General features: G+C 43.6%; 1 protein-coding gene across 2 annotated transcripts; it reads right to left on the minus strand.

Moving 5' to 3' along the window:
• Positions 1 to 20,857: 20,857 nt before the first annotated feature.
• Positions 20,858 to 33,974, minus strand: ccdc92 (coiled-coil domain containing 92). Of its 2 annotated transcripts, none has more exons than XM_021605797.2 (4): positions 33,762 to 33,974; positions 28,656 to 28,829; positions 24,619 to 24,660; positions 20,858 to 22,144 (listed from the first exon to the last, which is right to left on the minus strand). In XM_021605797.2, the coding sequence occupies exons 2-4, from the start codon at positions 28,789 to 28,791 to the stop codon at positions 21,354 to 21,356; spliced, it is 969 nt and encodes a 322-aa protein (XP_021461472.1). In that variant the 5' UTR covers positions 28,792 to 28,829; positions 33,762 to 33,974; the 3' UTR covers positions 20,858 to 21,353. The 2 variants fall into 2 exon arrangements, with proteins under 2 accessions (XP_021461472.1, XP_021461473.1); XM_021605798.2 differs by having other exon boundaries at positions 33,750 to 33,950.
• Positions 33,975 to 72,089: the final 38,115 nt, after the last annotated feature.

Here is a 72,089-nt window from a genome sequence, read left to right on the forward strand (position 1 = left end):
ACAAATCAAAAACTGAAAAATTGGGCGTGCAAAATTATTCAGCCCCTTTACTTTCAGTGCAGCAAACTCTCTCCAGAAGTTCAGTGAGGATCTCTGAATGATCCAATGTTGACCTAAATGACTAATGATGATAAATACAATCCACCTGTGTGTAATCAAGTCTCCGTATAAATGCACCTGCACTGTGATAGTCTCAGAGGTCCGTTAAAAGCGCAGAGAGCATCATGAAGAACAAGGAACACACCAGGCAGGTCCGAGATACTGTTGTGAAGAAGTTTAAAGCCGGATTTGGATACAAAAAGATTTCCCAAGCTTTAAACATCCCAAGGAGCACTGTGCAAGCGATAATATTGAAATGGAAGGAGTATCAGACCACTGCAAATCTACCAAGACCTGGCCGTCCCTCTAAACTTTCAGCTCATACAAGGAGTAGACTGATCAGAGATGCAGCCAAGAGGCCCATGATCACTCTGGATGAACTGCAGAGATCTACAGCTGAGGTGGGAGACTCTGTCCATAGGACAACAATCAGTCATATATTGCACAAATCTGGCCTTTATGGAAGAGTGGCAAGAAGAAAGCCATTTCTTAAAGATATCCATAAAAAGTGTTGTTTAAAGTTTGCCACAAGCCACCTGGGAGACACACCAAACATGTGGAAGAAGGTGCTCTGGTCAGATGAAACCAAAATTGAACTTTTTGGCAACAATGCAAAAAGTTGTGTTTAGCGTAAAAGCAACACAGCTGAACACACCATCCCCACTGTCAAACATGGTGGTGGCAGCATCATGGTTTGGGCCTGCTTTTCTTCAGCAGGGACAGGGAAGATGGTTAAAATTGATGGGAAGATGGATGGAGCCAAATACAGGACCATTCTGGAAGAAAACCTGATAGAGTCTGCAAAAGACCTGAGACTGGGACGGAGATTTGTCTTCCAACAAGACAATGATCCAAAACATAAAGCAAAATCTACAATGGAATGGTTCAAAAATAAACATATCCAGGTGTTAGAATGGCCAAGTCAAAGTCCAGACCTGAATCCAATCGAGAATCTGTGGAAAGAACTGAAAACTGCTGTTCACAAATGCTCTCCATCCAACCTCACTGAGCTCGAGCTGTTTTGCAAGGAGGAATAGGAAAAAAATTCAGTCTCTCGATGTGCAAAACTGATAGAGACATACCCCAAGCGACTTACAGCTGTAATCACAGCAAAAGGTGGCGCTACAAAGTATTAACTTAAGGGGGCTGAATAATTTTGCACGCCCAATTTTTCAGTTTTTGATTTGTTAAAAAAGTTTGAAATATCCAATAAATGTCGTTCCACTTCATGATTGTGTCCCACTTGTTGTTGATTCTTCACAAAAAAATACAGTTTTATATCTTTATGTTTGAAGCCTGAAATGTGGCAAAAGGTCGCAAAGTTCAAGGGGGCCGAATACTTTCGCAAGGCACTGTGTGTATATATATATATATATATATTTAGAGATTGTTGTTTACTTATTACATCTCTTGCCACTAGAGGACACTCGTTCTCTGCTTCACACATACACCAGGTTACTTGTGTTTCTGAGAGGAGGACCTCTGCTGGATGTAGAGCAGACTCCTGGAGAGAGGGAATGAGAATGAGAAGTAACTGAGAATGCATGCAGATGTCAAAGGTGGGATCTGAACCCAGGTCCCCCACGTTAGAAACCGTGAGTCTTAACCGTTAGCGCAATAGGAAATTCCCACTGGGTGACACTGATTTTGAAGTTGCAAGCAGGGCTATATCACGAGGTCATGAGCCCGTCTCAACATCTGCTACATTCACCTCCCTTTGACCCGACCTCCACCCCCCAAGAGAACGTTCCACAGTTGGGCGCCATAGTCACGGTCGGGATCTGAATCTAGGTCTCCCATGGGATAAACCAACGTCTTAATGGTTAGCCAATAATCATAACTGAACATTATGAGTTTGTGGAAACTAGTTGTTTTCATGTATACACAGAAAGAAGCTGTCCCACACTTTATTACCAATAAAAGATGCCGTCTTGCCATTTTGCCTTTGACCAAACCTACATGTATTGTAAAATATCTACTTTAAAACATAGTACTTGTGTTGTAACAGTATCATGGCAGTGTGATAGTGTTCGTCTAATTTTACACACCCGGTGTTACAATAGTTGCAAAAACACACTGTGTAATGAATGACCTGTTTCCAGTGGCAACACATCATTCAGAGCCCCACCTGTTTTGAGCCCCACCTGTTTAGCTAAAATAAAAAATATAAAAAAATAAACATTATTATTTTTTCCTGTTTTGCATGTTATTTTGACATTAATATGTGTCACATATCAGTTTGCAAACAATGTAAGAAAAAAAAGTTAATAAAGTCGCATACAAACAAGGTCTCGTTTTTGCTTTCTCGAATAAGGCAACTCCAAAATGCAGGTGTTTCAGCCTAGCTCAGTGCTTTCTGTGGTGGTGTAGCAGTCAGCGGAAAATACTGAGCATAGGGGTTGGTGATGTTCTCTAGTTGCCCCATGTTTGAAAATCGCCATGATCTCTAGTTGCGCAGTGACACTACGTCACGCAAAATCAAAAATGATTTATTTCAGCTTTTATTTCTTTCATCACATTCCCAGTGGGTCAGAAGTTTACAAACACTCAATTCGTATTTGGTAGCATTGCCTTTAAATTTTTACAGTTTGGTCAAACGTTTCGGGTAGCGTTCCACAAGCTTCCCACAATAAGTTGGGTGAATTTTGGCCCATTCCTCCTGACAGAGCTCGTGTAACTGAGTCAGGTTTGTAGGCCTCCTTGCTCGCACACGCTTTTTCAGTTCTGCCCACAACTTTTCTATATGATTGAGGTCAGGGCTTTGTGATGACCACTCCAATACATTGAAGTTGTTGTCCTTAAGACATTTTGCCACAACTTTGGAAGTATGCTTGGGGTCATTGTCCATTTGGAAGACCCATTTGCGACCAAGCTTTAACTTCCTGACTGATGTCGCTTCAATATATCCACATAATTTTCCATCCGCATGATGCCATCTTTTTTGTGCACCAGCCCCTCGTGCAGCAAAGCACCCCCACAACATGATGCCGCCACCCCCGTGCTTCACGGTTGGGATTGTGTTCTTCTGCTTGCAAGCCTCCCCCTCTTTCCTCCAAACATAACGATGGTCATTATGGCCAAACAGTTCTATTTTTGTTTCATCAGACTAGAGGACATTTAGCCATTACCTTGTACGCTAGGAACCTTTGTCCACCTTGGCCATTTAATCTCAATGGATCCACACTCCTTAAATTATTTCGCTGCATCTGAACTGTTACCTGTTGTGCTATTGGATAATCCACCTTCCTATGCTGCTTCCATCCCCCTAGTGACCAACATCAGAATAGTATAATTGCTGTTTCTTTGTCGAACCCTGGTAATGTTCCTTTGCATAAAATCATTCTTTCCAGTTGGTACTGCCTGGGTTCCCCAAGGAAAGGCTTTTGAGGTGGGTTTATGGAAAATCATTACCCGTGTGCCAGATGTGTTCCCCTTTCCCTGTAATCCTACGTATGTCACTGCCTTCACCCATTCATTATTCTCCACATCCCCATCCACAAAGGGAACGAGTAGGATTTGGAGAGCAATAAATCCCCTGCATGTGTGTTTCCATGGTTGCAATTTTCTTGATTACCATAGTGTGTACGTATGATGGTGTCCTCGACATCTGATGACTCTTCAGGTTCTGTGGCAGAACCCTCTGTTAGTTCTTCTGGCCTTTGGTCTCGGCCCTCTGGCTGTGGTCTCCCCCGTTTCTCCTCTGGCCCCTCCTCATCGGTGGATCTCAGCCTCTTTCCTCCTCTGTGTTCTAAAGCAGGATGGTTGCCAACCTGGGAGAAGCCTGGGATGGGAGAGAGGGTGCCATCTGGATCTCTTGGATTGGTTCTGCTGCTTTCCTAGCGTGAGCGTGGAGAAAACTTACAACAGAAGTTAGTTCCTTCATGTACTCAAAATGGTCACACCATGTCTTAGTTATGTCTATCTGTCGGTCAGTCACAGGTCTCACCCCTGGGGTGTTCATTTGTCGTCTTGTTAACATTTCATAAGGTGTACACCGAATACCTTTGTTGAGGCTGCTGCACATTTTCACGAGGACAAGGGGCAAGCATTCCACCCAGCGCATTTTTGTGGAATGGCAGGCTTTTGCCCCCCTTTGATAATTTAATTAGCCCTCTCTGTAATCCCATTACTCCACGGGTGATAGATGGACACAAACTTCTGGTCAACACCCATCATTTTGGACACTTGTGCAACCACATAATTTCCCTAACTAGCCTGAGTATAATTTCCCTAACTAGCCATTTTCCAATTGTTCACTCAACGCAGTTGGTGGTGGAAAATGTTTCCACCCACCTGGTGAACCTGTCCATTATCACCAGGCAGTTTCACTTTCTGTCACGTTCTGACCTTTATTTCCTTTGTTTTGTCTTTGTTTAGTATGTTCAGGGCGTGAGTTGGGGTGGGCAGTCTGTTTGTTTTTCTATGTTGGTTTTTGTGTTCGGCCTAGTATGGTTCTCAATCAGAGGCAGGTGTCGTTAGTTGTCTCTGATTGAGAATCATACTTAGGTAGCCTGGGTTTCACTTTTGAGTTGTGGGTGTTTGTTTCCGTGTGAGTGTTTGTTGCCACACGGTACTGTTTTGGTTTTCGTTGATGCACGTTATTTTGTTCTAGTGTTCTGTTGTTTTTCGTATTAAACATAATGGACACTTACCACGCTGCACATTGGTCCTCCGATCCTTCTCGCTACTCCTCCTCAAAAGAGGAGGAGGAATGCCGTTACACTTTCTTTCTTTTTGCTCTACTATTTTGGAGTGGGGAACTTCCCTGGTTGCAGTGGAGTTCCCTTGTCTATTTTATATAACAAACATGTCGTGCAACGATAAATTAATAGTTTTTTAAAATGTAAAATTTATATTTTTAACGTGCTTCAAATTTTGTCAAAACCATTGGGCCGAAATATTCTCCTCCTAATATCCCCCCTTTGATGAATGGCTCAATCCATGAGCCAATCTGCAAATATTAAAGATCATGGTTGAGCCAGACCTAGGACAGAGAGCACACCCTCTCTCCCTCCACACTTGGTGATTGAGAATATCAGCCTGCTGCTGTTTCTCAAGATGCTGCGGGGCGGCAGGGTAGCCTAGTGGTTAGAGTGTTGGACTAGTAACCGGAAGGTTGCGAGTTCAAACCCCCGAGCTGACAAGGTACAAATCTGTCGTTCTGCCCCTGAACAGGCAGTTAACCCACTGTTCCCAGGCCGTCATTGAAAATAAGAATTTGTTCTTAACTGACTTGCCTGGTTAAATAAAGGTTAAAAAAAAAAAAATAGTTTCAGTTGACACAAACAACAAAAAATAAAATGCATGGAAACAGCCATCTTGGCCACCGCTATGCTGTTATCAATTCTAGCACCATTTTTATTTTATTTAACTAGGCAAGTCAGTTAAGAACAAATTCTTATTTTCAATGACGGCCTAGGAACAGTGGGTTAACTGCCTGTTCAGGGGCAGAACGACAGATTTGTATCTTGTCAGCTCAGGGATTTGAACTTGCAACCTTTCGGCTGCTAGCCCAACACTCTAACCACTAGTCTACCCTGCAACCTGTGTGTGCCTCAACCTTAACAATAGCCAATGTTTTAGGTTTTCACATAGCTTCAATCAACTGTTCAGCATAAGGCGTGCCTGTGGAATTAGTAAACCCTTTTGCTCTCTAAACCCCACTAGCAAGTAAGGGCCTTCCCTTCCCCAATTCACAAGATGTTGTCAGAGCTAATAAATATGCCTGTTGCGTGGATAAATGGTCTGGTAGGGGCCGTATAATATCACCTTCCACATCTACTACAGCTAATCCTACATGTTTCTTCCCTGTGCTTTGATCTATATAAGCAGAGCCATCAACAAACAGCACCATGTCAAGCAGAGGTTCATCAAACAATTATTTGTCCAGTACACATTCCTAGGCTGTCCCGATGTCCCTGTTATTATTACTGATGATTTGCTCAGAGAAGCCCAAACAACTTGTCCAGGTTTGTCTTAACAGGAACAGTGAACTCTAGTGTCTAATTAGAAATGGTAGGTCATGTCCTTAACATTAAGAGTAACCATTGGCTCTTCTCTTCCATCATTGAATTCATACTGAAGCAGGGGAGTCGGGTGCCTTCATTGTTGATTCTGAGGGAAATAATAACTGTTGGTGTTATGATTTCCCGTTGGCCGTGGCTGTCCTCTGTCATGAACTTGTCCTCCTTGTCCATAGGGCATATGTGGCCCCGGGGAGCATTTCCAGCTCTGGGAGAGTGTTACTGTGGCTGAGTTTCCTCTTCCTCTACCAGACCCAAAGTTTCCTCTGGCCCTGTTGTAACCTCTTTCATTTTCCCCACTGCGAACTCACATGCCCCAACTGCCCACAGGTTCAGCATTGAGGGTTGTTCCATTCACGAAGGGCTCTGGCGGGCCTACCTCCTCTTCCAGTCCATGTTTATGGGTCACCATAATGTTGAGTGGTGAAAAGCACATACCCTGCAGGCACCAGGTTCACAGGTGTGACTGATGTGAATGTGGGGGAGCTGCAGGCTGTGGTTATGGTGAGCCTGTAGAAACAACTTGAGCAGATGTCTAGGGTCTTCCAGTCTGTCCCTTTTTGTGGAGTGAGTTGAGGTGGCAACTCCCTCCAGGAACTGTGCTTCTTTTTTCTTCCAGCACCATCATTCCCATCACCGTTTCTGATACAAGGGCACTTCTCTTCATCCCCTTCTCCTTGTCTGAAATACCTCCTGGACTAAATCCAACCTAGTCTTGTTGAATGAACCAGCCATTGGATATCTATGTTCTCATACCATCTCTGTCCAAACATGCCATTTCTTAAAAGGAAATGTAAATTCCACAACAGGAAACTTATTTTGCATATATTCAACAGGCGTAACAGGCTTCATTGCTCCTATCTCCTCATTCTGGTTTGACTGTGCCATGGTGCTCCGGCATTTTATTTAGATAGTCTGCGTGTAATGTGTTTTCCCATTTCATTAGGGTTATTCTAACGTAAATATGTAGGAATATGCCTATATCAATTCTTCTCTATCTCCTTTCAGTGTGTGTTAAACAACAGTGGGTGATAATTAATTCTACTCTCACTTACTCCAGGCTATGGTAAATAGTAAATGGTTCTACTAAACTTAAATATATTTCACACACAGGCCTCACATAGACAACCACATGCTAGACTTCAATTCCTAAGGGTAGAGTATCAGTAATATTTCATTCACCAGTTCCCCCTGGTGATACCGGCACAAAGAAATTTGCTATGAAAATCTCTACTACCACTTCCTTGTAATAATTTGACTGGTATATTAGGGGTTGTAGGGTTGTACCTCTCCTATACTATCCTATGGTAGGAAAGTGTCACTAACAAATATGTTCAACCTGTTATTCAAATAACTTCAGTCCTACTCCTAACTTTTTATTCCACCATTGGCCATTACCTAATAAAAAACCCTTTACAGGCCTTTGCAGACATGGTGAGCATCTGTTTGGTTTTATTTGACAGTCAGCCGTGTAATGATAATGATGTAGGTGCCCTATGTTAGCCTTTCCTACCTATTATCTAACTTGAAATAATATCAATAGTATTGTATCAGTTTGAACTCTATTTCATCCACTCTTCTCACATGCCCATAAAACACAACCTCCTCTCTCCACCAATGCCACTTAAAAGGCTCCTTATCTCTCCTCCTACAAGTAATTATAGGTTGTATGTCAACTAATACAAAATGTGTTGAGGGTATTACTAGTTCCTTGGGGTGTAGGGTAACACACGTCCTATAGGTATTATCTTTATCAAACCTGCCTTTTCTTATACAATGACAGAACTCCTTCCTGCTGTCTTCACTTCCAAAAATCCCTTTCTTATACTATTCCAATGTAATGCCTTTATCTATACACTGTTCCTCATCCTCCTCCTTATCAAAAATAACCAATTCTCGATTCGTTCATCTCCTCACCCACTGCACATTTCACTCACACCAAACACATCAGGACAGACAACATAGTATTCCTATCTTCAATTACCACACATTCATTGACTTATACATGCACATTTTAGGTTGCTTTGTTTTTAAAATTACAAGAGGCGCTTTTACATACCAGCAAAACACTAAACACCCACATCTTATGAATTACAGATTTCGATATAACAGGTGTCTGCTTACCTTACAATTTGGTGATCAGAGAAGAGGGTTCAGGTTCCGTCTAGTAGCGTTGCACTCACTCCCTCCTGGCAAGCTCGCCAAATGTCGGTTCCGTTTTCCTGTGCTCCCTTTTTGTTTTACTTAACAAATAAGGAACACTCAAAATGTGCACTTATAAATCATGACAATTTTAATCAAAATACATGTACAGCTGTAGACAGAAGTCAAAGATCAAACATCACATATACAACTGATGTCTCTCATGAGTTCTGCCCCATAGGAAAAGTCCCAAGTTATTTTATTAAGCCCGAAGTCCAGCCCTATAGTGATGTCACTGCAAACGTCATTACTCTTTCGCCATCTGGCTTGGATTCTCAGTCGACACGGCCCCCCGCCGCACCACCACGACTGGTCTGCCGACGAATACTCCATCCGCTGTGCCTTCAACCGGCCTCCGTCTGAGTAGACCCCTACCTACCACCCCCGGGCTACTAACTTTAAACGCTGTGTCACCCGCGTGCTAGCGTAGTGGCGGCTTCCCTGTTCCATCTACTGCTGCCCTCTGGACACTATGATCACTTGGCTACATAGCTGTTGCCTGCTGGACTGTCCATTAATCATGGTACTCCATTCTGTTTATTTATTTTTTATCTGTCGGCCCCAGCCGCGAACTCAGGCTCTGTATGTAGTTAATCCGACCCTCTCTGCCTAGTCATCACCATTTTACCTGCTGTTGTTGTGTTAGCTGATTAGCTGTTGTTGTCTCACCTGTTGTTTTAGCAAGCTCTCCCAATCAAGAACTGCGATTACTTTATGCCTTGCTGTATGTCTTTCTCAAATATCAATATGCCTTGTATACTGTTGTTCAGGTTAGTTATCATTGTTTTAGTTTACAATGGAGCCCCTAGTTCCACTCCTCACACCTCTGATACCTCCTTTATCCCACCTCCCACACATGCAGTGACCTCACCCATTATAACCAGCATGTCCAGAGATACAACCTCTCTTATCATCACCCAGTGCCTGGGCTTACCTCCGCTGTACCCGCACTCTACCATACCCCTGTATGCACATTATGCCCTGAATATATTCTACCATGCCCATAAATCTTTTATTCCTTGTCCCCAACGCTCTAGGCGACCAGTTTAGCCTTAGCCACACCCTCATCCTACTCCTCCTCTGTTCCTCGGGTGATGTGGAGGTAAACCCAGGCCCTGCATGTCCCCAGGCACCCTCATTTGTTGACTTCTGTGATCGAAAAAGCCTTGGTTTCATGCATGTCAACATCAGAAGCCTCCTCCCTAAGTTTGTTTTACTCACTGCTTTAGCACACTCTGCCAACCCTGATGTCCTTGCCGTGTCTGAATCCTGGCTTAGGAAGGCCACCAACAATTCTGAGATTTCCATACCCATCTATAACACTTTCCGTCAAGATAGAACTGCCAAAGGGGGAGGAGTTGCAATCTACTGCAGAGATAGCCTGCAGAGTTCTGTCATACTTTCCAGGTCTATGCCCAAACAGTTCAAACTTCTAATTTTACAAATTAATCTCTCCAGAAATAAGTCTCTCACTGTTGCCGCCTGCTACCGACCCCCCTCAGCTCCCAGCTGTGCCCTGGACACCATCTTTGAATTGATCGCCCCCCATCTAGCTTCAGAGTTTGTTCGGTTAGGTGACCTAAACTGGGATATGCTTAACACCCCGGCAGTCCTACAATCTAAGCTAGATGCCCTCAATCTCACACAAATCATCAAGGAACCCACCAGGTACAACCCTAAATCCGTAAACATGGGCAGCCTAATTGACATTATCCTGACCAACTTGCCCTCCAAATACACCTCTGCTGTCTTCAATCAGGATCTCAGTGATCACTGCCTCATTGCCTGTATCCGCTACGGGTCCGCGGTCAAATGACCACCCCTCATCACTGTCAAACGCTCCCTAAAACACTTCTGCGAGCAGGCCTTTCTAATCGACCTGGCCTGGGTATCCTGGAAGGATATTGACCTCATCCCGTCAGTTGAGGATGCCTGGTCATTCTTTAAAGTAATTTCCTCACCATCTTAGACAAGCATGCTCCGTTCAAAAAATGCAGAACTAAGAACAGATATAGCCCTTGGGTCACTCCAGACCTGACTGCCCTCGACCAGCACAAAAACATCCTGTGGCGGACTGCAATAGCATCGAATAGTCCCCGCGATATGCAACTGTTCAGGGAAGTCAAGAACCACTACACGCAGTCAATCAGGAAAGCAAAGGCCAGCTTTTTCAAGCAGAAATTTGCATCCTGTAGCTCTAACTCCAAAAAGTTATGGGACATTGTAAAGTCCATGGAGAACAAGAGCACCTCCTCCCAGCTGCCCACTGCACTGAGGCTAGGTAACACGGTCACCACCGATAAATCCGTGATAATCGAAAACTTCAACAAGCATTTCTCAACGGCTGGCCATGCCTTCCTCCTGGCTACTCCAACCTCGGCCAACAGTCCCCCCCCCCCCCCCCCCGCAGCTACTCGCCCACGCCTCTCCAGCTTCTCCTTTACCCAAATCCAGATAGCAGATGTTCTGAAAGAGCTGCAAAACCTGGACCCATACAAATCAGCTGGGCTTGACAATCTGGACCCTCTATCTCTGAAACTGTCCGCCGCCATTGTCGCAACCCCTATTACCAGCCTGTTCAACCTCTCCTTCGTATCATCTGAGATCCCCAATGATTGGAAAGCTGCTGCTGTCATCCCCATCTTCAAAGGGGGAGACACCCTGGACCCAAACTGTTACAGACCTATATCCATCCTGCCCTGCCTATCTAAGGTCTTCGAAAGCCAAGTCAACAAACAGATCACTGACCATCTCGAATCCCACCGTACCTTCTCCGCTGTGCAATCCGGTTTCCGAGCCGGTCACGGGTGCACCTCAGCCACGCTCAAGGTAATAAACGATATCATAACCGCCATCGATAAAAGACAGTACTGTGCAGCCGTCTTCATCGACCTGGCCAAGGCTTTCGACTCAGTCAATCACCATATTCTTATCGGCAGACTCAGTAGCCCCGGTTTTTCTAATGACTGCCTTGCCTGGTTCACCAACTACTTCTCTGATAGAGTTCAGTGTGTCAAATCGGAGGGCATGTTGTCCGGTCCTCTGGCAGTCTCTATGGGTGTACCACATGGTTCAATTCTCTGGCCGACTCTTTTCTCTGTATATATCAATGATGTTGCTCTTGCTGCGGGCGATTCCCTGATCCACCTCTACGCAGACGACACCATTCTGTATACTTCTGGCCCTTCCTTGGACACTGTGCTATCTAACCTCCAAACGAGCTTCAATGCCATACAACGCTCCTTCCGTGGCCTCCAACTGCTCTTAAACGCTAGTAAAACCAAATGCATGCTTTTCAACCGTTCGCTACCTGCACGCCCGACTAGCATCACCACCCTGGATGGTTCCGACCTAGAATATGTGGACATCTATAAGTACCTAGGTGTCTGGCTAGACTGTAAACTCTCCTTCCAGACTCATATCAAACATCTCCAATCCAAAATCAAATCTAGAGTCGGCTTTCTATTTCGCAACAAAGCCTCCTTCACTCACGCCGCAAAACTTACCCTAGTAAAACTGACTATCCTACCGATCCTCGACTTCGGCGATGTCATCTACAAAATAGCTTCCAATACTCTACTCAGCAAACTGGATGCAGTTTATCACAGTGCCTCCGTTTTGTTACTAAAGCACCTTATACCACCCACCACTGCGACCTGTATGCTCTAGTCGGCTGACCCTCGCTACATGTTCGTCGCCAGGCCCACTGGCTCCATGTCATCTACAAGTCTATGCTAGGTAAAGCTCCGCCTTATCTCAGTTCACTGGTCACGATGGCAACACCCACCCGTAGCACGCGCTCCAGCAGGTGTATCTCACTGATCATCCCTAAAGCCAAAACCTCATTTGGCCGCATTTCCTTCCAATTCTCTGCTGCCTGCGACTGGAACGAATTGCAAAAATCTCTGAAGTTGGAGACTTTTATCTCCCTCACCAACTTTAAACATCTGCTATCTGAGCAGCTAACTGATCGCTGCAGCTGTATATAGTCCATCGGAATATAGCCCACCCAATTTACCTACCTCATCCCCATACTGTTTTTATTTTATTTACTTTTCTGCTCTTTTGCACACCAGTATCTCTACCTGCACGTGTTCATCTGATCATTTAGCACTCCAGTGTTAATCTGCTAAATTGTAATTATTCACTCCTATGGCCTATTTATTGCCTACCTCCTCATGCCTTTTGCACACAATGTATATAGATTCTTTTTTTTCTACAATGTTATTGACTTGTTTATTGTGTTTTGTTTACTCCATGTGTAACTCTGTGTTGTTGTCTGTTCACACTGCTATGCTTTATCTTGGCCAGGTCGCAGTTGCAAATGAACCTTTACCTGGTTAAATAAAGGTGAAATAAATAAAAAATATATTTAAAAAATTGCCCATGCACAGCTATACAAACTTGCAAGAGAGATACAATAGTTCCAGTGATTTCTAAGGCCTCAGCAGTAAATGTCCACTCCCCCAAGTTGATTTATGTACAGATGAACGTGGTACCGTCAGGCGTTTGGAAATTGCTCCCAAGGATGAACTAGACTTGTGAAAGTCTACAATTTTTTTTCTGAGATCTTGGCTGATTTCTTTTGTAGAGCTCGAAAATTCAAGCCCCTTGGCAATCGCATTATATCTACCATAGCTTTGATTGGACGGATCATGTCAACATCATACTTTCTAAATCTTAACTAGCAAGCTAGACAAGGAGTCATCATCATACATTAAGTCAGCAATCTACTGGCAAATCCTTTTCAATCCTGGTCATAAAACGTATCATTACACAACAAGTGGGAAATTGCATATTCAACAATGAGTACTAATGCGCCACTGCAGCCCCGAGTTCAATCTCAGGCTGTGTCACAGGTGACTATGCCCGAGTCCGTATGGGAGTTGCAGCGATGAGACAAGATCGTAACTACCAATTGGATATTACGAAAAAGGGAGTAACGCCATGGGCCAGAAAAGTTTTAATATATTGGCCATGCTGTCAATCCAGCATGACTTCTGCAGCGTTCAAAACAACTGGAAACTCTGAACTGGGAAATCTCGTACTTTTATGAGTTCAAGACAACTGGGAACTTGGATAAAACTAACTCCAACTGGGAAAATATGGAAAAAATGTTGAACGGTCACCCAACTCAGAATTCCAAGTCGAGATGTTGGCCTCTTTCTAGAGCCCACAAGAAGGATCGCCGTGCCACCTTCCTGTTCAAGTGAGCACAGCACAACAAGGTGAGTCCAAAAATGTATTGTATGCTGCTGCATAAATGATTAAATATGCCAGGGAGATAGTATTACTTTCTTAGCTATAGTATACATAAGTGTATGTAGTAAGCTGTTAGTAGCCCATGTGCCTCACCCTAATAATTTGGCCCATTTCCCCCTCATAATTTAGCCTACTCTTCTGACGTGGTGGTGCACATGTAGCCTATAGCCTGTTGTACAGAAATATAATCATTTGAATATTTTAAGAGCTTTCACTGTCTGCTTATATGCCCCCTTTATTTATCCTAGTTCTGACTTGGTGTACAGGGAGAATACTGTAAGAATGGCCCATGTTCTGAATTCTATCGCTGTACATTTCAAAAGTGCTGAACAAATATTTATATTGACTACGTCCGTCCTAGCTCGTTCATTGTCTTAATCGAAACTACGGATTGCCTCTTATCCGCTCTTCTACCCCTTATGCCATAGTTTTCACATCTCAATTGTCAGTAGAAACAACATTTGTTTAAGCAAGTCAGCCATATCAGCTATACAGTACAAAAGTTTGGGGTCACTTAGAAATGTCCTTGTTTTTGAAAGAAAAGCACATTTTGTCCATTAAAAAACCTCAAATTGATCAGAAATACAGTGTAGACATTGTTAATGTTGTAAATGACTATTGTAGCTGGAAATGGCAGATTTTAAATGGAATCTCTACATAGGCTTACAGAGGCCTATTATCAGCAACCTTCACTCTTGTGTTTGAATGGCATGTTGTGTTAGCTAATCCAAGTTTACCATTTTAAAAGGCTAATTGATAATTAGAAAACCCTTTTGCAACTATGTTAGCACAGCTGAAAACTGTTGTTCTGATTAAAGAAGCAATAACACTGGCCTTCTTGAGACTAGTTGAGTATCTGGAGCATCAGCATTTGTGGGTTCGATTACAGGCTCAAAATGGCCAGAAACAAAGATCTTTCTTCTGAAACTCATGACTATTGTTACGGATAGAGGTAACCTGTGTGTGTATCCTGTGTGTGTATTTATTTTCTCTCCCTCTCCCCTCACAGGTGGCATTCATCATTCCCCAATCAGTCATCAATCAGTCGCTAATCAGAAGACACACCTCCTCCTGTTTCCATTACCCAATCACATCCCCTTTCCCTTGGTTTAAAAACCCATTCAGTTGTTTCCTCTAGAGTGCAATCTCTCTGCCAATGCCAGCTGTCTGTAGAGCTCTTGTTTGGTTTTTGCAACTACATGTCACTTTGTCCCCACCTGTGAGTATTGGTTTTGTTATGGTGTTTGTTTGATGGTGGGAAAAGGGGGTACCAGGATAAGTCGCCCATGGGCATACATTACCTGTCGGAATACTTTGTATAAAAACACTAGTTAGAACTGGGCGGACCACCCACTGTATTTTTGGTTGGTTAGTTAGTTAGCTGTTGGTGAAGTAGGCTAGTCTAGCTTAGGGGTGTTTTTGGATACTTATTATTTATTTCCTTGGGTCCAGCTCAGCCCCTTTTCCTGCTCCCCGCATTACCGTGTGTTTTCAAATAAACCATGAATGTTTGACGGTAATTTAGTTGTCTGGTTATTTCGTTCTCACTGTCGGACCAAAAGGGATTCGTAACCTCAATTCTTGTTCTGAGAAATTAAGGTTATTCCATGTGAAAAATGGCCAAAAAGTTGAAGATCTGGTACAATGCTGTGTACTACTCCCTTCACAGAACAGTGCAAACGGGCTCTAACCAGAATAGAAAGAGGAGTGGGAGGCCCCGGTGCACAACTGAACAAGTACATTACAATGTCTAGTTTGAGAAACAGACGCCTCACAAGTCCTCAACTGGCAGCTTTATTAAATAATACCCGCAAAACACCAGTCTCAACGTCAACAGTGAAGAGGCGACTCTGGGATATTGGCCTTCTAGGCAGAGTTGCAAAGAAAGTCATATCTCAGACTGGCCAATAAAGATAAAATATTAAGATGGGCAAAATAAGACACTGGACAGAGGAAGATTGGAAAAAAGTGTTATGGACAGACGACTCTAAGTTTGAGATGTTTGGATCAGAAAGAAGAACATTCATGAGATGCAGAAAAGATTCTAGAGGAGTACTTGACGCCATCTGCCAAGCATGGTGGAGGCAATGTGATGGTCTGGGGGTGGTAAAGTGGGAGATTTGTAAAGGGTAAAAGGGATCTTGAAGGAAGGCCATCAATCCATTTTGCAACGCCATGCCATACCCTGTGGACAGCGCTTAATTGGAGCCAATTTCCTCCTACAACAGGACAATGACCCAAAGCACAGCTCCACACTTTGCAATAACTATTTAGGGAAGAAGCAGTCAGCTGGTATTCTGTCTATAATGGAGTGGCCAGCACAGTCACCGGATCTCAACCCTATTGAGCTGTCGTGGGAGCAGCTTGACCGTATGGTAGGTAAGAAGTGTCCATCAAGCCAATCCAACTTTGGGAGGTGCTTCAGGAAGCATTGGGTGAAATCTCTTCAGATTACCTCTACAAATTGATAACTAGAATGCCAAAGGTCTATAAGGCTGTAATTGATGCAAATGGAGGATTATTTGATGAAAGCAAAGTTTGAAGGACACAATTATTATTTCAATTAAAAATCATAACCTTGTCAACATCTTGACTAAATATCCTATTCATTTTGCAACTCATTTTATGTGTGTTTTCATGGAAAACAAGGACATTTCTAAGTGACCCCAAACGTTTGAACGGTAGTATGTGTTTTTAAAAGGCAATTAATGAGGCTGAATTAAATGTTTCGCTTCCAGACAAGGCTCTGCTGATAGCCAGGTGTAGCAGGGGTAAGGAGTAATTCACTCCATGGTGCTGAAAAGAAAGCTCTGCTGTTGGGACTGCTTTATGTAGGCCCTAACTGTTTGTGGGCACTGTTTGTCACCATTATAGTGCAATTAATGTATTGTTTAGTGTTGTGTAGTGGCTTTGCTGGCATGCATCTAAAAATATTAAGTTTGCCCCACCAAGATGTACATGCTTAAATTGCCACTGCACGTTTCTCATCCTACTGTATGTCCACTGGATGCCTGAAACTTCAAGAAGTTTCTGCTTCAGATTCTTCCTAGGCTTGGCTCCCATGTTTGGCTGACGTGGTGAAAGCTTTTGACAGAGGTTAGATTCTTTCCAACACACCACATTAGTAAGAAAAAGGACCACTTTATTATATTGTCATATACATAGTTTTCAAGGACAAGTGTGATGTGAGAAGAATGACAATAAGTGATTATATAATGCCATTATTTTGATGCATTTTTCTATATTAAAAGTAAAACAACCAACCAATAAATAAATCCATGACATATTTACAGATATCAGAAAGTTGCGTGTCTACAATGTCTTAGTGAAAGCTATGACATTGCCATTTGTGTCACATACATGACACATACACACCTCACTCTTGCTTACACATACTGTACACCGCCCGATTTGACCCAATTCTTAAACCGCATAAAGAACTTTCCAATTACCAATTCATTTGTGTGATTCTTTCCTGTTTGTCCATATATTGACATGACTTCACAATAAGATGAAAAACATTCAGGGAGTATTAGTTAACTTCTAAAGCATGTACTTTTATATAGAGTAGCTTGTTGACATGACTGGACAATATTGCTGACCAGATGAAGTATGGATGGATAACTTAATTAACTGTAGTAGTAACCAGGGGTGAAAGTAAGGGGGTATCTGTCCCATACAGCGTCCTGGCTAAATTGCGTTGTGGTTTGAGGAGAACACTTACATTTTGTCAAGGCGGGGAGCTGAGTGGCAGAAACGCTCGTGGACAAGGCGGAGTTGAGTGACCGAAACCCAAGGCTCGCAGTTGATTAATCAATTCATTTCACAAATCTAGGCCTAATGACAATCGTAGAATGTTATTACAATACACGTAGGGGGTTTGTAACAGATGTCTCTTTCCATTCATCAAATTGTGGGTGCACAGTGCACTGTTGGGGTTTGGATGTTGAAATTATTTTGTGAGTGGACGAATGTCCGCGAGTAGCCTACAGGAGCGCCTTTGTTGAGTGACTGATTGACAATCAGATGAAAACATAATGACTGGTGTTTATTCAACATGAAAAACATAAGGGGAAGCTTTCCCTAAAGTACATTGAATTGCCAAAATGATATCCTAATTAGCTTACTCCTGTCTATACTTAAATCATTCAAAACAGTCTACTACAACAAAAAGCATGACTTGGCGATAGAGGATCATTCGCTTCTTTAAAAAAAAAAGTTTTTAAATCGCCTAGGCTACAGTCGGAAGTGCCCGCAATTTGGGCAGTGCACGCAGCAAATATCAAATACACAACATATGTGGACACTTACATATCAAACATCTCATTCCAAAATCATTGGCATTATTTGGAGTTGGTCCCCCCTTTGCTGCTATAACAGCCTCCACTCTTCTGGGAAAGCTTTCCACTTGATGTTGGAACATTCACCCACAAGAGCATTGGTGAGGTCGGGCACTGATGTTGGGCTTCATCCCAAAGGTGTTCGATGGGGATGAGGTCAGGGCTTTATACAGGCCAGTTAAGTTCTGCCACACCAATCTCAACAAACCCTTTCTGTATGGATCTCGCTTAGTGCACGGGGGCATTGTCATGCTGAAACTGGAAATGGCCTTCCCCAACATGTAGCTACAAAGTTGGAAGCACAGAATCGTCTACAATGTCATTGTATGCTGTAGTGTTAATGTTCCCCTTCACAAGAACTGAGGGGCCTAGCCCGAACCATGAAAAACAGCCCCAGACCATTATTCCTCCTCCACCAAACTTTACAGTTGGCACTATGCATTGGGACAGGTAGCATTCTCCTGGCATCCGCCAAAACCAGATTAGTCTTCTCGGACATGCCAGATGGTGAAGCGTGATTCATCCCTCCAGAGAATGCGTTTCCACTGCTCCAGAGTCTAATGGCGGCGAGCTTTACACCACTCCAGCCAATGCTTGGTATTGCGCATGGTGATCTTAGGCTCGTGTGTGGCTGCTTGGCCATGGAAACACATTTCAAGGAAGCTCCCGACGAACAGTTCTAACGTTGCTTCCAGAGGCAGTTTGGAACTCTGTAGTGAGTGTTGCAACCGAGGGAAGACCATTTTTATGCGCTGCAGCACTCCTCAGTACAGTTCTGTGAGCTTGTGTGGCTGAGCGAGCTGTTGTTGCTCCTAGATGTTTCCACTTCACAATAACAGCACTTACAGTTGACCAGGGCAGCTCTAGAAATTTGACAAACTGACTTGTTGGAAAGGTGGCATCCTATGACGGTGCCACATTGAAAGTCACTGAGCTCTTCAGTAAGGCCATTCGACTGCCAATGTTTCTCTATGGAGATCCTTTGGCTTTGTGCTCGATTTTATACACCTGTCAGCAACGGGTGTGGCTGAAATAGCAGAATCCACTAATTTGAAGCAGTGTCCACATACTTGTGTGTGTGTGTGTGTGTGTATATTATGTATATTATATATATATATATATATATATATATATATCAGTTGAAGTCAGAAGTTTACATACACTTAGGTTGGAGTCATTAAAACTTGTCTTTCAACCACTCCACAAATTTCTTGTTAACAAACTATAGTTTTGGCAAGTCGGTTAGGACACTTTGTGCATGACAAGTAATTTTTTAGAAAAAATTGTTTACAGACAGATTATTTCACTGTATCACAATTCCAGTGGGTCAGAAGTTTACATACACAAAGTTGACTGTGCCTTTAAACAGCTTGGAAAATTCCAGAAAACAATGTCATGGCTTTAGAAGCTTCTGATAGGCTAATTGACATCATTTGAGTCAATTGGAGGTGTACCTGTGGATGTATTTCAAGGCCTACCTTCAAACTCAATCAGCCAAGACCTCAGAAAAGGCTGGTTCATCCTTGGGAGCAATTTCCAAATGCCTGAAGGTGCCACGTTCATTTGTACAAACAATAGTACGCAAGTATAAACACCATGGAACCACACAGCCGTCATACCGCTCAAGAAGGACACATGTTCTGTCTCCTAGAGATGAACATACTTTGGGGCGAAAAGTGCAAATCAATCCCAGAACAACAGCAAAGGATCTTGTGAAGATGCTGGAGGAAACAGGTACAAAAGTATATATCCACAGCAAAACGAGTCCTATATAGACATCTGAAAGGACGCTCAGCAGGGAAAAAGCCACCGCTCCAAAACCACTAAAAAAAGCAAGACTACGGTTTGCAACTGCACATGGGGACAAAGATCGTACTTTTTGGAGAAATGTCCTCTGGTCTGATGAAACAAAAATAGAACTGTTTGGCCATAATGACCATCGTTATGTTTTCTTGCAAGCCGAAGAACAACATCCCAACTGCGAAGCACGGGGGTGGCAGCATCATGTTGTGTTGGTACTTTGCTGCAGGAGGGACTGGTGCACTTCGCAAAATAGATGGCATCATGAGGATGGAAAATTATGTGGATATATTGAAGCAACATCTCAAGACATCAGTCAGGAAGTTAAATTGGTCTTCCAAATGGACAATGACCCCAAGCATACTTCCAAAGTTGTGGCGTAAGGATAACAATGTCAAGGTATTGGAGTGGCCATCACAAAGCCCTGAACTTAATCCTATAGACAATTTGTGGGCAGAACTGAAAAAGTGTGTGAGAGCAAGGAGGCTTACAAACCTGACTCAGTTACACCAGCTCTGTCAGGAGGAATGGGCCAACTTATTGTGCAAAGCTTGTGGAAGGCTACCCGGAACATTTGATCCAAGTTAAACAATTTAAAGGCAATGCTACCAAATACAAATTGAGTGTATGTAAACTTCTGACCCACTGGGAATGTGATGAAAGAAATAAAAGCTTAAATAAATAATCTATTATTCTGACATTTCACATTCTTAAAATAAAGTGGTCATCCTAACTGACCGAAGACAGGGATTTTTTTTTTACTAGGACTAAATGTAAGGAATTGTGAAAAACGGCGTTTAATGTATTTGGCAAAAGTGTATGTAAACGTTAGACTTCAACTGTGTATATATAATGTTGATGATTGTTGCGTTGTGACTGTCATTGAAAAGGACAGACCCAGCCAGGCATATCACAAAATGTAAAAGTACAATCGCGGAAAAACTGTTGGCTATTACTTTAAAGAGATGACAATGAAAATATTGTCAATCTGTCTTTTAGTTATCAATATTCTTAAACGAATTGTGAGAACAGTAGCATATCATATTGGCAGTAGCGGAGAACATCGGCCATATCCCTGGAGTGTGCATATTCACTGTCTTTGTCATTGGGTCAGTGCGCATATTCAGTGTCTGTCATTGGGTCAGTGCCACTTTTGTTTGTTTTTTGGACAATAACTTCCTCCTCTAGGTTAGATGGTCGTCATATTGTATTTGTGTCTCCCCTTTTCGTAGACCAATTATATGGATCAGACAACATTGTTTTTATTGATCCGTTTGTCCGTGTCAGCAAAGTAGACTGTAATTTCTGTAGTCCCGCACTGGTAAGAAATAAACTATACTTTCACCCCTGGTAGTTAACGATGATAATATGTGTATGGATTCACCAGGTAAGCAGGCAATAATGCAGATGTTTGGCGGATAAGTTTATGTGCACAATGTATGACAGAGTGAGATGAGACAAAGCAAAAAAAGGACAGGATGTGTAAGTCACATGTGTTTCAAAACATTTGGCATGGTGGTATTTTTGTCTGTTTTCCATTTTACTTTCTTTGCTCATTGCAGTGTTGCATAAAAAGCAGGTGATTTATACAGTAGGTGATGCTCCTTCTTGCTTGTGTGAGAATGTGTTAAACTGTTCTGTCTGCCCCAGAGCGCTTCCTCACCACCTTGCCCCCATTGACCTGGTCCACAGCCAGGATCTCCAGCTCTGGCTGAGGAGACACCACGGGAGGGGTGCAATGGTGGGTGCGGTGTGCAACGCCCACGTGTGCATGATGCTGGCGGTCCCGTGCCGGGCTGTGGCGGGGGCTGGACGAGCGATCACAGGCGATGGGGGGGATGACGGCAGGCCGGTCTCGTACCATCTGCAGATCAGGGGTGTCTCGAGATGCCTGCAGGAAGGGGGTGGGGTCAGGCATGGCATCCACCGCCTCCCGTAGGACCATCCTCCTCCCATCAGAACCCAGCCGGTATACCTCGGTTAACTCAGAGTGCAGCGGCTGAGACAGGCTCTTCTTCATGCGGCGGCGAGGGGTCTCAGGGCCAGGCTGCCGGTCTTTAGCTGGGGGAGGGGTGGGCTTGTAGGAGCTCACAGGGCTGACGTTAGGACTGGCCTCGGAGGAACTACCTGCCAGGAGCTTTTTCTTGGTGGTGTGGAGCTGAGAGGTGAGGTAGGCGATGGTGCTGGCTCTCTGCTCTAGCTCCCCAGACAGGACAGCCAGCTTGTGGCTCTTCATCTTCAGCTCCTCCAGGTACTTCTTCTCCCTCTCCTTGATGGTGTTCTCCAGGACAGAGATCATGGCGTTCTTCTGCTCCAGGTCTCTCAGCAGCTCCGTGTTCTCCTCCTCCTTCACCTTTAGCTGAGCCTCCAGCTCCTCGCACTTACTGTGCAGTTCCCTGCAGCGTGCCTCACTGCTGTCTGCACAAACACAAACAAATCACACGGTTAGACCTGTATTTGAAGACAAAACAAACACAACCATCAGAAACCCAGTATTCACTGTCACCAATACAGTAGCCTGCTTCATTTGGATCCACAATAAAACATGGTCCATTCCCCTGAAAATATTCCATAAGGAATACACACAAGGCTGTTTTCCTTTTGGGTCTGGTAGGGCTACCATCTGCAGTCAACATACCGTAGGCATGTGTACATGTCAGATACTACAAATTAAATACAAAACGCTGTCACTTAAATCCTAATAATGCTTAACACACACTGTAATTTTATATAAAATATAGGCTACACAAACTGTACATCCAACCTTCCACACACACACTAATTGCCCATAGGCACTTTAAGTGTACCCACTGGCCACGGATTGAGTCTATCAGCCGATGTGAGTGGGCGAGAGGGATGTCTACAGAGACTCATCAGCAGTGGGCAGAGCGAGAGGCAAGAGCTCCTGTCTCATAATACAGCTCTGGTCCATAGCAAGGGCACAGCTCTCCTCTGACCTTCATTATTGCCCTTCCTCCTCCCTCGCCAGCTCAACACTGCCCACACATCGCCTCTCCCAACCCAAGGATCAAACACACATTCACAATCAGCTACGGTACAGATATAGCCTAGCTATTAGCTCTCTGTATCAGATAGATAGGCCTAAATCATACCGTAGATCCTAGATAATGATATCTACCCAACACAACCATCTACATCTAATACTAGAGTATATGTCGATTTTCTACTGGGCTGTCTGGTATATTTCCTATCTGCTTAATTGGGGGGGGGGGGTTGTTCTCTTTGTTTTGGACCCAAGCTAGAGCCGCTGAGTCCTGCCTGCTGCACTAAGTAAGTTGCAGACTGTGCATTAGTGCTGTGGCACATCTAATTTCCTGCACCGCAATCTGCAAGATGTCCCACACTAACCTGCTACGGTCTCTGACAGTCCCCACAGTACCACACTGTCTGCACTGCAAATAGCCAGGGAGAAAACCTCCCCATTACAGGATTCACAAGGTATCATTGAGACATGTTACCTGTCATACAACCTGAACCTACTCTTATTCTGTAACAGTGAACTGACTGATTTCCCATTCAATAATTCAGTAGCACAAAATACATCAAATATCAAGCCAATGTAGCCCAAAGATCAAGCCTGATTAAAACAGTTCAGATTTCAGCAAAAGGATGTTTTTACTTTCCTATCATTATTTTTTGCTTGGGTCCATGGCTAGAGATGCTACAGAGTGTGTATCAGCCCATTGTTCTCTGGCTAATATATAGCTATTTCAGCGGCTTAATCAGGACTGTAATGATGTCCTGAAAGGTCAGCATGAGGGTAGGAGGGCTTCGTTACAACTGTTCACTGACATGTTTACTGGCAGAGCTAACCTCTTCCCATTGATAACACTGTTTCTATATTACTGACTGAATATCTAACAACAACCACTGACTGCTATATTGTTTCCCCATTGCATAGATGTCCTGTAATTATTGATCAATTCTTTGAGTCTGTCTACTAGCCTACAGGTCAGATTCCAAGGTTAGACCTCCATGTGGTTCTAATGCATGCCCATGGGCAGTTCTCCTGTGTATATAATTCAGACTGTTTGACTCTGTTCCATGTCCATGGTAATATGGGGGATGGGAGGGGACTGTGCTGTGAGCTAGGCAATGAGCTGACTGTGAAAAGAGGACAGTGCCCTGAACAGCAGGCGGTTCTGGCTGCAGCACACTGTTTCCTGGGTGGGAAAGTGTTACCAGGATACAGCCCTAGCCTTCTGCTTTCTCCCATTCCCAGGGCAAAGAAATACAGAGGCCTCTGTTCTGTTCTGCTGCAGAAAGTCTTATTTAATAGCGTTGCAGGTTTTAGGGCCTGGGCTGTTCACTGCCACTGTTGAACAGCCAGGGTGAAGGTAAGCAGAGCCTGAAGCAGAGCCTATATCTATATATATATAGTGAGTGATTCTTAGTTCACATAGGCTACATAACATCATTAACAATACAACTGCCAGTACGATAGTTTGCAGAAAATGTATACATTTAATTTGAAAGCACATAATTCTAAAGTGTTCCAATCAAATTGAAATCAGTGTCAAAGTAATTGCGATTGGTAAAACATTATCAGCGACATTCCATGTCTCTATCCAACAATGCACTGCTAGGGCCTATTTACTTACACAATGACAGCAGAGTCAAGTCAAAACACAGAGAGAAACGATTCCCACAGAATTAAATCTACAGAAAAATCATGTGAAAATTAACTGACCCTGCCTGCCAATCCCAGTAAAGATCCATAGTATTCTCTCAATAACTATGCTATTAGTTATTGAGCGAGAAAGTCAAGTCAATTGCTCTAGCAATGGAATGTGAAGTGTGAAACAGATACCTGTGTGGATGTGTGTGTACTTGGGGTCACGTAATAGAGGAAGGCCTGGGAAACATCTTACCTGTTGGATCTGAACTTCTCACTGTCAGCTCATAGGTCAAGTCTGTGAAAAGAGAAGAGGATCAGGCCGGGAAGTGAAAGCTTCAGCTCTGACAGGAAAGGTGCAGTGGCATCAAGGAGCATGCTATTCAGAGAGCCTATGCAGAAGCAGGTATCTAGTGGAGAGAGGTGAGATGGCAGGCCTCTACAGATGGGTCAGGATTAGTGAGAGTCACAGGCCAGCTTAGCAGTAGATTGTCCAAGGAGATTTGACAAATCGGCCAAAGCACAGAGCGATGGAATTAATGGACCTGGCCCTGGCTAGCCACTCTGTTGTGGTGTGCTCTGGTTTGTGGCCCAGGGTGTCATGCTTTACTTATGGTGTAGTCCAGGGGTCATCAACTAGGTTCAGCAGCAGGCCGATTTATTTTTTTAATTTTTTTTTTCATTTTCTTGAGCGGATGGTCAGGGGGCCGGAACATAATTATAAATAATTTGTACACTGCAAATTGACACGAAGCCCAAAACAGACAAAAACAATCATTTCAAACCTTGATTAAATTGGTACATAACCACATACCCCAAACTCTTGAAAGGTAGTTTAACTTAGGAATGTACTTGCTACTCTGCCTGCTACTCTGTCCCAGATTCTAATATATGCATATTATTAGTAGTATTGGATAGAAAACACTGAAGTTTCTAAAACTGTTTGAATGATGTCTGAGTATAACAGAACTCATATGGCAGGCGAAAACCTGAGACAAATCCAACCCGGAAGTGGGAAATCTGAGGTTTGTAGTTTCATTCAAGTGATTGCCTATCCAATATACTGTGTCTATGGGGCCAGATTGCACTTCCCAAGGCTTCCAGCAGATGTCAACAGTCTTTGGAAAGTTGTTTGAGGCTTCTATTGTGGAAGGGTGTCGAATAAGAGCTGTTTCAATAAGTGGACAATGCTGAGGCCAATCAGTTGTTTACTGCGAGGTCACGCGGGCGCGCCGTTCCTTATTTTTCCTCTGTAATGAATACGCTATTGTCCGGTTGGAATATTATTGTAGATTTATTATAAAAAGACCCTAAGGATTGATTGTAAACATCGTTTGACATGTTCCTACAAACTGTAATGGAACTCTTGACTTTGTCTGGATTTTGCGCTCACGCATTGTGCCTTTGGAATAGTGAACTAAATGCACGAACAAAACGGAGGTATTTGGACATTTATGGACGTAATCGAACAAAACAAAAATTTGTGGGAGTCCTGGGAGTGCATTCCGACGAAGATCAGCAAAGGTAAGTGAAGATTTACAATGATATTTATGACTTTTATTGACTCCATAATTTGGCGGGTAACTGTATGGCCTGCTTTTGTGGCATTAAGAACAAGTTTATCTTTAATTCTATGTAAAACATGTATCTTTCAAAGTTTATGATGAGTATTTATGCTATTTGATGTGGCTCTCTGCAATTTCTCTGGATGTTTTGGAGGCATTTCTGAACATGGCGCCAATGTAAACTGAGGTTTTTGGATATAAATAGGAACTTGTTCAAACAAAACATACAGTGCCTTGCGAAAGTATTCGGCCCCCTTGAACTTTGCGATCTTTTGCCACATTTCAGGCTTCAAACATAAAGATATAAAACTGTATTTTTTTGTGAAGAATCAACAACAAGTGGGACACAATCATGAAGTGGAACGACATTTATTGGATATTTGAAACTTTTTTAACAAATCAAAAACTGAAAAATTGGGCGTGCAAAATTATTCAGCCCCCTTAAGTTAATACTTTGTAGCGCCACCTTTGGCTGTGATTACAGCTGTAAGTCGCTTGGGGTATGTCTCTATCAGTTTTGCACATCGAGAGACTGACATTTTTTCCCATTCCTCCTTGCAAAACAGCTCGAGCTCAGTGAGGTTGGATGGAGAGCATTTGTGAACAGCAGTTTTCAGTTCTTTCCACAGATTCTCGATTGGATTCAGGTCTGGACTTTGACTTGGCCATTCTAACACCTGGATATGTTTATTTTTGAACCATTCCATTGTACATTTTGCTTTATGTTTTGGATCATTGTCTTGTTGGAAGACAAATCTCCGTCCCAGTCTCAGGTCTTTTGCAGACTCCATCAGGTTTTCTTGCAGAATGGTCCTGTATTTGGCTCCATCCATCTTCCCATCAATTTTAACCATCTTCCCTGTCCCTGCTGAAGAAAAGCAGGCCCAAACCGTGATGCTGCCACCACCATGTTTGACAGTGGGGATGGTGTGTTCAGCTGTGTTGCTTTTACGCCAAACATAACGTTTTGCATTGTTGCCAAAAAGTTCAATTTTGGTTTCATCTTCCACATGTTTGGTGTGTCTCCCAGGTGGCTTGTGGCAAACTTTAAACAACACTTTTTATGGATATCTTTAAGAAATGGCTTTCTTCTTGCCACTCTTCCATAAAGGCCAGATTTGTGCAATATACGACTGATTGTTGTCCTATGGAGAGAGTCTCCCACCTCAGCTGTAGATCTCTGCAGTTCATCCAGAGTGATCATGGGCCTCTTGGCTGCATCTCTGATCAGTCTTCTCCTTGTATGAGCTGAAAGTTTAGAGGGACGGCCAGGTCTTGGTAGATTTGCAGTGGTCTGATACTCCTTCCATTTCAATATTATCGCTTGCACAGTGCTCCTTGGGATGTTTAAAGCTTGGGAAATATTTTTGTATCCAAATCCGGCTTTAAACTTCTTCACAACAGTATCTCGGACCTGCCTGGTGTGTTCCTTGTTCTTCATGATGCTCTCTGCGCTTTTAACGGACCTCAGACTATCACAGTGCAGGTGCATTTATACGGAGACTTGATTACACACAGGTGGATTGTATTTATCATCTTAGTCATTTAGGTCAACATTGGATCATTCAGAGATCCTCACTGAACTTCTGGAGAGAGTTTGCTGCACTGAAAGTAAAAGGGGCTGAATAATTTTGCACGCCCAATTTTTCAGTTTTTGATTTGTTAAAAAAGTTTGAAATATCCAATAAATGTCATTCCACTTCATGATTGTGTCCCACTTGTTGTTGATTCTTCACAAAAAAATACAGTTTTATATCTTTATGTTTGAAGCCTGAAATGTGGCAAAAGGTCGCAAAGTTCAAGGGGTCGAATACTTTCGCAAGGCACTGTACATGTATTGTGTAACATTGAGTCCTGGGAGTGTCATCTGATGAAGATCGTCAAAGGTTAGTGATTCATTTGATCTATATTTCTGCTTTTTGTGACACCTCTCTTTGGTTGGAAAATGGCTGAATGCTTTCTGTGACGACTAGTTCCTGACCTAACATAATGATATGTTCGGCTTTCGCCGAAAAGCATTTTTTGAAATCGGACACTGTGGTTGGATTAACGAGAACTTTATCTTTAAAATGGTGTAAGATAATTGTATGGTTGAGAAATTTTAATTATGAGATTTGTCGTTTTGAATTTGGCGCCCTGCAATTTCACTGGCTGTTGGTGAAGTGGGACGCTTCGGTTAAAATAACATCAAATTGATTAGAAATACAGTGTAGACAGTGTTAATGTTGTAAATGACTATTGTAGTTGGAAACGGCAGAGTGGGAGGCCCCGGTGCACAACTAAGCAAGAGGACAAGTACATTAGAGTGTCTAGTTTGAGAAACAGACGCTCACAAGTCCTCAACTGGCAGCTTCCTTAAATAGTTCCCGCAAAACACCCGTCTCAACGTCAACAGTGAAGAGGCGTTTGTCACCATCTAGGCAGAGTTGCAAATAAAAAGCCATATCTCAGACTGGCAAATAAAAATGTAATATTAAGATGGGAGAACAGACACTGGACAGAGGAACTCTGCCTAGAAGGCCAGCATCCCGGAGTCGCCTCTTCACTGTTGACGTTGAGACGGGTGTTTTGCAGGTACTATTTAATGAAGCTGCCAGTTGAGGACTTGTGAGGCATCTGTTTCTCAAACTAGACACTCTAATGTACTATATTCTGTAGCAGTATGAAGTGTATGCATTTAGGTATAGTGGCTACAGTTCATGTTCAATTTGAGGTTCAGCATGTTCACCTGTGCAGTGCTGTTGTAGTCTGCGGATCTCTGCATGTAGACCTTTCAGTGTTTTGGCATGGTCCTGCTGGAGGAAGAGCAGGTTCTTCTGGGCGCTGTGCAGCTGATTCTCCAGGGTACCATTGTGGGATGCCATGGCAGACAATGCAGCAGACACACACCAGTCCTAGAGACCTGCAAACACAGGCGACAAACAGACAACATCAAAACAAGAGTCGTACTATCTGGGGTTCAGTGCTGAACCTAAATGCTCACCCTTTCACCCATAGACTTCTGGGATAATCCTCTTTGGACGATACACTGAACAGTCACTACGACTACAAGACAATTCCATCAAATCCATCCAAACTCCTGGCCACTTGCTTGGGATAGATAAAGTAGTCATTGACTAGCCTAATGCCCAAACATGATAACACACTGGATATTTTATTTATTTATAAATAGCACACTATCGATCTCGAGATTGTCTTTGGAATGCTACTCGGTCAATACCGTTATAATGCTTTTTGCCAGGAGAGAGGGTGCACATAGGCTCATACCTTTGTTGCTTACTCTAATTGGCTTACAAACGCTGATGTCGAGCTATTGATTTTATCATCAGTGGGCAGTCTACGTCTAAAGAAGACAAACCTCAGGGGGAAACAATTCATCAGTGTAGCCGTTGGTTGGCCAAAAGGCCTACTTTAACACAGTAAAAAAATCCAGTATATAATAGGCCGAATAGGTCATTATCAACAGGTCATCCAAAAAACGAGGCTACAAAAGGACAAACAAACTCTAGGTGGAACCTCAGGCTACTCCTCCACTTCAGTACACAAAGCACATGAGGCTGCTGAGGGTAAATACAGAATGCTTTCAGAGATCTTGAGAACATTAGCAAACATCAGTGACAGAGGGTGCGGCATGATGCAGCCAGTCTCCAGCAGCAGGCTGGGCCTGCTTCCCTCCCTTACTCCCTCCTTGGACGTCCTTGCATCCAGTACTCAGCCAGAGACGGCGCCCAGGGGTGAGGTAAGAGACCATCAGTCAGTCAGAACATCGCAGCAGCCCCATTGTCTCCAATCTCTCCCAGACAACACCACTGAGTCGAGAGTAGACAGCACATTGATTTTCCCCTCTGAGTGCAGAGAGCATTCCCCCCCGAATACATTAGCAAGCTACAATAAAACATCTCATAGCTTCTCCCCATTGCATCATCATCTTACTAACATGAATAATAAATTGTGTGTCACCTCTTAAAACATGCTCATCAGTGATAGCAATGCCATATCAAATTCTCTCACCGTGTGTACAGAAGCAAAGGGCACCAGTTGACCTCCCAACACAGCAGAGTAATCACAGAAAGAGAGAGGGACTGATGTGTCATAAAGAGTGCACTAAGACAGATCATTTATAATAGATGAGTAATCCTGAGTCCTTCCTGTAAACCCTGGATGGCAGACACTCACACCACACCCCTACCAAGCATCAGGCTTGATGCTTGATAGGTTCCCATTGATCATGTCAGTAAGCCTGGTTACTTCCCAGAATCCTTTCCCATCACTACGGATAATGCGATAGCACAGTGACATTACAGGGCAAAATGTAATTAACATTATCTAATGACATCACATTGTAATTACATCAACATAGAACCCTCCACCCTCTTTCTACCTTTGTAGTGATTTGGTATACTCAGTTATCCAAAATGTATGTTGCTTTTGAAGATAAAATGGAATATCTGTGATAAGTGATAACTCCCCTTTCCTCTCTCCATTCTCCTCTCTCCCTTCCCCTTACACACCAACAAGCATTTCCTCTCTCCCTTCCCCTTACACACCAACAAGCATTTCCTCTCTCCCATCCCCTTACACACCAACAAGCATTTCCTCTCTCCCTTCCCCTTACACACCAACAAGCATTTCCTCTCTCCATTCTCCTCTCCCTTCCCCTTACACACCAACAAGCATTTCCTCTCTCCATTCTCCTCTCTCCCTTACACACCAACAAGCATTTCCTCTCTCCATTCTCCTCTCCCTTCCCCTTACACACCAACAAGCATTTCCTCTCTCCATTCTCCTCTCTCCCTTACACACCAACAAGCATTTCCTCTCTCCATTCTCCTCTCCCTTCCCCTTACACACCAACAAGCATTTCCTCTCTCCCTTCCCCTTACACACCAACAAGCATTTCCTCTCTCCATTCTCCTCTCCCTTCCCCTTACACACCAACAAGCATTTCCTCTCTCCATTCTCCTCTCTCCCTTACACACCAACAAGCATTTCCTCTCTCCATTCTCCTCTCTCCCTTACACACCAACAAGCATTTCCTCTCTCCATTCTCCTCTCTCCCTTACACACCAACAAGCATTTCCTCTCTCCATTCTCCTCTCTCCCTTACACACCAACAAGCATTTCCTCTCTCCATTCTCCTCTCTCCCTTACACACCAACAAGCATTTCCTCTCTCCATTCTCCTCTCTCCCTTACACACCAACAAGCATTTCCTCTCTCCATTCTCCTCTCTCCCTTACACACCAACAAGCATTTCCTCTCTCCATTCTCCTCTCTCCCTTACACACCAACAAGCATTTCCTCTCTCCATTCTCCTCTCTCCCTTACACACCAACAAGCATTTCCTCTCTCCATTCTCCTCTCTCCCTTACACACCAACAAGCATTTCCTCTCTCCATTCTCCTCTCTCCCTTACACACCAACAAGCATTTCCTCTCTCCTCTCTCCCATCCCCTTACACACCAACAAGCATTTCCTCTCACAGAAGACATAAATAATCAATGAACTGCAGCAGCAAGACACACTAGCTACCATCCTTCGCTAAAACAGATTAATGCTCCAGACACACCCACTGTGATAAAACGCGGGGAGAAGTCTCACACACTTACTGTAAGACTTAGAAAATCACTTACGAATCACCTAGCCAGGTGCTGCCTCAAGAGTATTCTGGAGCTATCATGAACTCACAGCTTTCTTATGGACCATGATGGGTGGGTTTGGAGCAAATGCCTTTGTTGAATGGCTACTTTGTTCCAGTTGACAGAATTAACTTTCCATGTGCTTTTGGAGAATCAATTAAGACATTTAGCCTATATTTATTTATCCACTAGAAAATGTGCCAAATTAAATCTATACAGTTCCACTTTTCACCAGAACAACCAGGTAGCCAGTTGGGTTTGCAGCAATAAGACAATGTGTCCTTGTAGGATTCATTAGTCATTCAAATGGAAAAGCAAGTCAGACATACCTTATGCTAGTGGGCAATTCCACGATAACAGAATGAGGCTGAGAATCATATATTTTACTTAAATGTTATGCTACACAAAAACCAACGCTTGCAAAGTTAAACAAACTATACAACTATAAGCACAAGGCCTACTTGTAACTATTTCCACTGAAAATTTTACAAAAAGACATTACCTTGAAAAACAGTGCAGATGCTAAGTTTGATAACAGAATGATAGTTTGTGCTGTTTGTGCAGTCCTTCTTTTATCAAACTTTGCATCTGCACTGTTCTTCAAATAAATGTGTTTTTGTAAAACTTTGTGGAAATTGTTAAAAGTAGGCCTTGTGCATATTACACTTCTAAAGCACTTTTCATAGAATCTCAAATCAAACAAGCAATATATAATGACAGGTCAACCAATAGAGGACAAGTCTTTGATAGCTTCATCCTCCAAAGATGGAGAGGGTCAGCTCATGACTTGAGTGAAGGGTGCTATACAGAGAATGGTAGATGATGGTGATGGAGTCTGCTGATGATCTTATAGAGGGGAAGTCTGGGAACCAACCGGAGTCGGAGACTTCTCCTCTTCCACTCTGTGCAGCATCTACTTGGGTGATGCCTCAGCAACTCTGAGTTCCAGAAAGCTCACAGCACAAAGTTCAGAATAGTAGCCAGTCGTCCTCTCTACAAGCCTTCTGCTGTATTCCTCCATCTCCCATTCCTCTCATGCTTCACGCAACTCCTCAAATTATGTTCTCAAAAGATCAGGAATTGGCAGCCAGGTAGAACAATATGTCCAGATGCGTCTTTCAAACAAAGGCTAGCCAAAAAGTTTGACCTTTCAGTCAATCTGCAGACACATGAAATGTTATCAAAAACGAATTTGTTTTAAAAAACAACAATTAAAAACACAAAAATAACAATATGTACGAATTAACAGGCACTCTGTGCTTAGGATGCTAATAGCGTGCCATGGCAACTATAGAATTGTTCTGTTCTACAAGTAAATCGTTTTTTGTAAAATTTTCAGTGGAAATTGTGAGAAGTCGTGCATAGAGTTGCATGGTTTGTTTAACTTTGCAATCGTTAGTTTTTGTTTGGCATACATTTTAAAGTGAACATAGTCCCAGCATCATCCTGCTACCGTGGAATTGCCCTACGACAAAATTATGGTAGAGCGTTTAAGGTTTCAGCACCTGCATTGCGGACAGCACCCGATCCGACTATCACACGCGCTTCTGACAACCAACCAGCACTTTCCAATCCAAAATCGATTTGACAGCAAAGCTAGTTAGCTAATGTTAGCCATATACCGTAGTTAACTAATTGTTTAATTTAATGTTCACTGTAATTGAGACGAACGTTGAACGGTCCATAACAATTGGTTAAGGCCACTCAACATGTTTGTAAACAACATCGTATTATTGCATTCCAAATCTAAATAGCTAGCTAGCTAAACGTGTCATAGATAGCTAGCAACGTTAAATACGTTAGGCATTGTGTAGCCAACCAACCAGCAAGTCAGCTAGTATTACTTATTGGTAGCTATCCAGTCACACATGGCTAGGTAGCTATCCAACCAAGAAAATCGTCGTAAGCTAAAGTTATTGGAAGCTAGCTCTAGTTATGCTGCATGAAAATGTGATTTTGAAGATCGTGTTATGTTCACCATGGCCCCATTGCATTTTACCATTCCAAAACAATGCATGACAAAAAAAATGAACCATTGCAAATAGATAGATAGCTATGCTAATTTAGCTAACTAGATAGACATATAACGTTAACCAGAGGCAGGTTCAATCGAGGAGGGGTCCTGCTGCTGTGTTACCACTGACCAAACAGAGAGGAAAAGGGTTTATACATTTAACAACCTACCGTGATACCTACTCTAAAGAAATATGATAATATCGTCGAATATTCTCTAATATATAAATTCTTGTCGTAATTGCTACAGTGGCTAAATCCGTTCTGCCATGTTAGGCATTGTTATCGTTGATGACGCCAAACGCTCCTCTTCTGTCGGCAGAAACAGGATGGATGGGCTGTGTCAGTCTTCTTATCACCCTCAGCTACAACAAAATAAGGCGATGCATCATGGGATACTACTGAAAGGAGTTCAAGAATGAATGAATGTTCAAGAACATTTCGTTTGTTTTATGACTTATGATTTGACACTTTGAAATAGATGGGAATATATGTATGAAAATGTATAAATGTGTCAAAGAAAATGTGATTTTAGTCTAAAATGTAATTGATAAACCTGGCGACGCATGTCATCGAGCTGTATCTGGGGCGTAAGTGTCATTGCCATAGAAACAGAACACCGCTGGCTCATTCGCTGGGCGCGTTCAGCAGGACACAACGTTTTGGAACGTTCAGAAATAAATGTTATGTAGAACAAGCATGGCATTTCTATCTGCAACGTTCGACAACGTTTGGCAACCGAACGTGGCACTGTTCACACAAAAATGATTAATTTGAGCCATCTAGCGACGAAGAGAGGAGGTAAGTTATGCATACAAAACTGGTGAGTGCTCACTTCTGTGTAAATAGGAAATGAACCAAAAAACGTTATTAATTTACACTATATGAATATTTAAATATTAATTAAAGATAAAATATCTCGACAACAATAATAGATCCAAATTGTTCATTATAACATACAGCAGGCTGTATCACATCCGGACCTGATTTCGGAGTCCCGTAGGGCGGCTCACAATTGGCCAAGCGTCGTCCAGGTTTGACCGTCATTGTAAATAAGAATTTGTTCTTAAACTGGCTTGCCTAGTTAAATAAAGTTTACCATTAAAAAAATAAATTAAAAAAAGACTACACCAGACAGCAGAGGGAGCAGTGCTTCAAGAATGGGCCTTTGACGTGCAGTAAGAAACGTGGCGTTTGGCCGCAGCGAAGTGGATGTGTAGCCAGGTAAGTAGTGCAAAGCAGCAGCCCAGCCAGGCGCATAACTTGGGGGGGGACAAGGGGGTCATGATGACCATGATGAATTTGAAGGCTTAGAAATTATTTTCCCACCGCAGCTACTGGCTTTCTGTGGCTTTACACTACACAATTCCTAATTGTATGATTAGATTCCCCCCGCCGCCAATTATGCTTTTGGTTTGGCCCGGTCCTCAGAGGCGGTGGTTTGTTAAGAGGGGAAAAAATGCGCAAGACTTGTAAGGAGAACAGAGCATTAGTTTCTGTCTTTCTCTCCTTAACAAACCCTTAATCCTGTGAACTAACTTGTGACAAATAAAGCACAGTCACAGTTAGCATGGTACATTCATAAGAACGAGTAAGAATTCTATAGAACATTATATTTTTCCAATGGAGAAAGTTTCTATTGCCAATTGACACCTGCGCATCTCGTGTGTGAGCGGAATTTCTCAAAAGGAGTGATACTTGGTAACTGTTATGGCATATTGAACTCAATTTTGTGTGTTCAAAGACAACTTTGGTAGTATTATAAACTTTAAAACAACTAGTTTCAAGTAGGGTACAGAATTCGAGAAAGACTATTTGTACCTCAGGCAGTAGGCTCAAGCAGTGGCAACCCGTTATTCAGGGCAGGGGGGCTTGCCTGTTTTGCATGTTATTTTGGCATTAATAGGTGTCACATCAGTTTGAAAACAATGTAAGAAAGAATATATATATCATTGAGTTAGTAAAGACGTATAGAAAGAAGCATGGTCTCTTTTTTTTGTTTTCTTGAGTAAGGCAGGTCCAAAATGCAGATGTTTCAGCTTAACTCAGTGCTTTCTGTGGTGGTGGGGCAAGCCAGCAGAAAATACAGAGCGCTGCACCGTGATTGGCTCAGTGTTCTGTCACTCATGGAGACTTTACCTCACTACCAAGTGTAAGAGCAGACCTTGAAAATTCTATCCCTTCAGCTGCTGCCATAGAAGTGCCCATCCAAGAAGGTTCAAGGTCATTGCCCACAGATAAAATGACGTCAAATCACGTTATATGTACAGTAGCTTTGATTGGACTGATCATGTCAACATCATACTTTCACAATCTTAGCTAGTCATCATCATGAATCAAGTCGACAATCTACTGGTAAATCCTTTTTAATCCTTGTCATTTGAAGAGAAATATTGAAGAGGAATTATAGATACAACGTACCAGTAATCTTCGACCATTGGACATAAACATTATACAACAAGTTGGAAATCGCAAATTCAACAAGTGGTTTGGAAGGAATCAGTGGCTGTGTGGTCCCAAATCTGGGATTAAAATGATAAACATTCAACATTGGTCATGCTGTCAATGAGGCATGATTTGTGCTGTGTTCAAAACGACTGTTAACTTGGAGGACCGCCGCACCACCTACCTGTTCAAGTGAGCCAAGCACAACAATGTGAGTCCCAAAATGTATTGTATACTGCTTCATAAATGGTATAATATGCCAGGGAGATATATATACTATAGCTAAGAAAGTAACACTAAGTGTATGTTGTGTAGTAAGATGTTAGTAGCCCTTGTGCCTCACCCTAATAATTTGGTCTATTTACTCCTCTTAATTTTGCCTACTGTCCTGACTGTTCTACTGTAGCCTATAACCTGTTTTAGAGAAATGTATTGTTTAGTGTTGTGTAGTGGCTTTGCAAGCAAGCCTGTTTCTCTCCCAAGTCAGAGGCAGCATGCTTAGAAAACAAACTTGTTTAGAAAACAAATTTGACTGCCAAAATTGTGGAGAGCAAGCACTCATGATGTTTATGCAACCTAAAAATCACCATAAGAATACTTCCAGAACCATCTTTATATTTTATATCAATTGAGAACATCTACAAAAGAAATTTGCCCATCCCAGTCTTCATTAATAGGGATGTATGTGACATTGCACAGCAGTAAACTGGTTTATTTCATTTTCATCATTTCTTTTGTTCTTGATTTCAATATGGAAGGATAACCAGGTACTGGTGTTTGTATGTACTAGTTCCTGGTGAGTGAAATGTATTCACTCTTAAAAAGGAAAGGTTCCTGGAGGATCCTTTAGGGGTTCTTTAATACATTTAAACTGGTGGAACCCCTATAAGTTATTTAAATAACCCTTTGGGTATTATTCATAATAATAATCAGCATAACAATAACAACAATAACACTATCGTTTAGTTGTCAGTGTTTGTTATGATTTTTGTGGCAAAACAGAATTGAAAAATCTAAATATGAGGTAAACTCCCAGCAGAGCCCCAAGTCCAATGGATACAGTATATCCTCTGGTGTGTTGATGTCCTCTGTAGGATATCTATAGCCATAAGGATTCTGTAGGAAGGGTGAAGTCTGTATACAATAAATAATAATTATACAGATGGTTAACAAAATGTGCACACAACAGTATTCATACCTTGGGTTTTGTGGTAACCGTCAATGAAAAAACTGTTCACTTTTGACAACAGTTTTCATACACATACCTTGTCCATAATGTAGAGGCCTATCAGATCTTCATTGAAGAGGTCGAAGGCTGCTGTGACTGTGTCCTATAAGGTTGTAGAGGAACCATTAATTACAACTAACTGTAGATGATACATGTAATCTGCATAACATTATGAGGCAAACCAATGCCAATTCTAGGCTACATACCTTTGTGTAACTCCTCGTCAGTATACCTGCAGACACCTATGAAAGTGAGCTATAGCCTTTAACATATTCTTAACTATTCTTACCTCTTTGTTGATTGATATACATTAAATTGTGTCCATTTCCTGTTTTAGAAATAACTTTTAAAAGAAAAAACATGTCAAACAACACAACCATTTGCACAAATATGAAAAGATAGACGGTATCATCATAAAACAATATCAATTTAGATCATAAGATCACCTTATCTTAAATTGAGGAGATCTTTACATTTTTCAGTTAAGTGCATGTACATGTTGTCATCTCAAATTCAAATCAAAACTTTTCAGTTAGGCAGTTAGGTTCCTGCAAGAACCCAGAAGAACTAAAGAAGTTCCTCAATTAACCCCATCTCCTATGGAGTTCTTGGAAGAACCTTATGGGGGCATTTTTCAGAGGCAAGAGTTGTAAGGTTCTTCAAGGAACTTTGAGGATATTAGAAGAATCCTTGTTGAACCCCACATTTTGTGAGTGTTGTTATACTGTATTTTTGTGGGGAGGTTAGGGGGCATATGATGTTCCCCCATGATGAAAGGGGTTCATGACAGAACAAGTTTGGGAAGCACTGATCTAGCTAATGATTACCATAAAAACAGATGGGCAACCCCATGCTTCAACCTATTTATTTATAGACAATATGTTGCATCAGTTGGGCTATATGTGATCATGCTTATTGCTTAATAACACACCAGCCTGATAATATGGACCAATATGTTTTTAGGCTCCTTTTTGGAGGGGAAAATTATATTTTCATACATTTTGGAGTAGAAAAGTAACCAGAGCTGCGTTCAGTACAAAAAAAAATGTAATTCAACGTTCAATTAAACAGAAACAGTGCTGTTCTGAACGACCAGTTGAAAAACGGGGAGGGGTTGGGTTGTGGGTTCAAAATGCACCGCTGCCATTCAAATATGTCATTCATTGCTTCAAGTCACACCCGCCACACCCACCAAAGTCTGTTCAAGAACATTGAAGAATGTTTTTGGAGAATCATGTCGTTCACTACAACCCGTTTTGCAACGTAGCAAACGTTCAATCGAACTGAACGCACCCCAGAACTGACTTTCTCAATTTGCCAAGCGTGGTTACTTCCTGAACTGACCAACAGTTTTAAAGTAATACAGAAATGATTGGTATTCCCGTTGTGGTTGGGATATATTGACTAAATTATCAGGAAATTTTGGAAAAATGTTCCCTTCCAAATTCACCAGAAACAACCATTTCACAGCTGGACTGGACCCACCTAGAAGGCTGTTGCTAACACTTCAGCCCACCTAAACCTTTTCAAATCAAATGTTATTCCTCACATGCTTCGTAAACAACAGGTGTAGACTAACAGTGAAATGGTTACTTACGGGCCCTTCCCAACAATGCAGAGGGAAAGAAAATAGAGAAATAATAGAAAAGTACAATTTAAAAATACAAGTGATGATGAAGACACAATGAGCAACAATAACGATTTGTGGGCCTACAGTCATCATGGGAAGACTGACATAATGCAGATTGATTTTAATTTCAGCTAAAATTGGAATACCACTTTTTTGGGCCAATATCTGCAACTGAACATAACTTCTCTATTACTTTCAAAAGTTGTCATTTGTTGTCATTGTTCTAAATTAGTATCCAAACAGGAAAGCTCATTTATCAAACATTTACATAGGTTAAATCTTTATAGACCATTGACAGTAAAATAATAAGGTATCAACATCAAAACACTTATTTCACCTTCCCAGCTAAATGTGGACTGCTGACCAATAATGAGCAGAGCTAAAGAGATGAGGAATTTAAGGGAAAAATGTACTATTTTCCTAAAACAGTTTTACCTAATCAGACAACTAATTGATCATTTATTTTATTTAGAAGTAGGCCTATTCTTATAGATAGGGCTACTACTATTCTACTGTAAGAAGAGTAGGCGAGCTGGTGCAGCCTATGTGTTACCAGTATGCTTCTGCCTGCTTTGTCAAGCACTAAGTGACGGGAGGGGTTAACAAAGCTTTACACTCGAAAACAGCTCTGCTCAGGTCCTCAGATTATTTGACTTTTGTACATAAACAGTGAGAACAGTGGACTTTTTATCTACACCCACCATTTTCCCACCTCACATTCAGACAAAGCTACCTTATTATCTCTGGCAAGAGGAATTCCACAGTGGCAAAGCTACCATGTAAAACGATAGGAACCAAAAACAAGAAATCAATTTTCATAACCAACCTAAGAAAGTGTCTCAAATGAATGGGGAAAATGTTTCATGGAATAAATGTAATTATTGTCTCCCTCCTGAAATGTTATTTTTGGGAAGCAGCCTTAATCGCTCCCTGGCTTTGGCATGTTTGTGACGGGGATTAAATTATTTTCTTCTTTATTTTTAGTGTTTCTGGCGTACGTCCTAGATCCTTCTATCAAGAGGAGAGACCAACCAGTTGGGGTGAGGGTTAGATATTCTTCCTCCAGCATATTTCTTTACCCTTCTGAGGTGAAAAAGAATTCCTCAGCCTCATACCTTCCTCATGATTTGTTTTACTTAAAGGCTGTTAGAGTTATTTATATATCATAACAAGTATTAAAATAGCTCAGTGAGGGGTGAGAGACTCACCAAGTAAAACAAGGAGCTTAGCCATCATAAACTCCCATCTAGAAGCAGTCTGCAATCCTGTGTCTCAACCTGGTCTCAGAGCATTCCATATTATTCTGTACGTAAATCTGAGACACTCCATTTAGTATGATATCTTATGTTTCGTATGATATGTATTACTTTGTGGCTGTACATCACAGTATGATATGTTACGAATTACGATTTGTATTATATGTTACGAATTTGCTAAATATACAGTGGCAAGAAAAAGTATGTGAACCCTTTGGAAATACCTGGATTTCTGCATAAATTGGTCATAACATTTTATCTGATCTTTATCTAAGTCACAACAATAGACAAACACAGTCTGCTTGTAACGGCGTGTAGATTGCGTGTAGATTGCGATCCATGTTTATTAAACTGAAGAAACACGAATCTAAATACAAACACTACAAAACAATAAACGTAACGAAAACCGAAACACACCGACCCACGAAACACTCAAAGAATATGGCTGCCTAAATATGGTTCCCAATCAGAGACAACGATAAACACCTGCCTCTGATTGAGAACCACTTCAGACAGCCATAGACTTAACAAGAACACCCCACTAAGCTACAATCCCAACACACCACATACAAAAACCCATGCCACATCCTGGCCTGACCAAATAAATGAAGATAAACACAAAATACTTCGACCAGGGCGTGACAGAACCCCCCCCCCCCCAAGGTGCGGACTCCCGGACGCACACCAAAAACCATAGGGGAGGGTCCGGGTGGGCGTCCGTCCATGGTGGCGGCTCCGGCGCGGAACATGGACCCCACTCTATCAAAGTCTCAGTCCCTCCTCCTCGCGTCCTTGGATAGTCCACCCTCGCCGCCGACCATGGCCTAGTAGTCCTCACCCAGAACCCCACTGGACTGAGGGGCAGCTCGGGACTGAGGGGCAGCTCGGGACTGAGGGGCAGCTCGGGACTGAGGGGTAGCTCGGGACTGAGGGGAAGCTAGGGACTGAGGGGAAGCTCGGGACTGAGAGGAAGCTCGGGACTGAGAGGAAGCTCAGCACTGAGAGGAAGCTCAGCACTGAGAGGAAGCTCAGCACTGAGAGGAAGCTCAGGCAGGTAGTTGGATCTGGCAGATCCTGGCTGGCTGACGGTTCTGGCAGATCCTGGCTAACTGGCGGATCTGGAAGAGTCTGGCTGACTGGCAGATCTGGAAGAGTCTGGCTGACTGGCAGTTCTGGCTGCTCCATGCTGACTGGCTGATCTGGCTGCTCCATGCTGACTGGCTGCTCCATGCTGACTGGCAGCTCTGGCCGCTCCATGTTGACTGGCTGCTCTGGCTGCTCCATGCTGACTGGCTGCTCCATGCTGACTGGCGGCTCTGGCTGCTCCATGCTGACTGGCGGCTCTGGCTGCTTCATGCTGACTGGCGGCCCTGGCTGCGCCATGCTGACTGGCGGCTCTGGCTGCTCCATGCTGACTGGCGGCTCTGGCTGCTCCATGCTGACTGGCGGCCCTGGCTGCTCCATGCTGACTGGCGGCCCTGGCTGCTCCATGCTGACTAGCGGCTCTGGCTGCTCCATGCTGACTGGCGGCTCTGGCTGCTCCATGCTGACTGGCGGCCCTGGCTGCTCCATGCTGACTGGCGGCCCTGGCTGCTCCATGCTGACTGGCGGCCCTGGCTGCTCCATGCTGACTGGCGGCCCTGGCTGCTCCATGCTGACTGGCGGCCCTGGCTGCTCCATGCTGACTGGCAGCTCTGGCGGCTCCTTGTAGACTGGCAGCTTTGGCGGCTCCTTGCAGACTGGCAGCTCTGGCGGCTCCTTGTAGACTGGCAGCTTTGGCGGCATCCTGCAGACTGGCAGCTCTGGCGGCTCCTTGTAGACTGGCAGCTTTGGCGGCATCCTGCAGACTGGCAGCTCTGGCGGCTCCTTGCAGACTGGCAGCTCCTTGCAGACTGGCAGCTCCTTGCAGACTGGCAGCTCCTTGCAGACTGGAGACTCCGGCAGCGCTGTAGAGACGGAAGGCTCTGGCAGCGCTAAACAGGCGGGAGACTCCGGCAGCGCTGTAGAGGAAGGCTCTGACAGCGCTAGATAGGCAGGAGACTCCGGCATCGATGGAGAGGAGGAAGGCTCTGGCAGCGCTGAACAGGCGAGAGGCGCACTGTAGGCCTGATGCGTGGTGCTGGCACTGGTGGTACTGGGCCGAGAACACGCACAGGAAGCCTGGTGCGGGGAGCTGCCACCGGAGGGCTGGTGCGTGGAGGTGGTACTGGGTAGACCGGACCGTGCAGGCGCACTGGAGCTCTTGAGCACCGAGCCTGCCCAACCTTACCTGGTTGAATGCTCCCGGTCGCCCTGCCAGTGCGGCGAGGTGGAATAGCCCACACTGGGCTATAAATGAAGATAAACACAAAATACTTCGACCAGGGCGTGACACTGCTTAAACTAATAAAACACAAACAATTACACATTTTCATGTCTTTATTGAACACACCGTGTAAACATTCACAGTGTAGGTTGGAAAAAGTATGTGAACCCTTGCATTTAATAACTGGTTAACCCTCCTTTGGCAGCAATAAACTCAAGCAAATGTTTTCTGTAGTTGCGGATCAGACCTGCACAAGGTCAGGAGGAATTTTGGACCATTCATCTTTACAAAACTGTTTCAGTTCTCAAGGGAATGCCATAGCATTTTAAATCGGGTTGAGGTCCAGACTGACTGGGCCATTCCAGAAAACGTATTTTCTTCTGTTGAAGCCATTCTGTTGTTGATTTAATTTTGGGATGTTGTCCTGTTGCATCACCCAACTTCTGTTGAGCTTCAATAGGCGGACAGATAGCCTTACATACTCCTGCAAAATGTCTTGATAAACTTGGGAATTCATTTAGCAGCATTTAGCAGCTGGATAGCAAGCTGTCCAGGCCCCGAGGTAGCTGACGTGCAGCAATGTTTTTTTGGGACAGCAGTGGCTTCTTCCATTGTGTCCTCCCATGAACACCATTCTTGTTTAGTGTTTTACGTATCGTAGACTGGTCAACATAGATGTTAGCATGTTCCAGAGAGTTCTGTAAGTCTTTAGATGACACTCTAGGATTCTCCTTAACCTCATTGAGCATTCTGCACTGTGCTTTTGCAGTCATATTTGCAGGACGGCCACTCCTAGGGAGAGTAGCAACAGTGCTGAACTTTCTCCATTTATAGACACTGTATTACTGTGGACTATGAACATCAAGGCTTTTAGAGATACTTTTGTAACCCTTTCCAGCTTTATGCAAGTCAACAATTATTTTCTTATGTCTTCTGAGATCTCTTTTGTTTGAGGCATGTTTCACATCAGGCAATGCTTCTTGTGAATAACAAACTCACATTTTGTGAGTTTTTTTATAGGGCAGGGCAGCTCTAACCAACATCTCCAATCTTGTCTCATTGATTGGACTCCAGGTTAGCTGACTCCTGACTCCAATTAGCTTTTGGAAAAGTAATTAGCCTAGGGATTCACATACTTTTTCCAGCCTACACTGTGAATGTTTAAATTATGTATTCAATATATACAAGAAAAATACAATAATTTGTGTGTTATTAGTTTAAGCACACTGTGTTTGTCTATTGTTGTGACTAAGATGAAGATCAGATCAAATTGTATGACTAATTTATGCAGAAGTCCAGGTAATTCCTGTACAGTATGTTACGAATTAAGGTTAGGTGAAGGGTTAGATAACATGCTAAGCAGTTGCAAAGTAGCTAAACAAGTAGTAAGTAGTTGAAAATTAGCTAATTAGTTCAAATGATAAAGTTGTCTATAATGAGATTTGAACTCCCAACCTTTGGGTTGCTAGACATTCGCGTTATATGCCCACCCATCCAGCCCAACCAACCAACCAACCAGCCTACTTTCATTTTTGCCTTAAGTAACCGTCTGTCTTATGTAACCATATCAAAAGGAACATATCATACAAATTTCAGTTTGCCAGATTTACATTTACTATGTTACGTCTAATCTATGAGACCAGGCTGTGTCTAAAGCACTGAATCATGACTGGGAGTGAGTGTGTCACTGTGTGTGCCACTCAGACACCTGTTCACAGAAAAGCAGGACACCAGGTTCCAGGAGAGGCTGTTGATAATCATCTGTCATTTTCATTCCATTCTAGGAAAAGGAAAACCATTTTTTCATAAATATATTGTTTGGAGCTGTAGCCTATACCAGTTCCCTTTTTTATTTGCTGCAAGAATTAGTGATGATGCTCCGGACCAGAAATGTTGTGTGTTTGTGTTGTCCTTATATTGACGTAGATTCCTTCTCCCAAATAAAAGATTAGCCAAAGATAATGTTTGAGTAATACATTAATTTATTAAAACACATTCCAATATATTTAGCTGTAGTGCCTTCCAAGACTGCCTTGATTTAATGTATCAGCTGTTTAAACATACCATGAATACGCTACATTATTTTGCACAAGAAAATAAAATGCCAAATGGGTTGTAATCCAGTTTCAACATGTTATATGTCAAGTTTATTATGGAGCAATGATTGAGTGTATGGCCATGGACATTGATCAATGTGGAGAGCTCCTTCCCTGACATTGGCTTTTATTTTGCGAAAGTCCTCAGTGCCCTTTACACTGCTGTGTTTTGTTTATGCTTGCATTGTCAACCTTTTGGGCAAAAAGTGCATTCGGAAAGTACATTACAGCCTTATTCTAAAATTGATTAAATATTTTTTTCCCTTCATCAGTCTACACACAATACCCCATAATGACAAAGCAAAAACAGGTTTTTAGAAATGTTTGCAAATGTAAAAAAAAAAAACTGAAATATCACATTTACATAAGTAATCAGACCCTTTACTCAGTACTTTGTTGAAGCACCTTTGGCAGCGATTACAGCCTCAATTCTTCTTGGGTATGACGCTACATGCTTGGCAGACCTGCATTTGGGGAGTTTCTTCCATTCCTCTCTGAAGATCCTCTCAAACTCGATCAGGTTGGATGGGGAGCGTTGCTGCACAGCTATTTTCAGGTCTCTCCAGAGTTATTCGATCAGGTTCAAGTCTGGGCTTTGGCTGGGCCACTCAAGGACATTCAGAGACTTGTCCCAAAGCCAGTCTTGCGTTGTCTTGGCTGTGTGCTTAAGGTCATTGTCCTGTTGGAAGGTGAACCTTCGCCTAAGTCTGAAATCCTGAGCGCTCTGGAGCAAGTTTTTATCAAGGATCTCTCTCTACTTTGCTCCGTTCATCTTTGTCTCGGTCCTGACTCCTCTCCCAGTCCCTGCTACTGAAAAACATCCCCACAGCATGATGCTGCCACGACCATGCTTCATCATAGGCATGGTGCCAGATTTTATCCAGATGTGACGCTTGGAATTCATGCCAAAGAGTTCAATCTTGGTTTCATCAGACCAGAGAATCTTGTTTCTCATGGTCTGAGAGTCCTTTAGATGCCTTTTGTCAAACTCCAAGCGGACTGTCATGTGCCTTTTATTGAGGAGTGGCTGCCGTCTGGCCACACTATCATAAAGACCTGATTGGTGGTGTGCTGCAAAGATGGTTGTCTTTCTGGAAGGTTCTCCCATCTCCACAGAGGAACTCTGGAGCTCTGTCAGAGTGACCATCAGGTTCTCGGTCACCTCCCTGACCAAGGCCCTTCTCCCCCGATTGCACAGTTTGGTCGGGTTGCCAGCTCTAAGAGGAGTCTTGGTGGTTCCAAACTTCTTCTGTTTAAGAATTATGGAGGCCACTGTGTTCTTCGGGACCTTAAATGCTGTAGACATTTTTTGGTACCCTTTCCCAGATCTGTGCCTTGACAAAATCCTGTCTCTGAGCGCTATGGACAATTCCTGGCTTGGGTTTTGCTCTGACATGCACTGTCAACTGTGGGACCTTTTATAGACAGGTGTGTGCCTTTCCAAATCATGTCCAATCAATTGAATTTACCACAGGTGGACTCCTATCAAGTTGTAGAAATATCTCAAGGATGATCAATGGAAGCATTTCGCTACACTCAAAATAACATCTGCTAACCATGTGTATGTGACCAATAAAATGTCACTTTATTTGGAAACAGGATGCACCTAAGCTCAATTTTTGAATCTCATAGCAAAGGGTCTGAATACTTATGTAAATAAGGTATTTCTGTTTTAATTATACATTTGCAAAAAAAAATCTAAACCTGTTTTCACATTGTCGTTATGAGGTCTAGTGTGTGGATTGCTGACTTTAAAAAAAATCAATTTTAGAACAAGGCTGTAACATAACAAAATGTGGAAAAAGTCAAGGGGTCTGAATACTTTCCGAAGGCACTGTAGGTCAAGAATTAGACTTTTTGTGTTCCAAAGTTTCATAAAGGAACTAGATTGTCCAGAAAAAAAAGCAGGTCCACACATCTCACTTAGGAGAATCAGTGTACAGTATCTGTAACAGTGATGGGGTGCTGAATAAGTCCAGCTGAAAAATGTCCTTCCCCACACTTCCCAAGCACTCCCCCATGCCAGAGCCGTCCATTGTCTGATTTCCTTTAACAAGCTGGCAGGCCCCATAAACGTGCCAGTGATTTACTGCCCACTAGGACTGCAGATTGAGATTTTTATTTTATTACGAAGGCAAGGAAATACATTCTTTAAAACAACACTAAATTTAGCTGTGTCTTCAGACATGTTCAGAGTGATGCCTTACAGACGGGTGTTGGAAAAGAGCCCAAAACTGTCATAGGGAGGCACAGCTAGAGCACACTGGCGGGAAAGTAATTTGACTGAACTATTAAGCTTTTGTTACATCAGCAGGCAGTCGGTCAAGGACAGAGAGAGGAAGATAAAAAATAAAAACATATGACATAGTTAAACTGGAGAATGAAGAATGTGGAGGATGATAGGCTCTTAGTTGGCACATCAGAGTTAATAGAGACACTCAGACCTGCTGTGTCCGATGCCCTGAAATACCATTGAAATCCAATCACATTATGGATGTGGCAGTACAGCATCTAATAAGGCTGGGTTTTACTGCCTCCGCTCTGACCAGCTGCCAATACCAACACTTTTCAGGTTGTAATAGTTTTACAGTTATTATATTGAGGTTGGCAAGGCTAAATGCCCTAAAACTCTGAAAAACTAATTACATTTGCCAAGTTTCTATTTTTTTGTGGAAAAATAGTTGTAATCACTCCAATATTGAAATCAATGTGTCATTTCTTTGATCACTTCAAAGCCAGCAAGTCTACCAGTCCATTTAAAGTAACTGAATTATTATTATTTTTTTAATTACTTCAAGTTCATAATGGTGCATTTCACCCTAAATATGTTAGATGTATACCGCTTTTTGACTGGTTCTCAACTAGTAGAGTACTATTTAACATGTGCCATCAACTCTAAACTACTTTCAATACACCCAGAACACACACAAAAAATTACTTTGGTCTCTCTTGCTACATTTGCTATACGCCTGCTGTAACCCCTATACCCTAAAAAGACACCAGTTCTGGTAAGGCATCTCATCATGTTTGAACCAGATGTTGAGGCTATTCCCACTTTCTCTTAAATGTTAAATGGGACCTCCCAGAGGCTTTAGTCTTAGCCTTTGTTCACTGCTTTAAAAGGTATGGAAGTATTTGTCTATGTCCTTTTAGAGAATATATGTAGTAGCAGCTGGAACACACAAAGACATACTGTAAGACTGGAGGGGGGGACAGTTACTGTAAGATGAGTGGGGGGGGGGGGGGGGGGGGCAGTTACTGTTCAGCAGTGGTATTCAGCTGTGTTATAACTTTTTGGTGACCCCATTTTTTTACGCAATAATTTATGGTGACCCCACCACCGCCCAAATCTAATGTCACTACCAAAGTTCCCTGTCATTTTTTTTCGGCACAGAGCAAATTTCAGGTCTGCTGAGCATAAACTCGAATGTTGTGAAAATGTTGTGCAACTTCCAGTGCGCGTTTACTGTGAACACTGAAGCTGTACCTGCTTTAAGTTACCGTTTTAACAGTGGCCAAGTAGGCTATTGTGGCTATTTGATCATAACGTAGGCCTACCATCAAAAACAATGGAGAAAATGCATCCCATAACATTTTAATTAGCTGTTCCATCATTCAGCCTACAGTGGCAGCCAATGTGTGGTGTTCAATGTAGGTCAATTTTTTTTAAACAAAACATGCAGGGCCTGACATGAACCTGTTTATCCACTTGTCCTTCAGACAAGGAAGCTACTGAAAATGTTGTTGTGTTGTTTAATGCAAGAAACCACTTTACAAAATAAAATGCATCATTATTCCCATAACATTATTACAGAGAATCAGACAGATGTTGCTACCCTCAACCTATTGGCTACTTAGGCTTGAATAAGCTGTCTCAAAATACAACACTGTTTAAGACAAAAAAAAAGCTCTTCACCTGACTCGCTTTTCAAAGATGTCAAGATGGCTCTTGTTGGAAGCAATCACACACTTATCGCTGAATACAAACGATCAATAATTGGGATAATAACTCACTAACTGGCAAAGGATATGAACAACATGTGCACATGCAGCTCTCGCGTTGATCTCAAAACAAGTGCATCTACTCATGACCGCTCATGCTGTAAACACAGTTCAGTTCAAAGTAAATGGCACAGATCCATATAAACTCAGCATAAAAAGAAATGTCAATTTTTCAGGACCCTGTTTTTCAAAGATAATTCATAAAAATCCAAATATCTTCACAGATCTTCATTGTAAAGGGTTTAAACACTGTTTCCCATGCTTGTTTAATGAACCATACACAATTAATGAACATGCACATGTGGAACTGTCGTTAAGACACTAACAGCTTACGGACGGCAGGCCTAAGGCCTTATGCCTAAGGTCACAGTAAACAAAAACGTAGGACACTAAAGAGGCTGTTCTACTGACTCTGAAAGGGTCCCAGCTCATCTGCGTGAACGTGCCTTAGGCATACTGCAAGGAGGCATGAGGATTGTACATGTGGCCAGAGCTTTGCTTGAATTGCCCTGCCAATGCATTGTTGTGTAGGCTCTGTAATCACACCGGTAATAGAGCCGTTGTTGTATTACTTGGGAAGCACAACTGAGTGAGCATATATTTAAATAATTAGCTTTTTATTTTACTGGGCTGATGGAGCCTGCACCTGATGGCCAGTCTAGGCGGAGGGAGAGATCAGCAGACTAAGGGTCTGCCTCTCAACAAAAAGGGACAGACGTTCCAGCTGATGGCGAAACTCCAGTCGCACTGCATTATTTCAGCATCATGCACAAATTCAGGTTGTTACTCCTGTGAACAGAGAAAGTGAAATATTCCTTGATATTTAAAAAGACCCAAGCCACTAATAAAACAATGCAAGCCTATAGATACACTTTCCTACTCATTCATAACTGCTGCAGTGCTTGTTGTTGGTTGCCTCGCTTCGCGTTCCTAGGAAACTATGCAGTATTTATTTTTTCTTAGGTTTTATTACATACAGTCAGTGGGAACTATTGGATATAAGAGCAACGTCAACTCACCAACATTATGACCAGGAATACCACTTTCCCAAAGCGGATCCTCTGTTTTGCCCACCACCCAGGACAACGGACCGTATCCCAGCTGCCGACCCAAAACAACTACACTGTAGAAGGGGCAGACAGAGCGGTCTTCTGGTCAGGCTCCGTAGACGGGCACATCGTGCACCGCTCCCGAGCATACTACTCGCCAATGTCCAGTCTCTTGACAACAAGGTAGACGAAATCCGAGCCAGGGTAGCATTCCAGAGAGACATCAGAGACTGTAACGTTCTTTGTTTCACGAAAACATGGCTCACTCAAAACACGCTATCAGAGTCGATACAGCCAGCTGGTTTCTTCACGCATCGCACCGACAGAAATAAACACCTTTCTGGTAAGAAGAAGGGCGGGGGTGTATGCCTTATGATTAACGAGACATGGTGTGATCATAACAACATACAGGAACTCAAGTATTTCTGTTCACCTGACTTAGAATTCCTCACAATCAAATGCCCGACTGCATTATCTACCTAGTGAATTCTCTTTGATCAATATCACAGTCGTGTATATTCCCCTCCCTAAGCAGACACATCGACAGCCCTGAAATAACTTAATTTGACTCTATGTAAACTGGAAACCACATATCCTGAGGGTGCATTTATTGTAACTGGGGATTTTAACAAGGCTAATATGAAAACAAGGCTCCCTAAATTCTATCAGCATATCGATTGCGCAAGCAACTTCCGCGACGCATATAAGGCCCTCCCCCGCCCTCCTTTCGGAAAAGCTGACCACGACTCCATTTTGTTGCTCCCAGCCTATAGACAGAAAGTTAAACAGGAAGCTCCCGCGCTCAGGTCTGTCCAACGCTGGTCCGACCAATCGGATTCCACGCTTCCAGATTGTTTCGATCACGTGGACTGGGATATGTTCCGCACTGCATCGAACAACAACATTGATGAATACGCTGATTCGGTGAGCGGGTTTATTAGCAAGTGCATCGGTGATGTCGTGCCCACAGTGTCTATTAAAACATTCCCAAACCAGAAACCGTGGATTGATGGCAGCATTCACGCAAAACTGAAAGAGCGAACCACTGCTTTTAATCAGGGCAAGGTGACCGGTAACATGACCGAATACAGACAGTGTAGCTATTCCCTCCGCAAGGCAATCAAACAAGCTAAGCGTCAGTACAGAGACAAAGTAGAGTCACAATTCAAGGGCTCAGACACGAGAGGTATGTGGCAGGGTCTACAGTCAATCACGGACTACAAAAGGAAAACCAGCCCCGTCGCAGACCACGATGTCTTGCTCCCAGACAGACTAAACAACTTCTTTGCTCACTTTGAGGACAATACAGTGCCACTGACACGACCCGCTACCAAAACCAGCAGGCTCTCCTTCACTGCAGCCGATGTAAAACATTTAAATGTGTTAACCTCCTCAGAGCCTTCGCAGACCAGCTGGCTGGTGTGTTACGGACACATTCAATCAATTCTGATCCCAATCTGCTGTTCTCTGGAAAGCGAACATAACCACAGTGGGAGGAGAGAGAGCAGAGATTTAGTCAACAAGTTACATACTGTATAGGTCTACATGGAAAGGTTTACTAGGACTGCTTGCTTCACCTTTCCCAAACCACTTTCCTTATATTCTGGTAATGAGGGTGGACTATGAGAGAAATGCGTGCTTTCAGGCAGACTCATTTTTACAGTCCAGGGAGAATAATGGTGCTAATACTATTCACAGCCACACTTTAATTACCAGCGCTTATTGCCACCAACACCATCCTCAGAAGTGGTTGTAATGCTGTGCCCACACAACATGCTTTATCGGGGAAATTTTACTGCAAAATTACTGTATAATTAAGCTTTTAACATACATTAGAAGAGACATTGTGATAACACTCCTTCAAATTAGTGGATTTGGCTATTTGGCTAGTTAAGCCTCACCCGTTGCTGACCGGTGTATAAAATCGAGCACACAGCCATGCAATCAACATAGACAAACATTGGCAGTAGAATGACCTGTACTGAAGAGCTTAGTGACTTTTAACGCGGCATTGTCATAGGATGCCACCTTTCCAACAAGTCAGTTTGTTAAATTTCTGCCCTGCCAGAGCTGCCCCGGTCAACTGTAAGTGCTGTTATTGTGAAGTGGAAATGTCTAAGAGCAACAACGGCTCAGCCACAATGTGGTAGGCCACACAAGCTCACAGAACAGAACAGGACCCCCGAGTGCTGAAGCGCGTAGCACATACAAATCGTCTGTCCTCGGTTGCAACACTCACTACTGAGTTTCAAACTGCCTCTGGAAACAACGTCACTACAATAACTATTGGTTGGAAGCTTCATGAAATGGGTTTCCATGGCCGAGCAGCCGGCTGGAGTTGTGTAAAGTCTGCTGCCATTGGACTCTGGAGCAGCGAAACACGTTCTCTGGAGTGATCAATCCCGCTTCACCATCTGGCAGTCCGATGGACTAATGTGGGTTTGGCGGATGCCAGGCGGATGCCAGGAGATGCTACTTGTCCCAATGCATAGTGCCAACTGTAACGTTTGGTGGAGGAGGAGTAGTGGTCTGGGGCTGTTTTTCATGGTTCGGACTAAGCCCCTTATTTCCAGTGAAAAGAAATCTTTAAAGCTACAGAATACAATGACATTGTAGACCATTCTGTGCTTCCAACTTTGTGGTAACAGTTTGGGAAGGCCCTTTCCTGTTTCCGCATTACAATTCCCCCGTGCACAAAGAGAGGTCCATACAGAAATGGTTTGTCGAGATTGGTGTGGAAGAACTTGACTGGCTTGCATAGAGCCCTGACATCAAACTCAGTGAACACCTTTAGGATGAATTGTACCGCTGACTGAGAGCCAGGCCTAATCACCCAACTTCAGTGCCCGACCTCACTAATGATCTTGTGGCTGAATGCAAACAAGTTCCCGCAGCAATGCCTTCCCAGAAGAGTGGAGGCTGTTTATAGCAGCAAAGGGAAGACCAACTCCATATTAATGCCCATGATTTTGGAATGAGATTTTTGACAAGCATGTGTCCACATACTTTTGGCCATGTCGTGTACATGCATTGAGTAGAGTCTGGATAAGCTACTTTCCATATTTTTCTCTGGACACTCAAATCTGCACAAAACCTTACCTTGGGCCATCTTTGAATGGTAAAGTACTGTATATACAGTCTTATTTGTGATGGACACAATTCCACACAGATCAAAAGCTGGAATGATACCAGCAGAAAAGCAAAGCAGACCTGCCTTTCCTGGACTCAGAGCAGACTGAAAATCCTCCAGGCTCCTATTTCAACCACCTCAACACTCACTACTTTACCACCATAATCACTGCTCACAGATAGAGCTCACATAATTTTTGTTTTTCCACAGAAATTGAATACTTTTTACACTGTTTTCAATAGAGGGTTTATTTTCCAGTGTTTAGTCATAATAAAGAGGATTCTGCTGACTTACACATTTCGCTTCCTTGTTTTTATCCATCATAAGCATCAGAAGATCAGGTCAGGAGTCAGGAGTGAATCAGACTCATAATTCATAACATTCGTATGTCTGTATTGTGGACCGGGGAACCATATTGGCTCAGCATGGCTCTTCTTACCATGAACGCTAAGTACAGGGTCCCCAAAAAGTGAGAGGATGATTCAGACTCAGGCTCACATGATGAGAGCTGTTTTCTTACTGATCGAACTGAGGCAATCCTCTGTGAGACGTGGCTATTGCAGGTTTGGTAGGAAACCACTTCGGGCCTACAGGCTCGTTCACTACATAGCAGGAGGACCCCATGCTGTGAGTAATGTCTTTAGAAATATACTGAGTACAGTAATCTGACATTTCTGCAGCCGATCCTACAGTAGCAGGCACAATTTTTGATCCTGCAAGTGATGGAAGCCCTTACAAACACACATGAACACATCAAACACAACATTAAACCTTTTTCAGAACTGGACAGGTGACCGGTAGATAATGTGTGGACCTGGGGACCGTATTGGCTCAGCATGGCTCTTCTTATCATGAATGCTGAGTACAGGGTCCCCAAATGGTGAGACACCTCTTGGTGTGACAGACTTCAACAAATTATCTCATATAGTACACTTTTAGAAAAAATGGTTCCAAAAGGGTTCTTTGGCTGACCAATAGGAGAACCCTGTTTGATTCTAGCTTGATTCAACCATACATACATTTTTATTCAAAAGGTTATTCTATGGGGACAGCCGAAGAACCCTTTGAGGTTTTCTTTTTTTTCTAATAGTGTACTCCTATACCCGACGCAGGAATGTTCGACTCCTCTCCTCTCTCTTTCCGGTGTGGAGCTAGCAAGCATGCGGTACATGCTGAGTGATCATATGCCGTAAATAAACACTGGATGCCGTTTATACATCTCACATATGGATTTTAGTGCCTGTGTGATCTCCAAATGCCTTGGGCCTGCTCCAGACGAGCAGGACTACTCATCCTTTAGCACAGGCCTCCAAATAAAACAGACCTACCTCGCCAAGCAAAACGGGCTTCAGAGCTGTTTTCCACCGTCTGCGTGGCCAGGCAAAATATAAGGAAACCATTTCAACCCTGAAACCTTCACCAATTGAGAAACTGTAGATCAGCGAGATTGATGAAAAGGCCCAATCAACGCACTGTCAAGGCTTTTCCTAAAGTTGTCCCCTTACTCTGCAGGGAAAGTGAATGGAGTCAGTCAACTAGCCCGGTACCTGTCTCCTAGAATTAAAGTCAAGCTCCACACACTCCATGCCCTATCTCTGTGAAACATTACCTTCCTTGGACTATTCTACTAGCTACCCCTCTATGCCATTCCAATATACCTCTTCTCGAGCCTGGTCCAAATCTACTATCCCTCCACACGGTGCCAAGCTGGTTTCCCATCCTGGTCCCTGACAGTCCACTCCCCATTCTTTCCCCGGGCCTGAAGGTGTGACTTAAGTGCTCACCTGTTCCCCAGGGTTATCCAGCTGCTCTCTGCAGGCCTGTCTGTCACTGAGACCTCTGCAGTAGCAGGACCAGAGAATAGCCTCACTGTGTGTCGGCGGTGCACATCTTCAGTGGCGAGATCCAAGGGGCCCCATGGAGGACTTCTATTGACTATCCTCTTTCAATGGGAACTGAATGGGACCACAACCCCTCTGGGCCCAGCTGCCTCGGGGGAAACCCAACACCAGCTGGGCTCTCTGAAACTAGCCGGCATAGGAAAGCCATGGATTATGGCTTCCACCGCGACACCGTCTTCAGTAACGCCACTGTTGTCCTTGGCTGCCACTCCACTCATCTCCTCTGACGGAAGGCTGCTTGGCAACAGAGGGGCCCTGCCACAGTCTGAACGCTCCAGATAAAAATCATTGAATTGTACAGAGATTTATCCACAATGTTGTTATTGTCACTCCTAAAGAAGTCTCCTTTTCAACCATGTAACTGAAACATTGGTCTGTCTGATTCTGATGTCACCATAATTCAACAACAAATATAAAAAGCGCTCATTGGGTTGGCAACAGTGTTTTTCTTTACCAACCCCTCTAGAAACAACTCCAAACCAGAACTTTAGGGATGATCCCTAAGCGGGTCTATAGTCTGCTGTTAAGTAGAAAATGAGATTGAGTTTCATTTCAGGAAATACTTTCCATGGTGTATTTTAATTGAGCCAAGGGCATGGTTCTGCCTCACAGGTCCACTTCTTTGGCTCAGAGCACTCAATGAAAAGAGGCTTTATCTGCCACTCACTCACTCTCATTACCATGAGCTACACCTCGCCAGAAACACTTACACTTTACATTCATCAGAAATACCCCTTTAATGATCTGCAATTGAAATGAGTGGGTAACCTCTGGTTTGACAAAATGCATGCACATTTTTTCCCAGGACACACAAACCAAAGTCCATAAACTTTCATAGGCTCTTTTTTTATTCACAGGCTCTTTTTTGTGAACCTAACAATTACAGCTTTGTGATAAGAAACTCGTTTTTGGGGGGAATAGAAAACATTATCAAATATCATACTGTAAAATATTTATAATACCATTTTGTGCCAAAGGACCAATTTAAAAACTCTCTCAATCCACCTTTGCATAAATCACTCCTTTGTCTGTTTGGATTTCACTTCTTTGGCACAAGGTTTCACAGTGAATCAAGTGGTTGGCAGCAAGCACAGCCTCCTGACTTTGATAACGCTGAAAGTGTAACACCAGATGACATTTAAACAGTGTTCTGACTTGCACGTTTAATGGCCTGCAGGCAGGCTGCTACTAGGTTGGGCACCGCACTGCACAGGTCTGTACAGAACTAATGCATTTGCATATCATTTTGGAATCATTATCTAACAGCATTGATCTATAAAGTAACTGGCCAGTGTATCCCGGGCCTATAATTCATTACAATAGAAGTGAAATAGTGTTCCTTCAAAAAAATGTAATTAAGGATGTTAAAAGCAGCTTTTCTGTAGCTAGTGATTTCTATTGTTCTGTATGGCAGGTGCTACATGGCCATTTTTCTAGTGCCTCTGTGACTGTGTACCGCCCCATGTCTGACTGGTTATAGAATAGAAAATAATTGGGTAAATATGACTTTATTGGTCCCTTGATATAAATTCGCATCATATGATCAACAACAACAACTTTTAAAAGTGCGATTTTCACTGGACAGTTACTTTAAAAAGAGGCGATTCCCAAACCTTCAATAACAAAGCCATCACCTACAGAGATGAACCTGGAGAAGAGTCCATCCCCTAAGCAAGCTGGCCCTGGGGCTCTGTTCACAAACAGACCCCACAAAGCCCCAGGACAGCAACACAATTAGACCCAACCAAATCATGAGAAAATACAAATATAATTACTTGACACATTGGAAAGAATGAACAAAAAAATCTGAGCAAACTAGAATGCTATTTGGTTGTAAACAGAAAGTACACAGTGACAGAATAACTGACCACTGTGACTGACCCAAACTTAAGGAAAGCTTTGACTGTGTACAGCAGTGAGCATAGCTTTGCTATTGAGAAAGGCAGCCGTAGGTAGACATGGCTCTCAAGATAAGACAGGCTATGTGCACACTACCCACAAAATGAGGTGGAAACTGAGCTGCACTTCCTAACCTCCTGCCAAATGTATGACCATATTAGAGAGACATACTGTATTTCCCTCAGATTACACAGATCCACAAAGAATTTGAAAACAGACCCAATTTTGATAAACTCCCATATCTACTGGGTGAAATATCACAGTGTGCATCACAGCAGCAGGAAAAGGTCAACCAGTGACGAACAAACACCATTGTAAATACTACCCATATTTATGTTTATTTATTTTCCCTTTTGTACTTTAACTATTTGCACATTGTTACTACACTGTATATAGACATAATATGACATTTGAAATGTCTTTATTCTTTTGGAACTTCTGTGACTGTAATGTTTACTGTTCATTTTTGTTTATTTCACTTTTGTTTATTATCTACTTCACTTGCTTTGGCAATGTAAACAACATGTTTCCCATGCCAATAAAGCCCGGAAATTGAAATTGAATTGAATTGAGAGAGAGGGTGGGAGAGAGAGGGAGGGAAGGAAGGAGAGACTGAGGATGATGGGCTATAGTGGTGTGCTTGTACACATTCCAGGGCACAGCAGCAGCAGCTGCTCCTCCAGACCCAGTTAGCCCTCCCAGGTCCATGTGTTTATGTCTTGGATTTCTCTCTGTCCCTCCCACTCTAAATATGTTCTAATGCCACTGAAGAATGTTCTAAAGTAGTGGAACGGCCGTATCCAGTGAGCACCACTGCTTGTGCAGTTATTGATTCACCTGAAACGGAGGAGGACTTTGCAGAGGGGCTGTGCTCAGCACATACCTCGGTCTTCCCTCCCTTGTCTTCCCAACTCATCTCACTGACAATGAGACACTCATGTGGAAAAGCAGTGTCTTGCTGAACAACTATGTATCTAATGAAGATACTGTATATTGTATAGTAATTTCACTCTCATAATTGTTTTTCTCTGCTGAGCTCCACAGGAACCAAAATATCACGGTTGAATTATTTCTACAGTTAAATAGCTATGTTACGCGCTGCCTTTAATTTTGCAATTTGCCAAATTCTATAATATAATTCTAATATGCTGTTTATAATTAACAATCTAACCTCATCATTTGATTGATTCTACAAATGGACTATAACAAATGCAGCTTTTAGGATTAACCTCTCTTTCTGGAGGAAAGTGTCTCAGCTGGTCTGAATACCTCTGTTGAATCAATCTAATGTAAAAGAATCAAGCGGTCTCAGTAGCTCAGTGTTCCTGCTGGTTTGCTCAGAGTGGGGTGGGCGCAAGGTGCTCTCTCTAATTCACGCGTTTATCTTCCTGAATATTTAAACATCAATAAACAGAACCCCCACCGCCTAGTCGACCCATGGCAGGAAAGGTGTAAACTACAAAACCGCAATGTGGGGACCATGCAACAAACTGCTCTGCCAATTCAACCCAAGGTGTAGAACTGGGCCAGACTAGAAGTTGATGTTTAAGACTGGCAGCACTGAAAACACGACTCTTAAGGTTATTATTTTCAAAGCTAATTTGACTTTTCGCGGTCACTGCTGGTCCTGAAACCAGACTAGGGCAAAATGAGCACAGGATGTTCTAAAGGTTCTCCATGAGCAAACGGTACACCCCTGGATCTCTTAATTTACCTGCATAATTTTCCATAAGGCCTTCAGTATTAGGTCTCGTTCCTGTGCTAGATTGAGGTAATAGGCCTGGGTAACCAGTGATAAGAGTCTAGAAAGATATTATGTTTGTTTAAACGGACAGTGAGGCATGCTGAATGCAGCACCCGTTGGCACATCGCCGCTGCCCCTCCTTGGGCCTGCCTGGCACTGTGTGTGTGTTGTAACTGCCAAGGACAGAGCCAACCACAGGGAACAGTAACTCTGTGTGAGTGTGTGAAATGCGGCCTTTGGGCCGAAGCACTGTGGGGACATTAGATCTCTTTGAAAAGGGTTTAATGACTAACAGAGTTGCTTTCGGCTTAGTGGAACACACTCATCAACATCTTACGTGTGAAAACAGTCATTAACATTAATCAATGTGAAAGTGGCATGCACCAAGCTGCTGCTTTTTATGGAGAGCATGAATGCTTGTGTTAAAAAATAACTACTCTCAGGACATTTCAACTGCTGAAATCATGTAAATAAGGCAACTCTCTTCTTTCCCACAGTGTGTCTGCGCTAAATCACCGGAGGCGGTGAGGGAACATCTGTTGCACTGCTGGACACGCACAGCTGTTGATTATTGCAGCTAAACTTGCTTATTATTGTGCTGAAAATGAAGGGGCAAGGCTACCAAAAGGGACTATAATGTTTCACCCAACTGTACACCGGGTGTCAACACCTTTTGACACAGAAAGTTTGCCTTTAACTCTGTCGGGAGGAGAAATCCACAGCACACACCATATGAATGTTAAGTCAGTGTGGTTTGCAAGTTTTTAAATCCTTATTCACGTATCAAGGCATACTGGGTAAATGTGAGTTATCCTGTGATTGTGTTTTGTGGGTGTTGCCCAGGGCAGTTAGTGTATGAATATACTCAGATCTAGCTGACAGATTTCTAGCCGGGTTCTGGGGAACAGATGCAGGATTGTGAGGCTGGCTTTGGGCTCACTCGGGTGCAGCCAACAATCTTCAGAATGGGATGTTAACCTTTCAGTGTGCCTCCAAAACTGGCCAAAATAGCCCAAAAACGAATAGCAGACGGTTTGTTTAGCAGCTGTTCAAACAGGTGAACCAGCCGCTCCTGATTGAGGCCTGTTCTGCTCACTCAGAGGATTACAGGTAACATTAAAGAACTGACACTGTTAAAATTGCCATTCAGAGTTAACAACTCTGACTACCTTGTCAAGGAGATATTGTAATGGTATGGCTCTATTTTGATCTATAATTGCTCCAGCCTCAATCTTCATGTAGAGTTGTCCATCCTGACAGACATGCTAGTTAAAACAATAGCATTCTATGCAACCCAGACTGTAGTGGTTGAGATAAAGATTATTATTCTATTTTGGAAATAAAAGCTCCTTAATCAAGTTCTGGTAGTAAAATGTTTTAATGGGATTTCTCTTTACAAGCTTCCCGTGATGAGAAGAAAGTGTTGAGACTGGCCCGTACGCCAAAGCATTGGGAAAATCCCACTGAAAAAAAAAGTTGTTTTATGAGAACAAGTATATTCATAACAGGACCTGCTGTCAGGGACATTTTCCACTGTAAACATCAGCCACGCAGCAAAGTGGAAATGAGCAACGTAACAGCTGTTAAACTTTACAAGGCTAGTGCAATTTATTAATACATTAAACAAACCAAAGTTAATACTGAACATGTTGTTTATTTGAGGTCAGACATGTTGTGAAGGTTTGAGCGACATGGGGGAGCGACAGTGTGGTCTACCCATTCTGACATTCAGCCTTTCATATTTCAGACATGGTCAAGACATGTTTAGACAATGTGAGTAAAAATGTTAAAACATTTACACAGTGAGGTAAAGTTGTTAAAGGCCCAACAAACCAACATCAATCAAGATGCTAGCTTACAATAGAAGCCTTTCCCCATTGACTGCTTTAATTAGCACAGTTTTCTCTGTACTGCCTCCTTCTGTATAGATGGGTGAAGGGTATAGATGGGTGAGCCATATATAGACCCTGCCTGTGTTTACCATCTTACCAGTGATCTTGGGTGTGCTAGTCCATCCACCCAGCCTGTGGTGTTGTTCTGGCCCTACTATGGCTCTATTGGGGGCTGATAAGCAGATGAAAGATGGCTGTGTGTGAACCAAGGGGAGGAATGAGACCTTCCCTATACCTCTGATGCTCTCCAGAACCCCAGACCCAACCCACGGTTCCACTCAGTGGCTGTCATCGTTTGTTATTGTTCATTTACCATGTCTGGAGTCCATCACTCTGTCTGTGTCTGATAATACATTTTGTCTGTGACATTAACCATGATATAAATAAGAATAATCAGAAACTAGAATGGTTTATGCTGTAAGACCTCATTGTGTGTGTTTTCTGATCTCTAGAATAATGGTGGCATAGCATAGTGCTCCAAATAAAGCCTTTAGCCTTGGACAAAGAGACCTCTGACTCAAACCATCATGGTGTTAAGAGAGCCTACACCTCTAGTCCAGACATGCTAAACTCAACACGATACTGCCTTGGGCACAATCTTTTGTCTGCATTCTAAAGTATGTGTACTTAACATACTGAGTCAAAGTAGTAGGCTAGGTCCCTAAATACTGTATAAAGTGGTGGAGAACACACATAGGCTGCGTTTAGACAGGCAGCCCAATTCTGATCCTTTTTTCACCAATTAGTCTTTTGACCAATCAGATCAGCTCTGAAAAAGAGCTGATGTTAAAATATCTGATGTGATTGGTCAAAAGACCAAATAGTGGAAAAAGACTCTATTCAGGGGATAACTATACCGTAGAACACAAACCATTACACATTATTTTAATAAAATAAACAGTCATTAAAATTCACCTCACCTTAGCACAGGAGATATAAACAAATCATTAATCATGATTTAATTATTATTACAGGCACAATGTACTAATAGCCACAAAATATATCATATACTAAGAGACATTTCTCAACGTAGAACCAGAGCCTATCATGGATGCAGTGATCATCTGGTTCGGTAAACTGACTCATAGCCCTGTTCTGTCTCGTCTTGGGTATATTGGAAACAGAACCTACCATTGAGAAGGAATGAAAGCCCATCACAGAGCATTTTCTGTTGGTGAAAAGTGGCCCACTATTTAGAGTTTGTGTCCATATTTGGAGGGTGACTCCATGCCAGCACTGCTCTGTGTGTTTGTACAGGTGCATACGTGATGTGATGTATGTGTTAAAGCCACTGTGTGACTGCGCACTGACCCACTTCCACAGTTTGGCACCGCAGCATTGCAACCTCTGTCCTCAGCACAGAGACCATGAGCCTGCTAACAAACGCTCCTCTGTCACACTCTGGGCTGAGGCTACAGTACAGGACTTCTACTTGATTTGGACTCTTGCAGTTTGGGCTACTTCATTTCAGTCATCTGAAGGGAATGGTATGATGGGAATCTAATAAGGTAGATATCTTAATTCCCCCACACGTGTTCTCCATAACAAAACACACACCTAGCACACACACAGACACACACAACCTAATGCATGCACACTGGTGCACATAAATTCCTTACGTCAAACACATTGTCTATTAAAGCACTGTAGAGAACGATTGGCATGCACTGCTGTTGCTGCTGTCGTTATTCATCCCGATGCGCCAACGCTGACCTAGCAGCACCTCTAACCCAGCATTTAACAGCAAGCAGGATGTCAAAACACTGACCAAATAATGGATGGCAGGCAGGAACAATCGTCATGGCAACGGTCATGGAGAGAGAGGTCAGTGGGAAAGGGAGAGAGGGTAACCTGACACAAATGAAATTAAACCTGAACTATGGGCTTACCTAACATTAATTAATGTGCCAATTCAAACATATTAAAAGACTGGGTGTCAACAGGCCTGCATGTCCCCATGTGTTTCACCTACATATTTCCATGCATAATTTGGACGCAGCTTCCACCAGTGGCTCTCTGCTTGACTATTACACACAGAGGTAACCACGTCCCAGTCCAGTGGCCAATGACATTGACACACAACAAAATATGTTATTCTTTGTCAACACAGTGAATACCAGAGACGTGTTGGTTGGGACTTAAGCTGGCTGCCCTGATCTGACAGTCTGTCAAGAGCAGAATGATGGGTAAAAAAGCAGGCGGAACCCTGCCTGGGAGTGTAGGCCTGGGGGAGGGGGGAGTCAGAACACCCCTATCTGGGAGTGTAGGCCTGGGGGGAAGGGGGAGTCAGAACACCCCCCTGTCTGGGAGTGTAGGCCTGGGTGGAGGGGGGAGTCAGAACACCCCTGCCTGGGAGTGTAGGCCTGGGGGGAGGGGGGACTCAGAACACCCCTGTCTGGGAGTGTAGGCCTGGGGGGAGGGGGGAGTCAGAACACCCCTGTCTGGGAGTGTAGGCCTGGGGGGAGGGGGGAGTCAGAACACCTCTGTCTGGGAGTGTAGGCCTGGGGGGAGGGGGGAGTCAGAACACCCCTGTCTGGGAGTGTAGGCCTGGGGGGAGGGGGGAGTCAGAACACCCCTGTCTGGGAGTGTAGGCCTGGGGGGAGGGGGGAGTCAGAACACCCCTGTCTGCACATGCCTTGTCCCTCAGCCTGCTGGTTGGCTGGGAAGGATGATTAGTTTGACTGGATGTCAGGTATGGTATAATAGCACACATTAGCCATTCCATTTAGAATACTTTTAACTGTGGAGGGCTGCACTTGACATTTTTCGTCTCAAGCTATAAAACGGCATTCTTATTTTATGCATTTTGCAAGGGTACTTTGTTTCACAGCAGTACACCAATTATATTGTTGCTGTTGGATACATTAATATTGTCAACTAATGTAACGGTTTTCATATAATGAAGGAGAGTCGGACCAAACTGCAGCGTGTCGATTGCGACACATGTTTATTTAAACAAACGTAAACACGAACACTACAAAACAATAAACGAACCGAAAACAGCCTATACTTGTGTCAACTAACATCAAACAAGGACATCAAGACACTCAGGACAATCACCCACGACAAACTCAAAGAATATGGCTGCCTAAATATGGTTCCCAATCAGAGACAACGATAAACACCTGCCTCTGATTGAGAACCACTTCAGACAGCCATAGACTTTGCTAGATAACCCCACTAGCTACAATCCCAATACATACACACCAGAACCCCAGGACAAAACACCCCACAATACAAAAAACCCGATGCCACACCCTGGCCTGACCCAATACATGAAGAAAAACACAAAATACTTAGACCAGGGCGTGACAACTAACTCCAAAAGGAGATGTGGGTGTGGAGTCAGGCGCAGGAGAAAGCAAGTTTCGAAAAGGGTGTTTAATGAACAAGGTCCAAAGAACAGGATACACAGGACTACAACAGTAGCCTCAAACCACCATGACACCGTCCGGGGAAAAAACCCCAAAACGCACCCAAAACTAAATGACAGCAAACGAAACAATCCCGCACAAAACCCAGAGGAAATGGCGAGATTTAAATACCCCTCCTAATTACCGAAATAGAACACAGGTGAAACACAAGACAGACATAACCAAATGAAAAGATGCCACAGGACCAGGACCGGCTGATAGCCCAACACCCACCGCAGGCGCCTCGGTCTGACTCTGATGCCACGGGACCAGGACCGGCTGATAGCCCAACACCCACCGCAGGAGCCTCGGTCTGACTCTGATGCCACGGGACCAGGACCGGCTGATAGCCCAACACCCACCGCAGGCGCCTCGGTCTGACTCTGATGCCACGGGACCAGGACCGGCTGATAGCCCAACACCCACCGCAGGCGCCTCGGTCTGACTCTGATGCCACAGGACCAGGACCGGCTGATAGCCCAACACCCACCGCAGGAGCCTCGGTCTGACTCTGATGCCACAGGACCAGGACCGGCTGATAGCCCAACACCCACCGCAGGAGCCTCGGTCTGACTCTGATGCCACGGGACCAGGACCGGCTGATAGCCCAACACCCACCGCAGGAGCCTCGGTCTGACTCTGATGCCACAGGACCAGGACCGGCTGATAGCCCAACACCCACCGCAGGAGCCTCGGTCTGACTCTGATGCCACAGGACCAGGACCGGCTGATAGCCCAACACCCACCGCAGGCGCCTCGGTCTGACTCTGATGCCACAGGACCAGGACCGGCTGATAGCCCAACACACACTGAAATGGCGACAGGTCCGTGGTGGAGTGGCGAAGTGAATTCTGGGCCATCTCGGCCCATGGGACGAACCTCGCCCACTCTCCAGGCCGGTCCTTGCAATACGACTACAGAAACCTGCCCAGATCCTGATTCACTCTCTCCACCTGCCCATTACTCTCGGGGTGAAAACCAGAGGTCAGGCTGATCGAGAGCCCCAGACGCTCTATGAACGCCGTCAAAACCCGTGAAGTGAACTGGGGACCCCGATCAGAAACTATGTCCTCAGGGACCCCGTAGTGTCAGAAGACGTGAGTAAACAGGGCCTCCGCAGTCTGTAGGGCTGTAGGGAGACCGGGCAAAGGGAGGAGACGACAGGACTTAGAAAACCGATCCACAACGACCAGGATCGTAGTGTTCCCCTGTGACGGAGGAAGATCAGTAAGGAAGTCCACAGACAGGTGTGACCAAGGCCGATGTGGAACGGGGAGGGGCTGTAACTTCCCTCTAGGCAGGTGTCTAGGAGCCTTACATTGGGCGCACACTGAACAGGGGGAAACATAAACCCTCACATTCTTAGCCAAGGTGGGCCACCAGTACCAGAGAGGAGTCACCTTCGGGGGAAGTCATGACAAATATATTATATGTATTCACATATGTTGTGTATGGCCATATACATCTGCTGTAACCTAGTTGCAGATTGCATACATGATGTATGCTTTTAAAATATTGGTCTCAAAAACCAAAAGAGAACAAAGGTCAATGGAAAATGTGGGTGCTGTTACTGTATGCCTGACTGGAAAATACAATGTCTTGTTGACACCAAAGAGCTTGACATTCACTGACAGCAGAACCAATAAACCCTGTCTGTGTTCAGGTTACAAAAGGCCACTAGATGTCTCCTCTCTGCTTCCTTCCCCAGTCCTGCAGTACAGAGCCTTCAGTCACAACACTATCCATCCATCCAGCTCCAGACCACAACCCAATGTAAATACATAACAACCCTCCCACTATACTATATCAGTAACTACATGTGCCAAGCTGCACCATACAGTCCATGTCCATTCGACGCTGCAGATATTGAATGCTGGCCGTCCGGCCGGCCCAGTTCTCAGGTGCTACTCCTTCCCACAGCTGATATTTTTTACTGTCTGAGGGAGCCAGAGAGAGTAGTGTACTGTATGAAGTGAACGTGACAGATAGAGATGATGTGATCAGCTCACTATAAAACAGCTTGTCATCACGATAAGGAGTCAGGATGAGGAGTGAGTCTTGGAAGGAAAGTGAGGTGACCGCAGTGTGTCCTGTAAAGGTAGACTGTATAGTTTGAAGAGCAAACATTGCCAGGTAGTTGATTGATCAGTTATTATGTTTGTAAAATAAAAATGTGAATTCAATCAAGCATAAATAATCACTCCACAGTCTCTCTTCAACTCTTCCACCTGACAGTCAGGCAAAAATAAACTATCTCAGTGGTTGCTGGAGGGAGCTGGAGCTGCATGACGGGAGCTGTGCTGTAGGGAAACTGTTTTAGGGCCCATGGAGCAGGCTTTATGAGCCTTTGGCCACAAAGCCAGTCAGACAGAGCCACCACTGGCAGCATAACTTCCACACACCTACTGCAGGACAGAGGCCCATCAGATTCTGGGTGTGGTGACATACACACACACACACATTCATTAATAATCTTCGAAAAATCTTAAAGCGGCTCGTCTTTTGTAAATAAACAGTGCATCTCTGGAGAAATGTCCCCAGAGACAAGGGTGTGAGGCTGCTAATTACTAGGAGGCAAAACACACCGTTTCAAGTGGGCACTCTGCCAAATGGCGTTTTTCATCAATTTAATATTATGACTTTAGAAATATGAAGATGAACATGTTAAATAAACAAGATTTGCTCTGTCCAACCTGGTGGTGACTGGGGTTGTCAGGGCTGCTGCTATACTGTAGCTGCTGTACTGTAGCTGCTGTACTATAACTGCTGTACTGTAACTGCTGTACTGTAACTGCTGGCCTGGGAGTGGTGTGAACCTGTCCCCCTTGCCAGCTCTCCCAGACTTCTGCACTGCATCCAATGCTGTCTGGGTTGGATGGTTGACCTGGCCTGTTTTCATGGTATTGAAAAACAGGGTACTGACATTCTGACAGCCCTGTCCAAAACAAGTGACTTGTTAGAGCCAGGTAGGTTTGGTGGGGCTGAGTTTAGAGGACGCCTCCCTTTGACCTCAAACTAGAGCATGATGGGAGCACAGTGAGACAGATGACTACATCAGAGAATAAATTGACAACTTATTTAATTGGTGAAGTGGTGAAGAGTGAGGTTTTGGTGAATATAAAGTTAATTTGCAAAGATTTGATAATGAAAATAACTACATTTGAACTGGAGACAACCCAGCCCTTTCTTATCCGTCAATGTTGTAGTAGACACACGTTTTGAAATGTTTCTCTATGAAATGCTCTATTTCTCACAACACCTGTAGTCTACTGGAGGTGAATCACTCTGAAAGTTTCAGCAACCATCAATACCAGATGTCAGACTGCCCCCCAAACTCTAGACTCCAACCCTGAGCTGACCTCAAACAGACCTCTTTGGCTGTGCATTTAGAGCGAGAAAACTGTAAAGACTGGTAACAAAAGTCCTGATCTGTATGTGGTTATCAGTACAGCGAGCAGAAGCACAACTGGCTCTGTGCAGCTGATGGAGGTCTGGACAGCGTTCACTGAAGCCTGGCAGAGCAGACAGATTCCAAGAGGAGCTCAGCTCACTCAAATTCATGTCAGCTGTTGAGATCTCCATACATTGGAGGTACACCTCATAAAGCCTGGAGAGCTGGAGCTCTCTGAGTGTCTTAAAGAGCTGCAGTTTTGCACAGTGTACAGAATAGGCGATAATTCCTTATGAGCTTAGAGAATGATTAGCGTGGTAGTACGGTGCTTGTGTTGTCAGCGTTAGATGAGTGTGAGTGGTGGAAGGCTGGAGGGCTGCAGCACGCGTTTTCATCTGGGGCTGAGAGTGGGGCTCCTTCCTGCCTCTCACAGGATGTGGGGTATCCTGTCTGGCTGCGGGAAAGAGGGGCACCCGGCTGCAAAGCAGGGAGGAAGTGGTAAGGGCATGAGGTGCAATAGGCAGTGGCAGACACAGGGGGAAAAGGGACTCTGCACACTACAGAAGTGAATGGATTTCTCAGTCCAATATTTTAGCTTGACATTACAGTATGAACTCAATAATAGCACAGTGCTCACTTTATAATTTCAGGTAAGTAAGTACTATTTTTAGACTGGGATGTTCCAGTTCATTTGAAGTGGACAAAGGTGTGCTTGATTCAGGTGATCCCCACTGCAAACTCTTATTCCTGGATTACTGTAGTTCAAGATGAAACTGACTAACATACAGTACAATACTGACTAAGTACTAAGACCTTTCCCCCATTGGCAGGCCTCTGTGCTTCCCCCGTAGAGTTTCTCTCTTTCCCCCAGACTCCTGGTTCTATTTACTCCATGTTGGTGAGGGGTTTGGCTGCAAATGTTTACAAAGAAAATATGCGCAGTTGGCACGATGAGACGCATCCTATGCCACTGGCATCGACGTCGTACCATGGACACACACACACACACACACACACACACACACACACACACACACACACACACACACACACACACACACACACACACACACACACACACACACACACACACACACACACACACACACACACACACACACACACACACACACACACACACACACACACACACCCACCCACACCCACACCCAAGCATGTGAGTACGCACACGCACACATTTGTTTTACTATCCTTGTGTGGACCAAACAATTGGTTTCCTTTCAAAATCCCATTTTCCCTAACCTTGACCCCAAACCTCTAACCCTAACCCTAATTTCTAACCCAAACCCTAAACCTAATCTCTGAGCCTAAAATAGCATTTTTCCTTGTGGGGACCAGTGAAATGTCCCCACCTGTCCAAATTGTCCTTGTTTTACTATCCTTGTGAGGGCTTCTTGGTACCCACAGTAGAATCGCACGCACACACACATACACACAAAAAAATCACTAATTAGTCATTTAACCTTAATATGGGGCAATCAAATTGATTACACTGTCCTTTAATTTCATGATTGTCTTGTGAACTGACATATACTATATTACAACAAAGACCCACATAGAGAAGGGCAGAGTTAGGGTAGAATAATTATCACTTAAAATATTAAACATTTTGGCTCTCCTTCAGTGTAAAGCATTTTCCCTCTACATGTGTTTGACATTATCTTTCCCTGCATGCCCCACACTGGGCTGCCTTGCATGGTAAACCCAGGGTTAGATCTCTGTGGGCCAGGCTGACTAGATGAGCCCCAGGCCCTGGGCAGATACAGGAACCTCTAAATATAGACCCAGGTCACAACAACACGGTCTGCTACTTATTAAACATGTTCCTCATGTAGCGGCCTGCTGAAGTGGAACACAGGAGAGAAGAAACACATCAGACTGGACCACTCTGAGAGACAGTTCTGCAATGAGAATGAAATACTGGTTCATCTGTTTACCCCTGTATTTATTTATTCATAATCAGCAACAAACGCAATTATGAGCTTGATTGATAAGATCATATTCCTCACCTTTCACCGATTGGCACCTCCGTACCAGTCGTGTTTTGCAATAAAAGCAGTCTCGAATCCTTGAACCTTGTGTAATTCAGGATATTCAGAAAGTATGTCTCATCATCTGCTCTCCCGGTTCGCTGCCTTTAAATCTCCATTGGATTTACAGGTCTTGGCATTTGCAGCCAGTGACAGGGTGGGGAATGGGAACACCTGAGTTACGAGGCCTGTCTGTTGCTCTGTCTCTACCCAGACACAGGAGGTCCAGTTAATCACACACACACCTCAGCTGTCAGACAAAGATTCTCTTTAACTGAGCGTGGCCTGTGGTAGGACCACTGCAACTGGTTTCATGACCCTGCATCAGTGAACTGTGAACAAAGAACCCAAGGAAGTTAAGGAAGTTAGTGACAAGTTAAAGAATGAAAAAAGAGTGTGACAGGCTAAACAAAATGACTACAGTACCAGTCAAAAGTTTGGATACACCGACTCATTCAAGGGTTTTTCTTTTTTTTTTTGTTACTATTTTCTACATTGTAGAATAATAGTGAATACATCAAAACTATGAAATAACACATGGAATTATGTAGTAACCAAAAAAAAGTGTTAAACAAATCAAAATATATTTTGTGTTTGAGATTCTTCAAAGTAGCCACCTTCTGCCTTGATGACAGCTTCGGACACTCTTGGCATTTTGTCAACCAGCTTCATGAGGTAGTCACCTGGAATGGATTTCAATTAACAGGTGTGCCTTGTTAAAAGTTAATTTGTGGAATTTACTTCTTCTTAATGCGTTTGAGCCAATCAGTTGTGTTGTGACAAGGTAGGAGTGGTATACAGAAGACGGCCCTATTTGGTAAAAGACCCAAGTCCATATTATGGCAAGAACAGCTCAAATAAGCAAAGATATACAACATTACTTCCTTACTTTAAGATATGAAGGTCAGTCAATACGGAAAATGTCTAGAACTTTGAAAGTTTCTTCAAGTGCAGTCGCAAAAACCATCAAGTGTTATGATGAAACTGGCACTCATGAGGGCCGCCACAGGAAAGGAATACCCAGAGTTACCTTTGCTGCAGAGGATAAGATCATTAGAGTTACCAGCCTAAGAAATTGCAGCCCAAATAAATGCTTAACAGAGTTCAAGTAACAGGCACATCTCAACATTAACTGTTCAGAGGAGACTGCGTGAATCAGGTATTCATGGTTGAATTGCTGCAAAGAAACCACTACTAAAGGACACCAATAAAAATAACATACTTGCTTGGGCCAAGAAACATGAGCAATGGACATTAGACCAGTGGATATCTGTCCATAATTTAGATTTTTGGTTCCAACCTCAGTGTTTTTGTGAGACGCAGAGTAGGTGAACAGAGTAGATTATGTGTGGATCCTTATGTGTGGATCCCACGGTGAAGCATGGAGGAGGAGGTGTTATGGTGTGGAGGTGCTTTGCTGGTGACACTGTGTGATATATTTAGAATTCAAGGCACACTTAACCAGCATGGCTACAGCATTCTGCAGCGATACGACATCCCATCTGGTTTGGAATTAGTGGGACTATCATTTGTTTTTCAACAGGACAATGACCCAACACACCTCCAGGCTGTGTAAGGGCTATTTGACCAATAAGGAGAGTGATGGAGTGCTGCATCAGATGACCTGGCCTCCACAATCACCCAACCTCAACCCAATTGAGATGGTTTAGGATGAGATGGACCGCAGAGTGAAGGAAAAGCAGCCAACAAGTCCTCGGTATATTTGGGAACTACTTCAAGACGGTTAGAAAAGCATTCCAGGTGAACGCGGGTTGAGAGAATGCCAAGAGTGTGCAAAGCTGTCATCAAGGCAGACGGTGACTACTTTGAGGAATCTCAAATAGAAAATATATTTTGATATGTTTAACACTTTTTTGGTTACTACAGGACTTTTTTTTTTTTTTTTACAGTAAGTTGGATCCCTGTGTGAGAAGGATTCTTTCCAGACCATGATTTCTGCTTTTGAATCAACTTAGATTCGTGTTTGATCACTGGGAATAAGGTGGAAGGAGTTATTTTTTAACGAGAGCAGACCATTGGAAAAACAGAATGCTCCTGATGCCAGAACCTGCATGTATATCCTGCCAGGGTGTCTCTGCCCTGGAGAATGTGCAGAGCTCCACTCCAGCCCTTGGTGAGGGAGGGTGTGTGTGTGTGTGTTTGTGTGCGTGTGTGTGTGTGCATGCATGTGTGCGTATGTGTACACAGAAGGAGGAGCTGAAGACAAGTGCTGAGGCCAGGGAAGGGGGTACAGTCTTATTCAGGGTGGGGAAACTAAGCCATATTTACCGAAGAGGAAAGCAGTGTTGGGCAGGCTAGACCAGGGGTACGGGCTGGGACACCCAAAACTCACTCAAAATGCCGAACCGCACATCAGATGTGAGCAGTTGTGTTCTGTAGCGGCCATGTGAGCTGGTGGTAAGTCCTGGCCTGGAAAGAGGGGTATTGTGCTCCACAGGGGCAGCTACTATGGGCTGCAGCTGCTGTCTGGGTAGAGCAGTGTTTCCTCCCTGACTGCCTGTGATGTGACTGTAGCCTAGCTAACCCCTCACACTGTGGAGCAGATGCAGGCCAGGTCAGCACAGTGCCGTGGTAATCTCTCTGGGTCCAGAGGATCCATCTCTGCAGGGGAGGTGAGGGGTCTCCCCTGTCCTCTTCTGTTGACATCTTCTCCTCCTGTCCACTCTGTGAGTGCACTTGAGACTTGGCAGTGCTCTGTGCTCTGCTCTGAACTTCAGGCTAGAAGGACTCTATCTAAAACAAAGCACCACTTGAAAATAAACATGCATTTCATGTTCATGGAGACTAACAGCAACATGCACCCATGTTGTCCCATATCTACTGGAAGGGGGTGTGATGTTTCAATCAGGGGGGGAAGGGGACGAAGTGAGCATTTGTAACAAGGGGAAATACAGTAACTGCCGTGAAGGATGGCGCTCCTTACAAAGGACGATTCACGAGGCTAGAGGGACATGTGTTCAACATCTGGCAACCCTCTGGAAGAGAATCCAAGCTACAACCTAGAGAGTGAGAGGCCCATAGAAACCACGCTCTATAGTTAACCCCCAGATACCAGACG

This window comes from Oncorhynchus mykiss, chromosome 6 (genome assembly GCF_013265735.2).
Source record: "Oncorhynchus mykiss isolate Arlee chromosome 6, USDA_OmykA_1.1, whole genome shotgun sequence".
In the NCBI taxonomy this organism is placed as follows: domain Eukaryota; kingdom Metazoa; phylum Chordata; class Actinopteri; order Salmoniformes; family Salmonidae; genus Oncorhynchus; species Oncorhynchus mykiss.

Bases quoted from the DNA above. Each gene is read 5' to 3' on its own strand.
- ccdc92 (XM_021605797.2), bottom strand. From the start codon at position 28,791: ATGGCATCCCACAATGGTACCCTGGAGAATCAGCTGCACAGCGCCCAG. The intron at 24,661-28,655 runs GTGAACATGCTG...CTCTTTTCACAG, and splicing joins ACTACAACAGCACTGCACAG to ACTTGACCTATGAGCTGACA. The intron at 22,145-24,618 runs GTAAGATGTTTC...GTGTTTGTGCAG, and splicing joins GAGAAGTTCAGATCCAACAG to ACAGCAGTGAGGCACGCTGC.